This window comes from Aedes albopictus, chromosome 3 (assembly GCF_035046485.1).
Source record: "Aedes albopictus strain Foshan chromosome 3, AalbF5, whole genome shotgun sequence".
Taxonomy (NCBI): Eukaryota; Metazoa; Arthropoda; class Insecta; order Diptera; family Culicidae; genus Aedes; species Aedes albopictus.
In genome coordinates this window covers 23,899,857-23,971,945 of record NC_085138.1, presented here as the reverse complement: position 1 = coordinate 23,971,945, position 72,089 = coordinate 23,899,857, and the positions used below count along the sequence as shown (strand labels likewise).

The 72,089-nt window shown below is 41.6% G+C and overlaps 1 protein-coding gene across 1 annotated transcript; it reads right to left on the bottom strand.

Annotated features, from left to right (window-relative positions):
• Positions 1-14,358: 14,358 nt before the first annotated feature.
• On the bottom strand, positions 14,359-69,102 carry LOC115262745 (tetra-peptide repeat homeobox protein 1-like). The gene is made up of 3 exons (XM_029865525.2): positions 68,356-69,102; positions 32,842-33,252; positions 14,359-14,968 (listed from the first exon to the last, which is right to left on the bottom strand). Exons 1-3 carry the CDS (start codon positions 68,371-68,373, stop codon positions 14,693-14,695), a joined length of 705 nt encoding a protein of 234 aa, XP_029721385.2. The 5' UTR covers positions 68,374-69,102; the 3' UTR covers positions 14,359-14,692.
• Between the last annotated feature and the right edge of the window lie 2,987 nt (positions 69,103-72,089).

The following is a 72,089-nucleotide window of genomic DNA, read 5'->3' as shown; positions in this document are numbered from 1 at the left end:
CTGGGAATTCTTCCGGAAATTCCTCTGGGAATTCCGATTTGGATTCTCTGGAAACTTTGGAAACTCTGCAGTTATATCTCCAGGAAATTCTTCCGGGGATTCCTCTAGGAACTCCTCCGGGGACTCTTCCTGGATTTTTATCGGGAATTTATCCGTGGATTCCTCCAGAAATTCTTCAGAGATTTTTCCAAGAATTCCTCCGGGGTTTTCGCTGGGAATTCATCCGGAAATTCCTCAAGTCATCTTTCGGGGATTATTCTTGGGATTCCTTCAGGAATTTCCCGGAGGATTACTCCAGAAATTTCTCCGGGAAATGTTATAGGAATTGCTCGGGGAATTTCTAAGGGAATTCCCCCGGGGATTCCTCCATGAATTCCTCTAGAGATTCCTTTAGGAATTCCTCCAGGGGTTCTTCCGGAAATTGCTCTGAAGATTCCTCCAAAAATTGCTTCTTAGATTCCTCCAGGAATTCCTTGGAGATTCTCCCATGGATTCTTTTAAGAATTACTCCGGAGATTTTTACAGGAATTCCTCCGGGGATTCCTCCAGAAATTTCTTAGAGTATTCCTCCAGGAATTTCCTCGGGTATTTGTCCAGTAATGCCTACTGAGATATCTCCAGGAATTCCACCGAGGACTTGTTCTGGAATATTTTTCGGGATTTTGTCCTGAAATTCTTCTGGGGATTTCTCCAAACATATTCAGATTCCTCCAGGAATTCGTATCCGTATGGAATTTTCTCCAGGAGTTCTTCCGGGGATTGCTCCAGGAATTGCTCCGGATTATCTTCCGGAGATTACTTCGAGAATTCCTCCAGGAATATCTCCGGAAAATTTCTCCAGAAATTACTCCAAAAAGTTTTCCGGGAATCTCTTCTATGGGGATTCCTCCTTAATTTATTCAGGGATTCCTCAAGAAAGTCGTCCATGGTTTTCTCCAGAACTTCCTCCGGAGATCCCTTCAGAAATTGTTCCAGGAATTCCTTCAGAGAATCCGCCGGGGATTACTCCGACGATTCCTTCTAAATTCCCCCGGGGACTTCTCCTGGAATTCTCCCGGGAATTTCTTCAGAAATTTTGCGGGAATTTCTCCAGAAATTCTTCCGGGATTTTTTTCAGAAATTCCTCTGAGAGTTCCTCCTTGGATTCCTCCACAAATTCTTCAGGGATTCCTCTAGGAATACCTCCGGGGTTTCCTCCGAAAATTCCTCGAAAAATTTCCCCAAGTATTCCTATAGGGATTCATAACGAGATTCCTCCTTTAATTCCTTCAGGGATTCCTGAAGGAATTCTTCCAAGGATTCTTACAGAAATTCCTCCTGGGGTTCTGCATGGTATTCCTCAGAAGAATTTTTGACACTTTCTGGAGGAATTCCAGGCGGAGTCCTTGAATAAATCTCTGGAGGATTTTTTTTTTTTGAAGAATCCTTTGAGAAATCTCTGGAGGAATCCCTGGAGTAATCCCTAAAAGAACCCCTGTAGGAGTATTTGATGACATTCCTGGAGGAATGGAAACCGGAGGTATTGCTACAGGACTCCCCGGAGGAAATTCCTGTAGGAATCTCTGAAGTGGAGGAATAAATGGAGGAATCCCTACATGAATCCCTTGTGGAATAACCGGAAAAATCCCTGTAGAAATCCCTTGAGGAATCTCTGGAGTAATCTTCTCAGGAATTTATGAAATAATCCCTAAGTAATCACTGAAGGAATCTTTGGCGGAATCCCTGAAGGAATTCATAGAGGAATCCTCGATTCAATCCCTGGAGAAACCCTTGCAAGAATCCCTGGAGAAATCCCCTATGGATTCCTTGAGATAAACCATTTAAGATATTCCTGAATGAATTTCTGGAGGAGCTCCTTAAGAAATTCCTGGAGGAACTTCTTAAGGAATTCCTGGAGGAACTCCTTAAGGAATTCCTGGAGGAATCCTTTTAGGAATCTCTGAAGGAATCCATGAAACTGTCAGCTGTCAAATTTTTGCTTCCTACCTTTCGCTCCCCTGCGTACCTCAACAGCTCAGCATGATCCACCTTACGATGGGTTGATGAGCTGCCTGGTTGTTGCAGTTGAACAACTTATCGTGTAGCGTGACATCGATGCGACACTACCGACGTTACTCATCGAACAAACGATAGGTTCAATTGGAAGCACCTTTGGAGGATTCCCCAGAGAGAACTCCTGGAAAAATGTCAGGAGGGAATTGCTGGGTAATCGCCAGAGAAAACTCCTGGAGGAATTCCCCATCCTCAAAACGATCTTCTGGAGGAATCTCTAGGGGAACTTACGAAAGAATCGCTGGAGAAAATACCCAAAGAAATCTTCAAAAGGAACTTCTGGGAATCCCCAAAAGGAACTGCTGCAAGATTCCCTAAGTGGTTACATTTTACGGAATTCCCAAAAAGGTATCCTGGAGGAATCTCCAAAAGAAATTCCTGGCGGAAACCTCAAAGCGAATCCCCGTCGAAATCACCATGAGGAATTCCTGGTGGAATCTTCTAAAGGAGCTTCTATGGAATCCCCAAAAGGAACTCATTACAACAAAGAATTTCTGGCGGAGTCTGCAAAGGAAAACCCTGACTGTATTTGTAAAGGGAAATTCTGGCGAAAGCCCCTGACAGAATTCCCGGCGAAGTCCCAGACGGATTTGACTGGAGTTCCCCTACGTAATTTCCGGCGGAATCCTCAGATGGGATTGCCAGTGGAATCCCAAGAAGGTATTACCAGAGGAGTTCCCGGATCCTCATAAGGAGCTCTTAACGGAATCTCCAGAGGAAATCATGGCGGAATTGTCAGAGAGAATTCTTTGCCGAATCTCAAAAGGGGATTCCTGTTCTAAAGGGAAATCCTGTTAAAATCTCAAGACGGAATTCCTGACGGAGTCTCCAGAGAGATTTCCTGGCAGAATCTTGGCCGAATTTCCAGAGGAAATTTCTTGTTGAATCTCCACAGGAAGCTCCTGGCGGAACCTTCAGAGAGAATTCTTTCCCGAATCTTCAGAGGGAAATTCTGTTGGAATTTACAGATGGAATTGCGGGCTGAACCTTCCGAGAGAATTTCAGTTGGAATCTCAAGAGGGAGATCCCAACGGGATCCTCCCAACAAAATCCCATGACAGAATTCCCGGAGGAATCTCGAGAAAATTCCCAGTGAAATCTCCAGAGGAAACTCCTGGCAGAATCTCTAGAGGGAATTTCCTGCGGAATCCCTAGTGGAAATATCCTACCGAAACCGAAGAGAAAATTCCATAGGGAATTCCTATTAAAATCAGCTAAAATTCAGCTGAAAGGATACTTGGCAGAATTACCAGGAAGAATTACAATAACATCCGTGAAACATCCAAATCTTTGACGTTTGTTTTTCTACTTTTCAAAAATGGGTTACCTTGATTTTCTATCCAAGCATGCAACATTTGAATAAATCACGCGCAACAAAAAACTGACAGCGCAACTCATCAAAATTACTCACCAAAGACGTTTGGTGATTTTACCAACACAGCTAATGTCTTTACAATTTAATTTTATATTCTAACCTTCGACAATGTGCGTCCTGTCCGCACGAGAAAATTTTCACTTCTGGTGCAAAATTCAAATTCAGCCCACGCTTGCTGCGATTGCGGTTGGGTCGTTGCTACGGCAACGACGGCAGCCCGCTCACGTGGCAACGACGGTTGGCTCGACGTCGGGCGCCTGCGGTGCCCGAGTAAAAATGTATGTTTAGTAAATTTTGTTCGCAACAGTAACCCTCTGCGAGATTCGAAGGGACTCGAGAGTGTCCCTGATACTCGAACTACTCACATCACTCGATCCATCGTCGCCTTGATCAATCGTATCAGTTTATCCGGGAATCCGTATTCGTGCATAATCTGCCATGGCTGTTCTTGATCGATTGTATCATACGCCGATTTGAAATCGATGAACAAGTGATGTGTGGGCACGTTGTATTCGCGGCATTTCTGCAACACCTGATGGATAGCGAACATCTGGTCCGTTGTAGCGCGTTCACCCATGAATCCAGCCTGACATTGCCCCACGAACTCTCTTGCAATCGGTGATAGACGGTGGCATAAAATTTGAGAGAGTATCTTGTAGGCAGCGCTCAGTAGTGTGATCGCGCGGTAGTTCCCGCAATCCAACTTGTCGCTCTTTTTGTACTCCTCCGGCAATACTTCCTCCTCCCAAATCTTGGTAATGACCCAGTGTAGTGCTCTCACCAGTGTTTCTCCACCGTTTTTTGAAAGCTCGCTTGATAGTTGATCTGCTCCAGCCGCTTTGTTGTTTTTCAACCGGCCAACCTCCTCCTCAATCTCTTGGAGGTCAGGGGCCGGAAGTCTTTCGTCCTGTGTACATACTCCTAGATGTGTTACTACGCCACCTTCGGTGCTTGCAACATCGCCATTGAGGTGCTCATCGTAATGCTGCCGCCACCTCTCGACCACCTCACGCTCGCTCGTGAGAATATTCCCGTGATTATCTCGGCACATGTCGGCTTGTGGCACAAAGCCTCTGCGCGAGCGGTTCAGCTTCTCGTAGAACTTTCGTGTGCCCTTATCCGCTTCTTCATCCGCAAAACTGAATTTTACCTGTTCCGCGCCTGTCTATAACGTGCCTCATTCGCTCTCGTACGGTGTTGCAGCATTCTCGTCCATGCTGCATTCTTCCCGTTTTTTAACTGTTCACATTCGCCGTCGTACCAGTCGTTTCTGTGATTCGGAGTCGCGAAGCCTAGTGCTGTAGCCGAGGTACTACCTAGGGCGCGGCGGATCGTATGTCCCTCCAGCCATCTTCAAGGGTAGCTGCGCCAAGCTGCTCTTCCGTTGGTAGGGCCACTGCTAACTGCTGCGCGTAGTCTTGGGCCACCTCTATGTTACGAAGTTGCTCGATGTTGCGCCGCGGCGTTCGACTTCGATGCGTGGTGATAACTATCGAAAGTTTTGAGCGCATGCATACAGCGACTAAGTCTATATTCGCACTGCGGTATGTGCGGACATTGGTTATATCCGAGAAGAATTAACCGTCGATTAGAACGTGGTCGATTTGGTTTTCTGTTTGATGGTCGGGTGATCTCCAGGTGGCTTTGTGGATATCTTTGCGGGGGAAGAAGGAAGCACCTACCATACCACGGGAGACTGCAAAGTTTACGCATCGCTGGCCGTTATCATTCGATACGGCGTGCAGGCTGTTTCGCCCGCTTACCGGTCTGTACATTTCCTCCCTTCCTACCTGCGCGTTCATGTCGCCGACAACGATTTTCACGTCACGCGGCGAGCAACCATCGTAATGTTTGCTCTAACTGCGCGTAGAACGCTTCTTTCTCGTCATCAGGTCTCCCTTCGTGTGGGCAGTGGACGTTGATGATGCTGTAGTTGAAGACACGGCCCTTAACTCTCAACATGCACATCCTTGCGTTGATCGGCTGCCACCCGATCACACGTTGTCGCATCTTGCCCAACACTTTAAATCCTGTTCCCAGTTCATTGGTGGTGCCACAGCTTTGGTAGAAGGCAGCCGCTCGATGCCCGCTTTTCCACACTTTCTGTCCAGTCCAACAAAGTTCCTGCAACGCCACGATGTCGAAGTTGCGGGGATGTAGTTCGTCGTAGATTATCCTGTCACATCCTGCGAAACCTAGTGACTTGCAATTCCATGTTCCAAGTTTCCAATCGTAGTCCTTATTTCGTCGCGTGGGTCTTTGCCGATTATATCGAGTCGTATTTTCTCCTATGTTATTCGCAATGGGGATTTTTACGGGTGGCTTATTGGGCCTACGCCAACACTCCTGTCTCGCCGGAGGGCCATCGTGCCAGTTCTGTTTAACGTCCCAACTAACACTGGGACGACCACGCTGATAGGGCTACCACCTTGGATCTAGCTGGGCGTGGTGCAACGTTTCTTACTCAGCCGCTGGATGGCAGAACAGACGCTGTTTGAGCCGCACCTTCTTGGTGAACAGACGCTCGGATCGTACCTCCTCAATCTAGCTGAAGTCAGAAGGACAACAGTGCCCAGGCTGCACTACCAGCTAAGCACACAACTCTTAGCTGGCGGTCTTTGTCATCGCTTGACCCGTGGAAGCATGAGGTAGGAACTTGTGAGGACCAGAGCTATGTTGGACGCTCTTCTTATCGACTCACCGTTTTGCAGCCCATACAAGCTTCAGGCCATACAAGCTTTCTTGATTCTGAACTCAATGTGAGGTGTCCAGGAAAGCTTGGAATCAAGAATGACTCCAACGTACTTTACCTGTTCAGTCACATCGATTAAACGAAAAGCCATATTGCCGCAACCAAATCAGTAAAAAGAACCCCGTTTGTTGACCGGGGATTTCTGAAACGCAATGTTTGCGAAGTAACATTTACATGTTCAAAAAAGATGTAGCGATTGCCAGATAAAGATTCTTCATCTGACACATGCCAATTGGTCAGCTCGTGACAAATTCCGCTAGAGCAAAGCGTTATGTCTAATACTTCCTCTCTAGCAGATACCATGAAGGTTGGGCGGTTGCCTATGTTAAGTAATCCAAGATCTGTACTACTTAAGTGCTCCATCAAACTGGAGCCACTCAAGTTAATGTCTGAGTTGCCCTAGATGATATGGTGAGCATTAGCATCACTGCCAACAATGGGGCACGTTCGGTGTAGTACTAGATTTGTAGTAATGAGCTGAATTTTAGTATGGTGAGAAGGTCAGTTCGCTGTTTCTGCAATGAAATGGTACACAAAGCGTGGGTATTATGATTCCTTACCTAAATTGATGCTGTTTGAGCAAAACTTTGGATAACTATGTTGTTTATGTTGCAAGAAATGGAGAAACCAACAACATTGTTGCCCAAACTTTTGCTCAAACAGCATCAAATTAGGTAAGGAATCATAATACCCACGCTTTTTGTACCATTTCATTGCAGAAACGCAGAATTGACCTTCTCAACATACTAAAATTCAGCTCATTACTACAAATCTAGTACTTCTCCGATCTGTCCTATTAGCGGAAGGCCTTTTGAAGCAAAGATCGGTATATTCGCCTCACTCCATTCATATTCACTCCTCTTTGCTGAAGCGAATCGAAAAAGATGCAGCAAACGGAATGTCGTGATCAAACACGCAACCCCATCATCAGTGGGAAGCGAAGTGCAAGCTGCTTGACATGGATATTCGTTGCCGATCGTCGCAGTTTGGATCGCAAGCGAATGAATGAATGGCGAATGGTGACGAATGCTATTGAGCAATCGAAGCGGCTATTATCATTACTAGAAGAGAATTTCTGCATGTAATGCATACTTTTTTAGTGTATTGTTGTTGAAATGCTAGATTAGCAAAGAAAATAATAAACATTGTTTGAAAACTTCAAAAATTCGTATGCGCAATATCACTCACGAATCGCATCACCGCTCGATCGCTTGCGAGGCGAATGTGGACGAATGTTTAAATTCCGAGTGTGGCTTCCCACCGTTCGCCGGAATTTGCGGTCGCCGCTGACAAGCAAAGGCACAAACTAAAGCGACAACCGTTCGCTGCTGACTGTATTCGAATGTGGAAGAAGATGAAAAGTGGAAATCAGGAACCCTGTTTTGAAGTACAGTATGCAATGACTTGCTTGAAAGCATCCGTAGGGGGTGGTTCATCATGCGGTAAATAAACCGAACAATAGACGTATTTCCTGTTGAGGTTTCCAACAGATACATTAACTGTGATAGCACATACATCTCTGGTGGTTAGTTCAGAGATGAGTGTAGCAACTATTGCGTTGTTGACAAGCACACAGGCTCGAGGCATGACACGTGAGTTTGCCATTTCATGTTTACTGAAAGTAGCAAACACCGTGTTGCGAACAAAAGTAGCTAAGTATACATTTTTACTCGGGCACCGTAGGCGCCCGATGTCGAGCCAACCGTCGTTGCCACGTGAGCGGGCTGCCGTCGTTGCCGTAGCAACGACCCAACCCAGCGGGGCAGCACGGACGTCAACCACGAATAGATGTGCCGTAGTCCACATGAATTTGACATGTTTGGGAAATTGACACTTTTGGGCACTCTGACAGATCTGGGATGTGCACGACATTTGCGAATTAGTCATTACCATAAGTTATTACTTAAGTAAAACGTGTAAAACTAGCAAAAGGTTACCAAAATTTTAGCGTGCAATCGTTCGAAATTACACGACAACGCGGAGATAGCAAATAAATCAGTAAGAAATTGTGTAATGCATAAATTTTCAGCGAAAACAATTTTAAACGTGTTTTCGTTGTGAGCTACGGGGATTTTGCCTTTTGCTGGCCCCCTGACCCAACCGCAATCGCAGCAAGCGTGGGCTGATTTTGAATTTTTAGATGAGAAGTGAAAAAACTGTGACGCGACCTAGAAGTGAAAAGTTTTCCCAACGCGTAGGAAATCAAATTTAAATTGTAAAACTCTTTAAACTAGTTTATTATAGTAATAAATTAAATAACAGCTAACATCAAGCGTGTTATTAGTAAATTGAGTGAAATACCAGTTTGAGAAGTAGGTTGAAGTGAACCCGGGTGAAGGTGATTAGCTGTGGACAAAATCATCCTACCTGCGTCTGCCCCCTGATTAGTGCACTTGTATCGAGAGCCTGTTGGAGCCAAATCTGGTGCTCCTCTCCCGCAACCACGTAACTACCCTGAAACAGAGCAGGTAAACCACTGTCCCGTGATTCGCTACCAGGAAGCAGTGTCTTAATTTGTCAAATTACAGTCATCCTCACCGACGCCCAGTGGCTCCTGCGTCGTAGATTTGTTTTTGTTTTGATTATCGTATCGACAACCCGTGTGCCACTCTCTGAAGTTCAAGCGATGAAAAATTCATTACCTCGCTGTCTGCTGAATTTCAACCACCCACTGATATTCAAAGTCAGCATATTCATCTTCAATTGATATTTTTTGGTTTAAGCACGATTTAAAAGCAAAAAGTGCTGCTGGTGGATACCATTCACTTAAGCAAGCATAATAAATATAATTAGGGCAACATATTGACATTTGCGTGCCTTAAATAGCCTAAAATCATAAAAAGTCATTTCCAAATTAAAAAAATCATATTCACATTCACCGAGCTCGGGCTGAAGATCAAAACAGAACTTCAGCTACAGTTGATTACACTACGAGGCGTCGCTCTCATTGTCTTGCTTTCTCTTTGTCATGTTCATTCTCGGCGTCATGTTGGTGGGAGACTGCACTCGTTTATTTGTGTTCGTTTTCGCACTGATTGAACTTCATTGGGCTGAATTTTTTAGGCACTGCCAGGAAGTAGCTTACACACCGGGTTCACAAGGTTTCCTAGATAGAAATTACCCTTACGGTAGTAAGGTTCTTGGACCAAGGCCACTTGGGCTGTACCATTTTGCATAAGTCTGCAAAGATTGATTGCTGCTGTTCTTTTATGCTGAAGATTGATCTGAGCTATCCTAACCAGTGCTGAAAAATTCATTTCATCATATCTAGATTCAATCACCTACAGCTCCTCTTAGAAGCTGAACCTGAGAATATGGTATATGAAAAACTTGTACGGCTAGACCAGTTCTGCAAGAAAGTCACGGAAAAATCTCTATTTTTCGAATATTTATGGTAAATGTCACGGACTACCTTCGAAAAATGCCAATGATATTCACGGTGAATATCATTTGGCATTTTTCAAAGGTAGTCCGTGACATTTATTATTAATATTCGAAAAATAGCGGTTTTTCCGTGACTTTCTTGCAGAACTGGTCTAGCCGCACAAGTTTTTCATATACCATATTCTCAGGTTCAGCTTCTAAAAGGAGATGTAGGTGGTTGAATTTAGATATGACGAAATGAAATTTTCAGCACTGATCCTAACCCTCTAATAGGCTAATCCAGATGACCCCCAATTGTAGAGGTGCTTGGTGAGATAAGGAGAAAATCGTTTGTTTACATAAAAAGGTCAATTTAGTTTTATAGTTTAAGGGAATCGAATACACTCTAAAATTATTTTCCTTAAAATTACACGGAAAATAAAATTTTCCATGAAAAAAAATTAGAATAAAAATATTTTAACAATAATCATAAAATCTCAGAATGTTTTCATCTCAAAAAATCCGTACCCCAAATAGGCTTCCAGGAAAAATATAAAACTGTGGGGATGTTCAAAAATAAAAATTTTAAAAATCAAAAACTGAAATTCACGAAATCGAGAATTAAAAAGAATCATCTTCCAAAACATGTTTAAATCGATTTTAGATGACGAAAAATGATATTTAGATCAAAATAAAAAATTTGGGTATTAGAGGGCTAACCGTAGCCACTACCCAAACTAGGCCAGATTTAACTCTTCGCAACAACAGCACAAAAAAGAACAGCAGCAACAAAACCAGATCACTGTGCAAATCGCATAATGCGAAACCATATAGGTGAAAATTTAAACTAATTAACAACATCTTCATAACCCCGCCCTTATTGAGCCTCAAGTGAGACTAAAGAAGGGCAGCCGATTGTCTCGGAGAAACACAAGGTCCACTGCACCATTGCTCCGGTTGGCGCAATAAGGGCAAAATACTGTGGAGGGCGCCCTGGTACTCCACAGGCTCCGTTTGCGGTTAGGTTTTTATTAGACCCCCCTAGCCATTTATTCCTTTTACAGTGTTTACAGGTCAAACACGGACCCGACCCGAACCCGAAAAATTCTCATTTATCAAACCCGAACTCGATCCGAACCCGAGAAATTATTTATCAAAAAGCCCGACCAAAACCCGAGTTAAAAAAATAATTGATTAATGTATCGGATATAACAAATAAAGCATTTGTCTAAATACTGATTTATCTACACTGGTACCAAATCCGACTTCAACCCGACGTTATTCAGCCCCGACCCGTACCCGAATATTTTGAAATTTTTCAAACCCGGACCCGACCCGAACCCGAGTTTTTTTTTATAATTTGCCAGGCCCGAACCCGACCCGTACCTGTCGGGTTCGGGTCGGGTTTCGGATTTGAAAACCCGAAACCCGACCATCTCTAGTCTGTGTGTGAGTGCCTCAGTGTGAATGATCTTCATTTTTTAGGCGATAATAGTGCCAGCTACGTCAGGTTGCAGGTCAATGTGGGAATGGGGAGGGCAATGATGAATGCAATCGCTTGTTGTCAACAGACCGTGGAATTCACTGCATCCGCACAAGTTCATACGAATGTCGGATTATTATTGGGAAATGTTTATTTTTGGCATATGGGTTCAAGCATTGGTGCGTGGATGCTAGGCGTAAAGTGATACAGGGGATAGACAAAATGATCGGGACAGGCAAAATTTTCCCTTCTCAAAAAATTTCAAATAGCTGTAACTTTTTCAAAAGTGCATCAAATATTCTCAAATTTTCACTGTAAGTTGATCAACTGTTTGTGTATCAGTGGACAAAATTTAAAAAAAAACGGACTATTCTGCACGAAGTTATAGAGATTCTAAAAAAAGGTATAATTATCCGATAACCAACTTTGAGCTGTTATATCTCCGGATTCAATGAAGTGAATGCAATGGAATTTTGACCATTTATGACTTATATAATGAGCATTGAAAAACTTTTGACTCAACTTAAAATTCTTAACATGGAATATAATTATTAGACTGGGTCAACAAAGTCGATTTTTCGGAACAAAGCTTTTTCGATTCATTTTAGCGTCCAAAGCAACTGTGCAAAATTTGGGAGCGATTGGTTGCTTCCCCGTATTCCGCTTTGTGATTGAAATTTGTATGGAATTTAGTATGGGAAAACGTGCTTTTTTGCATTTTTCTCATAAATTAAATTTTTTTTGTCTAAAACTATCTAACCAATGACGTAAAAGTATAGCCTAGGATATGCCGAAAAACTTTGCCGAAGACCGCAAAGTGATCCGACTCTTGTGAAAAAAGTTATAACGTACAGATTGCCCAGTGGTGCTTAACATTTAACATGTAAAGGAATAACATCAATAATAAAATCTCAATTTTTGGCCTAAGTTACCAAGCGAATAACTTTTTTCACAAGCATCGGATCACTTTGCGGTCTTCGGCAAAGTTTTTCGGCATATCCTAGGCTATACTTTAACGTCATTGGTTAGATCGTTTTAGACGAAAAATTTCAAATTATGAGAAAAATGCAAAAAAGCACGTTTTCTCATACTAACATCCATACAAATTTCAATCGCAATGCGGAATACGGGGACGTAACCAATTGCTCCCAAATTTTGCACAGTTGTTTTGGACGCTAACATAGGTTGAAAAAGCTTTGTTCCGGGTTGATACGATCAAATTGAGAGTTTCTCCATACAACGTTGACCCACTCTAATAATTATAACAATTGGATTATTTTTCTAATAAAACACCAAATTTCCTTAAATTTCAACATCGTTTCGAAATTCAAGATGCTTATTATAGTTCATTTAAATTCCCTCTGATTGTCTTGAATACAGTTTTGTTTTGAAAGATAGTAACAACATAGGCAGCAATTCATTGGAAAAGTAATGGGATGCCTATTAAAAATAGACCAATTTCCTAAAAAATCATAAAATTAATGAGATTGCTATAACTTTTTCTCTTGTTAATAATTTCAAGTTGAGTCAAACGTTTTTCAGAGCTCATCATGTAAGTCATTAATGGTCAAAATTTCGTGTCATTCGGTTCATTGAATTCGGAGATATAACAGCTCAAAGTTGGTTATCGGATAATTCTACATTTTTCTAAAATGCTTGTAACTTCGTGCATAATAGCCCGATCTTTTCCAGATTTTGTCCACTGATACACAACTAGTTGATCAACTTACAGTGAAAATTTGAGAACATTTGATGCACTTTTCGAGAAGTTACAGCTAAATGGACATTCTTTGAAAAGTGAAAATTTTGCCTGTGATAATTTTGTCTATCCCCTGTAGATTGTGTGAAGATTATTGTGAAGCGGGACAGATCGCTCGATTGCATAACTTGTAGGCGTTATATAATAGATTTACACTGTGCTGGAATTTGGAAAGTTGGAAGGAAGGCGAAAAACGGCTTTTTTAATCCGTTTCTGATTCTAGGGCTATGAACATACAGGGGATACTCAAAATAACTGGGACAGGTAAATTTTTCACTTTTCAAAAAATGTTCAACTCGTTGTAACTTTTGGCTAAGGGCATCAAATATTACCAAATTTTGACTGTAAGTTTATCAACTAGTTGTGTATCAGTGGTTCAATTTTGGAAAAGATCAGGCCATTCTACACGAAGTTATGAAGATTCTAGAAAAAGGTATAATTATCCGATAGCCAACTTTGAGCTGTTATATCTCCGGATTCAATGCACCGAATGCAATGAAATTTTGATCATTTATGACTAATATAATGAACTTTGGAAAACAGTTGACTTAATTTGAAATTATTCATAAGAAAAAAAGTTATAGCGATTTCATTTATTCTATGTTTTTTTAGTAAATTTATCTATTTTTCATATGCATCCCATTACTTTTTCAATTTGATGCCGGTCATTTGGTTGCTTTCCTTTGAAACATGAATATATTCAAGTCAATTAGAGGGAATTTAAATGAACTTTGATTACTATCTCAAATTTTGAAACAATGATGAAGTTTCGGATAAATTGGTATTATATTAGAAAAATAATCTAACCGTTATAATTTTCTTTCGTGTAAAGAATTTTAAGCTTATTGAAAAATTTTTTAACAGCTAATTATATATGTCATGAATGATCAAAATTTGATTGCATTCGGTTCATTGATTCCGGAGATATAACAGCTCAAAGTTGGCTATCGAAAAATTATACCTTTTTCTAGAACCTTTATAACTTCGTGTATAATAGCCCGATTTTTTCCAAAATTGAACCACTGATACACAACTAGTTGATGAACTTGCAGTCAAAATTTGAGAATATTTGATGCCCTTTTCGAAAAGTTATAGCTAGTTGAACATTTTTTGAAAAGTGAAAATTTAACCTGTCCCAGTTATTTTGAGTATCCCCTGTACGTTTATGCATGAGATGCATAAGGTACACCGGGGCAAGTTGAAACGGGTGGAGCAAGATGAAAGAGCGGGTTAACATGATGTTTTCTAATAATGATTAACAGTTTGATCGCCATAACATATTGTTTTTGATTCAAACAATCTTTAGCGAACGACAAATTTCCAAATTGTATTGAAATCTATTTCAAAACTTCGTGTTTCATCTTGCCCCGGTGTACCTTATGTACATAAGAGAGTATAGAAAGTAGATGAAAAGATACAAAGTAGGAAGAAAGAGACAAACCAGGGATTGAACGAACCCAGGAACTTTTGCATATGAATAAGAAGCGGTAGCCCATAAACCAACAGGCTCGTCTTCAAATATTGTGTGGTATTAAGAATGGAGTCATCAAGAATCGAAAACATATTTTGCATTTTGACGTGTCATTTTTATTGAACTACCCTAATCAACAATAATAAATAGTTCCTCTTAGGTATAGACAGTTCTATCTAGGCATAAAATTGAACGTTTTTCTCTAGCCACCTCCTAATGCTACATATCGCATAACATCGCCTCTTCTACTAAAAAGGCGGATACGGCACTCGTGATTCACCTGCATACAAATAGCAATTATAAATTATTCCTACGCCCCGTTGCACTTGAAATGTTCGTATTTAATTTAAATTTAACTCCACTAGACGTGGTGATTATAATAATCTCTTTAATGTTTTATGCTGTTGCTCGGCTGAAAATGACTTCCTTCTCCGGTTTTACCAAAGCTTCGCTCCGACCCATGGGTCCGGTCCGTACGGTGCGGCCACGACGGGCGTGTGGACCGGGACGGGCACGGCTTTGGGGACGGCCACCGGCACAGGTGCCGGAACGGGTATTCCTACGTGTTTCACCACCGGAACGGGGACGGGTTGGGCCACCGGAACCGGGTAGGGACGATCCACGGGGACCGGGTAGGGTCGGTCAACGGGAACGGCAAACGGTTTCGGAACTGCCACCGGGTAGGGGCGGTCCACCGGGATGGGGACGTGCACCTGGAATTTGGGGGGAATAAAGGAAATTGGCATTTGAGTTAATTTCAAAACATACAAATTAAGAATTGATACAATTAAAAGAATACTTAGGTACATGGCCGCACTAATTTATCAATGGAATCTCAGAAGTTATTTCAACCATCCCAAACATGATTGAAAGTGAGGTTCCATGTTGCGAAAAATGTCATCTACATGGGGAATAACCCCATTCCCGCAGTTCCGAGGTGGAAGTGAGGTTGAATCTGAATTGCTGTCCGTCCAATCCCGTGTATTAAATATTGTGGTTCAATAAACAACGGTCGATGAAATATTTGGGATGAATCCCAAACCAAATTCACGGTGATACGGATCAACGGTGGCCTCACTTTACAGGCTACGTCAAAAATAATGTATTTTTTATATTTTAATGAGTTGAAAATAAATTGAAGTAGTAAAATATAGATAAGGTGCGAAAACAAATTAACAAACACTGTCTCAATATCAAACTTATATGTCTCCGACAGCCCAAAATCGCATATTTTGCCCTATAGCTCAAAGTTGTGACGTACTGATGCAAATCTGGGCCCGGATTTGGATTCGGCGGCCCAAAATCTGTCAGAAACACATAGTTTTGCTTTTGAGACAAACGCTGTAGTATTACTTAGTCTTTTTAAAGATATTTATTTGAGGCACTTAAAATTCTTTGAATTATAGGGTATCGCGCCACTTGGGCGGTGGCTTCTATATTCGTCTGTTTTCCACTATAACTCAGTCAATTTTGAACCAGTTGACTTGAAATGTTGTACACGGGTAGATACTATACCTATCTCACCGCATTCCAAAAGTTGTGTCAATTGGTTCAAATTTAAGTGAGTTATAGCGGAAAACAGACGAAAATAGAAGCCACCGCCCAAGTGGCGCGATTCCCTACGATGAATAATTAATAGTTATTTATCTAACGAGTTCGGCAAACCTCGATGGATAAATGTACAACTCGTGCTGTAAAAATCGAGTTTTGCAACGAGTTGCATACAAAATTTTTTGCAATGAAAGAAAAAAATTCATTAGAATATGATCGTTTCCATCAATATCATTGTACTTCGCGGTGGTTGAATGGGACCGGCCAATTTGAATCAAGCATGCCGTGCTATAACCGTCACAGTTTTTCAAGCTGTAGCCGTGGAAACTGAGATCAGACGGTGGTTGCTAATCAAACAATTGCATTATGATTCATAATGCAACCGAAATGAGTTGCATTATGAACCATAATGTAATTGTTTGGTAACGTGTGGAAAAGTAGGCCGTTACCTCACCGAAATGGCAAGTATAAAATAGAATATTATAGTGCCGAGCTGCAAAAAAATAGTTTTAGACAGTGGCGTAGCCCGGAGAAGGGGTAGTTTATGAATAAACTACCAATCCCATAAAAAATGTTATCGAAAATCTATGTGTGGGCATATGGAAATCAGACGCGATTTTTTCTTAGTGTAGTGCTGTTTCCAATTTTCGATTCCCTCATGCCTTAGACGGTGCAAGTGACTTGATTCCAGCCAGTTGAAAATGCCCAATTGAATGCGAATTGAACGTGTAAATACCACTCTTCATCTCACTTGAGCAACTCACTTTTCTTGAACGAAAGTTGAACATGCTGAACTTTTTCATTCAAGTCAAACGAAATCATCTCACTTACCCCGTCTAAACCCGCGGTTCATGTGAGATGAATTCAATTCAGTTTGTTTACGCACCCCACGAGTTGAACAATGTAAACACTTGCTTCGACTGAGATGCATTCAAGACCATTCAAGTGAACACTCAAGTCATTTCCTCAGTCTAAACACGTCATTCCATTGGATTGGACATCTTTGAGAATTTTGCTAGTGAAATGCTCGTTTCAAATGAACATTCTAAACCAGGGATCACGTCCGTTCGTCCGGATGCTCCTATCTTTATCCCGGCACATTTCGAATAATGTGCAGGTTGAGGATCAAGGGCCGATTCTTCAACTGCAGCATAATAAACGTGCACAGCCCACACTCCGGAAGTACTGATGATGACAAGGACGCATTTTACGCGCAGCTCAAACGCGAGTACGATCGCTGCCCAAGCCACGACGTCAAGATCATCATAGGAGATTTGAACGCTCAGGTAGGTTAGGAGGAGGAATTCAGACCGACGATTGGTAAGTTCAGCGCCCACCAGCAGACGAACGAAAATGGCCTACGACTCATTGATTTCGCCGCCTCCAAAAATATGGCCATACGTAGCACCTTTTTCCAACACAGCCTCCCTTATCGTTACACCTGGAGATCACCATAGCAGACGGAATCTCAAATCGACCACGTTCTGGTTGACGGACGGCACTTCTCCGACATTATCGACGACAGGACCTATCGTGGCGCCAACATCGACTCCGACCACTATCTGCTGATGGTCAAACTGCGCCCAAAACTCTCCGTCATCAACAATGTACGGTGCCGGCGACCGCCACGGTACAACCTAGAGCGACTGAAGCAACTGGATGTCGCCTCAGCATACGCGCAGAATCTCGAGGCCGCGTTGCCAGACGAGGGCGAGCTCGATGAGGCCCCTCTAGAGGACTGCTGGAGTACAGTGAAAGCAGCCATCAACGACACAGCCGAGAGCACCATCGGGTACGTGGAACGGAATCGACGGAACGAATGGTTCGACGAAGAGTGCAGAACGGTTTTGGAGGAGAAGAACGCAGCGAGGGCGGTAATGCTGCAGCAAGGGACTCGACAAAACGTGGAACATTACAAACAGAAGCGGAAAAAGCAAACTCGCCTCTTTCGGGAGAAAAAGCGCCGCCTGGAAGAAGCAGAGTGTGAAGAAATGGAACTGCTGTGCCGTTCCCAAGAAACACGGAAGTTCTACCAGAAGCTCAACGCATCCCGCAACGGCTTCGCGCCGCGAGCCGAAATATGCAGGGATAAAGACGGAGGCCTCTCGACGGACGGACGTGAGGTGAACGAAAGGTGGAAGCAGCACTTCGATCAGCATCTGAATGGTGTGGAGAACGTAGGCACGGGAGACCACGGGAACGGAGGAAACGACGACGCCAGTGCAGCGGAGGACGGAAATGAACCAACTCCCACGCTGAGGGAAGTTAAGGATACCATACATCAGCTCAAAACCAACAAAGCAGCTGGTAAGGATGGTATTGCAGCTGAACTCATCAAGATGGGACCAGAAAAGTTGGCCACCTGTCTGCATCGGCTGATAGTCAGGATTTGGGAAACCGAACAGCTACCAGAGGAGTGGAAGGAAGGGGTAATCTGCCCCATTCACAAGAAAGGCAACCATTTGGAATGTGAGAACTTCAGGGCGATCACTGCTTTGAATGCTGCCTACAAAGTGCTATCCCAGATCATCTTCCGTCGTCTGTCACCTAAAACGAATGAGTTCGTGGGAAGTTATCAAGCTAACTTCATCGACAGCCGGTCGACAACGGACCAGATCTTTACCGTACAGCAAATCCTCCAGAAATGCCGTGAATACCATGTCCCAACGCATCATCTGTTCACCGACTTCAAAGCGGCATACGACAGTATCGACCGCGCAGAGCTACGGAGAATCATGGACGAAAACGGCTTTCCTGGGAAGCTGACTAGACTGATTAAAGCAACGATGGACGGTGTGCAAAACTGCGTAAGGGTTTCGGGTGAACTATCCAGTTCATTCGAATCTCGCCGGGGACTGCGACAAGGTGATGGACTCTTATGCCTACTCTTCAACATCGCTCTGGAAGGTGTGATGCGACGAGCCGGGCTCAACAGCCGGGGAACGATTTTCACAAAATTCGGACAATTTGTGTGCTTTGAGGACGACATGGATATTATTGCCAGAACATTTGGAACCCGCCTGAAACGCGAAGCAGCAAAGGTCGGACTGGTGGTGAATGCCTCAAAAACAAAGTACATGCTGGTAGGCGGAATCGAACACGACCGGATCCGTCTGGGTAGTAATGTTACGATAGACGGGGATACTTTCGAGGTGGTGGAGGAATTCTTCTACCTCGGATCCTTACTGACGACTGACAACAACGTGAGCCGTGAAATTCGGAGGCGCATCATCAGCGGAAGTCGGGCCTACTACGGGCTCCAGAAGAAACTGCGGTCGAAAAAGATTCACCCACGCACCAAATGCACCATGTACAAAACGCTAATAAGGCCGGTGATCCTCTACGGACCCGAGACATGGACCATGCTCGAGGAGGACCTGCGAGCACTCGGAGTTTTCGAGCGACGCGTGCTAAGGACGATCTTCGGCGGTGTGCAGAAGAACGGTGTGTGGCGGAGAAGGATGAACCACAAGCTCGCTGCACTTTACGGCGAACCCAGCATCCAGAAGGTGGCCAAATCCGGAAGGATACGGTGGGCAGGGCATGTTGCAAGAATGCCGGACAACAACCCTGCAAAGCTGGTGTTTGCAACTGATCCGGTTGGCACAAGAAGGCGTGGAACGCAGAGAGCACGATGGGCGGACCAGGTGGAGCGTGACTTGGCGAGCATTGTGCGCGACCGAGGATGGAGAGCGGCAGCCACAAACCGAGTATTGTGGCGTACTATTGTTGATTATGTCTTGTCTTAATGATGTTGAACAAATAAATGTTTGTATGTATGTATGTATGTATGACGAAGCCACAGCTCAAAAGCACAAATCTGAAGAACCGGATGTCCGTTTGCGCTGAAAACTTAATCGATTGGTCACCACCAGCGGGTAACCAATCGATTAACTTTTCAGCACAAGCTGACATTCGGTTCATCAGATGTGTTCTTTGGAAAAATTGAGCTGTGGCTTCGTCGTATCTTCACCTTAAGAAATTTCGTGTTTCTTGTCAACGGCACAGCAGTTCCGTTTGTTCGCATTCCGCTTCTTCTAGACGGTGCTTTTTCTTCCAAAAGGTATGGGTCTTCTGTTTCCGTTTCTGTTTGTATCGTTCCACATTCTGCTGGGTCCCATGCTGCAGAATTACCGCCGGCGCTGCATTCTTCTTCTCCAAAATCGCTCAGCACTCTACGTCGAACCATTCGTTCCGTCGACCTCGTTCTACGTGCTCTCGGCTGGGTCGTTGATGGCTGCTGGAATACAGTACCAGCAGTCCTCTAGAGGGGCCATATCGAGTTCACCAACGCTGCCTCGAGGTTCTGCGCGTGTGCTCAGTATGACTACCTCTACACGTTCGCACCATGGATCCTGTCCAACACACCACCGGCAGCGCTACGATGCCGAACCCGCGGTCCAACAGTAGATCGCCGAGTATGCGAGTGCTCCCAATGAAGTTGAGAGATCGACAGTTCCGCGTACCGAGTTTCCAATCGCAAGTCCTTTTTTTCGCTAGGGTCGTTGCCGTTGGTCTCGATTCGTTTTATTATGTTGCTGAATTTCCGTTGCAATTCTTTCTTATGGCCGGCTCATTTCATTTATTTAGTTCAACATCAATTTCATGATAACACTGAATCAACAATTCGTCGCCAAAATACTCGATTTGCAGCTGCAGCTCTCCAACGTCGGACACGCCCAACGCTTGCCAGATCACGCTCCACCTGGTCCGCCCATCGTGCTCTCTGCACTCCACGCCTTCTTGTATCAACCGCATGGCTAGCAAACACTAACTTTGCAGGGTTGCTGTCCGGCATTCTTGCAACATGTCCGTATCCGTCCAGCTTTAGCTGCCTTCAGGATGTTGGGTTTACCGTAGAGTACAGCGAGCTCGTGGTTCATCCTTCTTCGCCACATACCGTTCTCCTGCACGCCGCCGAAGATCATCCTTATCACGCGTCGCTCGAAAACTCCGACTTCTTGCAGGTCCTCCTCGAGCATCGTCCATGTCTCGTGTCCGTAGAGGATCACCGGTCTTATTAGCGTCTTGTACATGGTACATTTAGTGCGGGGGTGAATCTTTTTTGACCGCAGTTTCTTCTGGAGCCCGTAGTAGGCACGACTTCCACTGACGATGCGCCTTCGTATTATGTTTCCAGTTCAAAACCGAATTAGCGACATTTTTTCTTTGACTTCCGCTGCTTTTGCCTTGCGTTAAACACAATGTCGGAAGTGGGGCGCTGTATTGTACACCTGGTGCTCTATACAGCGCCCCACTTCCGACATTGTGTTTAACGCAAGGCAGAAGCAGCGGAAGTCAAAGAAAAAATGTCGCTAATTCGGTATTGAACTGAAAACATAATATTTCACGGCTCACGTTATAGTCAGCCGTTAGCAAGAAACCGAGGTAGACGAATTCTTCTACCACCTCGAAAGTATCCCCGTCTATCGTAACATTGCTGCCAATGCTTGTCCTGTCTCGCTCAGTCCCACCTGCCAGCATGTACTTTGTTTAGCTGCATTCACCACCAGTCCGACCTTTGCTGCTTCACGCTTTAGGTGGGTGTACACTGCCACCGTTCCAAATGTTCTGGTAATAATATCCATTTCATCCGCAAAACTAACGAATTGGCCGGATTTTGTGAAGATCGTACCGGCTCATCGCATAACACCGTCCAGGGCGAGAGAGAATGAGTTTTTAGCGGGCCCCACATAACCCGAGCGTGGTACATATCGACACCAACATTTCGAAAGGGCGTAACTGCTTTTGGAATCATCACCTTCTTTTAAAGCTGTGGATCATGTGTTATGATTTCCATGTTTTTCACAACAAGTACCAGATGGGAAAAACTCTCCTCTTTCCGACAATCACGGTGGTTTGAGTGTAAGTGAGGCAGTACGACCTACAGCTTTGAAAGAAGGTATTACTTCCAAATGCAGTTACGCCCTTTTGAAATGTAGGTGCCGATATATAATATTACTGTTTACGGACTGACTCAACAGACTTAGATGATTGTAAGCAGGCCATGACATTTCAATTACTGAAATAAAGATCATTCCGTCAGAAACTGTAAAACTGAGCACCCCTATTATCTCTACAACGAGGAACCGTCTCTTTGGTATCAGATCAGCAGATTTTCTCATTCTATAAAAAAAGCGATGTTGAATAATAGACAGTAGAGTCTGTAGGGATTGAGAGGGATACAGAGAAAGCGAGAAACAGGGCATATAGCATTGGCAGCGGTGATGCGCTACCGGTAAACAAAGCAAACGATTATGATGAAATGAAACGTCAGTCTTGTAAAGTATTTTGCACGAGTAGGTTGCATCATTTGCATCCTTCCTCGAAAAAGAGTTTCGGCCGGCAGAATCGGTTGATCCGGATTGCCACGGTGTCCGTCCGGACACGACAGAGTCCATCACCTTGTCACAGTCCCCGTCGAGATTTGAATGAACTGGATAGTTCACCCGAAATCCTTACGCTGTTTTGCACACCGTCCATCGTTGCTCTTATTAGTCCGGTAAGCTTCCCGGGAAAGCTGTTCTCGTCCACGATTCTCCATAGCTCTGCGCAGTCGATACTGTCGTATGCCGCTTTGAAGTCGATGAAGAACTGGTGCGTTGGGACCTAGTGTTCACGGTGTTTCTGGAGGATTTGCCGTACGGTGAAGATCTGGTCCGTTGTCGACCGGCCGTTGATGAAGCCGGCTTGATAACTTCCCACGAACTCATTTACTTTAGGTGAAAGACGACGGAGGAGGATCTGGGATAGCACTTTGTAGGCAGCATTCAAAATCGCTCTGAAGTTCTCACATTCCAAATGGTAGCGTTTCTTGTGAATGGGGCAGATTACCCCTTCCTTCCACTCCTCCGGTAGCTGTTCGGTTTCCCAGATCCTGACTATCAGCCGATGCAGACAGGTGGCCAACTTTTCTGGGCCCATCTTGATGAGTTCAGCTGCGATACCATCCTTACCAGCTGCTTCGTTGGTTCTGAGCTGATGAATGGCATCCTTAACTTCCCTCAGCGTGGGAGTTGGTTCATTTCCGTCCACCGCTGCACTGGCGTCGTCGTTTCCTCCGTTGCCGTGGTTTCCCGTGCCTACGTTCTCCACGCCATTCAGGTGCTACTTCCACCTTTCGATCACCTCACGTTTGTCCGTCAGGAGGCTCCCTGTCCTTATCCCTGCAGATTTCGGCTTGCGGTACGTATCATTTGTGAGATGCGTTGAGCTTCTGGTAGAACTTCCGTGTTTCATGGGAACGATACAGCAGTTCCATTTTCTCGCACTCTGCTTCTTCCAGGCGGGGCTTTTTCTCCCGGAAGAGGCGGGTCTGCTGCTTCCGCTTCTGTCTGTATCGCTTCTCATCCTGTCGGGTTCCATACTGCAGCATTGCCGCCCGCGCTGCGTTGTTCTCCAAAACCGCTCTGCACTCCTCGTCGAACCAATCGTTTCGTCGACTCCGATCTACGTACCCAATAGTGCTCTCGGCTGCTTTGACTATACCCCAGCAGTCCTCCAGAGAGGCCACATCGAGCACACCCTCTTCCGGCAACGCTGCCTCGAGGTTCTGCGTGTATGCTGTGGCGACATCCGATTGCTTCAGTCGCTCTAGATTGACCGGGGCCGCCGCCGGTACTGTACATTGTTTACAACGGAGAGTTTTGGGCGCAGTTTCACCATCACCAGGTAGTGATCAGAGTCAATATTAGCGCCACTACAGGTCATGACGTCGATAATGTCGGAGAATTGCCGTCCATCAATCAGAACGTGGTCAATTTGCGATTCCGTTTGCTGTGGTGAACTCCAGGTGTAACGATAAGGGAGGTTGTGCTGGAAGAAGGTGCTACAACTGGCCATGCTCTTGGAGGCGACGAAATCAATGAGGCGACGAAATCGTTTTCCTTCGTCAGCTGGTGATCTCTGAACTTTCCAATCGTCGGTCTGAAAACCTCCTCCTGGCCTTCTTGAGTGTTTCGGTCTCCTATGATAATTTTGAAGTCGTGGCTTGGACAACGGTCGCACTCCCGTTCGAGCTGCACGTAGAATGCATCATGGTCATCATCAGTGCTTCAGGAATGTGGGCTGTGAACGTAGATCATGCTGAAGAATCGGCCCTTGATCCTCAACCTGCACATTTTTTTGTCGATCGGCCACCAACCGATCACGCGCCATTTAATTACGAAACGCGACGTGAGAGACAAGACACGACACTTATGGTTCTTACAATCGTCAAAATAATAAAAAAAATGCCTCAATGCCGACCGATTTTGGGCTCGATACGGCCCATCTACGGAACAATGTCCGAATATCCGGTTGCTGCGACCAGATCGCTTTGTTGCAGAGATGCATTTGAACGTGTTCTGTTCATGTTCTGTTCAAAGGCAGTGCTCACGTGAGCCGTGTTCAAGTTCAAACACTAGTGGGTGTTTGAACGCGGTGCTCTGTGTATCTAAGCAACGATTTGTCGACTTCACTTTCATTTAGTTATTAATTATTATCGTTAAGACGTGGCTGTCAGTCGAGGTCAATCGAAGATTTTCATAATGTTTTCGCGTTCATCGCTGGATATGAAATATTTGCAGAACCTACGATCCTGATCTAGATCCTGATAGCTAATTCTCCGTTCATTAATAGATTCAGTTAGGTTCGCTCTTACCTATATAAGGCTTCCACCCGCTTTCCGTAAACGTCTAAACACCTAGGGCTCATTGCACCAGGTCGAGCCCCGACCACTTCCTGGACATCAACTTCATCCCAATTATAAAATGTTGGGCCAGAAGTGTTACATGCTAGACCGGTCCATAAGAGCCATGGTACGGCGTGGGGAGCACCAAGGTCCGTTTCTGCGCAGTGTAATGATAGTATTTACAGGTATGTTCCGTTTTTATCAACACGGTCCACGATTTTCAGTTGACAAAAACGGAATAGTGATAAAAACGGAATAATTTTCTTTGACAAAATATTTTGCAACATTTTAATATAAATTGGAAGTTTTACTGTATAACACACTTCAAAAGTAAAAATATGCAGTTTTCTAAGAAATTTAATTGTTTCTGGATGTCTTTTAGCACATCTTGGTTGCACAGTTGAAATTACGGTTTTTTGACTGTGACGCCGACAAGAGGTTTTCACCACATCTGTGACCACATTTTTGGAAATTTATTTTCATTGAACGCAAGAATGACACATTACAGTTCCAGTACCCGGATCGACGTTTTAAAATATGACATGAAAAAAAAGTTATGCTTTCTTCCTTCCGGAAGGCATTTCTCCACGAGTATCATCTTCACAAATTCCTATAGATGTTTCGTCTAGGATACTTTTTGGAAATCTCCAGGAATTTTTCCAAGCAATCACTTGTAACTTCTCCAGGATATTGGATTCCCCAAGAAGTTCCTCCAGAATTCTTCTAGGTTACATTGCAGCTTGTTTATCTTTTGGAATTCGATAAGAATTTGTAGAGAAAAAAGGTTCTGCCCCTTATGATTTATTCAGAAATTTCTTCTCGAATCAACCTTTTAAATTTCTCCTGGAGTTTCTTTGGGAATCCCTTAAAATATTCCACCAGAAATTGGAATTTATTAACCTTCCTTATGTATTATGTTGGGAACAGCTCGCTGACTTAGTGTAAGGTTTAGGTATAGAATGGCCCTAATGCTAAGAAAATAGTTCTGTGATTTAACCTAGACAAGATGTTGAAATTCATCCAAGAGTTGCTTTGGAAATTCACCAAGATTTTCCATTTGAAATACATATAGGAGTTTCTCCGTTTCTTCAAAATTTCAACGGGGAATTCTTTCAAGATAACTTTCTGAAATCCTTCCAGAATTTTTTTCTGATATTTCTCCAGGGGTTCTTTCTGGGGTTCCTCCAGAATTTCTTTTTGTGATTCCTTGAACAGTTTTTCTAGAATTTCATCAGAAATTCTTTCTTGGATTGTTTGAAGAGTTTCTTATGATATTTTTCCCTGAAATGTCCTCCATCCAAAAATTTCTTTGAAGGATTCCTACAGAAACTTGTTTTGGTATTCATGCGCAGTAGAAACATCTACACCTACTGGAACTTTTATTATGAATACTTCCAAGAGATTTTCCAAGAGGATTCTATCTTTTATCTTTGTTATTTTCCCATAATTACTAGATGGACCAGCCTTGAGCTGAAAATCTCGTTAATGAAGATGATGAAGTAATAATAATGCTCCCCGACTTCTTGCTGCGTTTACTGGGAATCTTCCAGAAGTTTAGTCTAGTAATCTTCCAGGAATTCTTTCCTCAAATCCTCCAGAAGCTTCTTCACGAAGTCCTCCTGATGTTCTGCATAGGAGTTATCCAATTGTTCCTCGAGGGATACTTTCCGAATTGATGAGATTTCCTTAGGATTTTTTGGGAATCCTCAGTTTCTTCTGGGAACCCTTCAGGAATTGCTGGAGAAATCCCCAGATCGTTTTCCAAGATCCTAGACTCCTCTTTCTTAGAGAAACTTATTTCTGAAAGACTCAACTCCTAATTCACCTTAAGAAACTTCTGAATAACTTCCTGACGATTTCTCAGAAGAAATCCATTAAGGAATATTGAGGAATACAAGGTAGAATCGCTAGTAGGAATTACTGAAGAAAACCAAGGATGGCAAGAGAGATCTCTGGGAGAAGTTTGAGTCCCGTCGATAAGAAATAGCGATCCAAAGAGAAGAATTTAGCACATCGCTTAATTTCAAGAAAATCGTGTAAAAATCGCGTGAAATTTCTTTCACTTAAAAAAGTTTTTTCACAAGATTGTAAAAAAAAAAATGATTGTAGTGTAAAAATTCAGGCAATGACAGGCAAATAAAGCCTTAAACTGTTTAATTTCTCGCATAACACTTGAAGAGGCAGGCCAGGTTCCAGTTGGTACGTAGAGCCGTAAAAAAGAAGAAGACAAAGACGAAGGATCTTCAGAAGGAAGTTCTTGAAGGAATACCTAGATGGACATCCTGGAACAACCCCTGGAAGGGATACCACTTAAGGTGCCCTAACACAATATGCTAATGAAATTAAAAAAAAATATGTTCGATTATCCAGGGTGTTTTTTCCTATATTGCCGGATAATCGAGTCCGTCCTTTGATGGTTTTATATGCACATCCCATCTATATTATTGATCTATAATGATTAGCTACCTATGTTACACTTGGTAAATGATTGAGTCATTTTACAAAACGACAAAATTGTTGATGATAATATTGATATTCACGTATTACCTTCTGTCACCTCCTGTCAGATTTTCATTAATTAATTGGCTCGGTTTAATTTTTCTAATCAACTTTGGTTTAATTTTTCTCATGTTCAAATAAGAAGTAAAATTACGCGTGATAAAAACCACGAATTAACATTATTCACACATGAATTTGAAATGTGTTGAAAGCTACTGTGGCATATACGTTTTCTCTGTCATCATTGGTAGTTGCTTCAAATTCATTCATGGATGCATTGCCTCAAAAATAATGTTAAACTATAAATAAATCGTGTTCGAGGGAACAAATTTGACAAAAACTTTAGTGTTGATAAAAACGGAATGAAATGTTGACGAAATCGGATAGTGACAAAAACGGATAGTGATAAAAACGAATAGTGACAAAAACGGAACATACCTGTATCTTGGTCATCGTGCACCCAACATCCAACTTAAAGACACTTAATAGTGTTACGCTTAATAAATTATTACCCATCAGAAAATTTGGAGGACTGCTAGTTGGAAAATAGCCAATAAATCATCATTGGTGATAAGTTGAATCAATAACGCAGTCGCGTCGAACACCAACATTTGGTTCACAAATCACTAGTTCTCGATCTGAACTGTCACTTTTGAACACCGTTGCGTGAGCCATCTAGTTACCTAAATTTTGTTCAAAAGTGTGAACACCATTCTTATATGTCAAATGAAAACAATGAGAAAATGAATGACAGTTTTTTTTAATAATAATATCGAATCGAACCTGAGAAGAAATAGCCAGTACACACGCTTTCAAACAACTGAGTTACTAACTATAAAATTGTATTAAAGATTAAAAATCGATAGAGCTTTTGTAAACTACAGAGTACGAAAACAACTTGCGAAAATATGATGATCGAATGTAGCAAATGGAACACGTCATATGTGATGGAAATTATTAAACATTCTCAACGTTACCTTGCGGATGAAAAGAAAAGAATTGCGAACGTGAATTGTACTCAGGTCCTTTGGGTGTGAATATCACGCCCTAGCAATTTTGGCCATCTTACCCAAGAAACACACATGTTATAATAGAGTTACGACAGCGCAAGTTTTGGTTGTATAGAAGTTTATTTTACGTAATTCTAACATTGTGTTGAAAAAACGTAAAATAAACTTCTATACAACCAAAACTTGCGCTGTCGTAACTTTTATATAACATGTGTGTTACTTGGGTAGCTTGTTGAAGCACAGAGAAGGCCTGCTCAAGGATTTTGAAGCGAAACCACTACTTGGCCATTACTTGTCCTAACTTTTTGCACAGTAATAGAAACTAGCCGCATGAAAAAAAACGACCAAGTGAGTAATACTCGCAAGTGAGAAACGAGGTCTTACTCACAAATGAGTATACTCATACGTGAGTAACTCACATCGTGAGCATTACTTACAAAAGAGTAAGGTGAGTGAGTATTTTTTACTCGTATATGGAACACCGGTAATGGGAAGATTTTTTTTAAGAAATTGTTGCAGAGATTCCTTGAGAAATTTCTAGAGGGCCTTCTTAAGATATTCCTTGATTAAATAACTTCTTCAGGAATTGTTTTGAATAGATTTCAAAGGGTCTTTCCTTCTTAAACTCCAGCAAGAAAAACTTTCACACGCTTTTTGGAGATTTGTTTTAAAAAATATCGAAAATTTCTTGTCGACGGATAACTCTATTGATATCTCCACAGATTCTTTGACAAATTCATTCAGAAATATTTCCAAAGAATTTCTACGGAAATTCCTTAAGAAATACCTGAAGAATTTATTTCTGGGATCTTTGCAAATGTTTGGTTTTGCGTTCCACAAAGAATTTTCCGAAATGTTTCTCCAGGTGTTTCCCCAGGAAGTTCTTAGGAAACTTCTTCTAGGATATAAAAAAGAAATTCGGGTTAAGTACTGTTCCTTTCAATTCCACTAAGAATTTGCATCCCTTGACAGATACGTATTTCGACCTCAACTATAAGGTCGCCTTCAGTCTCTCGTACTTGATCGACTGGACTTGACTGGAGTCGAGTCAAGTTCGAGATACCGAAGACGACCTTACAGTTGAGGTCGGAACACGTATCTGTCAAAAGATGCCAATTCTTAGTAGAATTAAAAGGAACAGTACTTAACCCGATTTTCTTTTTTCTTACCACTAACTTTACTTCCTCTAACTCTTTCTTTCAGAATTTCCTGCTTAGATTTCTTCAGAAATTCGTATGTGAAAATATATTTATTTCCAGAGGTTTCTTCAAAATTTCAAAATTAAGAAGTTACTTCATGAAACTTTCCTGAAAAAATAAAAATTCTGAAATTCTTCAAGTATATTATTCACAAATCCTAAAGGGATTTGTTCGGAAACTCTTCCCAGGGTTCTCCTAGATTTTTTTTTGAGAAATTTGTTCAGTGATTCCTGCAGAAATTCCTTCATGTTTTTTTAGAAAAAAATGAAAAAAAAAGTATCTTGATAAACTTCTGGAATAACTCTATCAATGAAAGAATTTTTGAGAAATTTCTGCAGCGGTTCCTGGAAAATCCGTGGAGGAATTTCTGGAGAAATCTGTTTAAAAAATGCAGACAAAGGTACTTGTGGATTTTTTAAGAAATCCTTCATTGAATTTCTAAAGATTCCCTGGAAGATTTTCTGAAGGGATCCTTGGAAGAACTGCTGGAGGTGCTTCTGAAAGATTCATCGAAAATAAAATCTCGTGATGATTATGAAGAGATTTCTTGGAAGAATTCTTTAGAGAACCAATAAAAAAATTAAAAAAAAAAACGGAGAACCCTCTACAAATATTCTTTGAAACATTTCTAGAAACAAAATCTTTGAAAAATGCTTATTAGTTGAAGTTCTGCAGCAATTGTTGAGAGAATCTTTTGGAAAAAGAGAAAAAAAAAATCCTGAAGAAAGGTCTGAACAAATCCAAAGCAATGCCTGGAGGAATACCTCAAGGAACTATTGGATAAACTCCTGTAGGAACTTTCCACAATAATCTTTTGAGAATTTCTAGAGGTATTTCCAAAAAAATCACTGAAAAAATGGAGTAATCCTTTAGGTAGAAATGTAGGCAATAATTTCTGGAATGATTCTTAGAGTTTATTTTTTATAATCTTTCTATTTTTGTGTGTTTTAAATTATGCTAGTTCTTCATACAAACTGGATGTTTCTGAATTTCTGATAGAATCTCTAAATGTTTGTTAAAGAAAAATATCTCCTGGGATTGCATCTTTTCAAGATACGTGAGAAGAAATCATTGATAAATTTTCGGAGAAATTCTACAGATAAACTCCTGAAAAAAATTTGGAGGAATTTCCCCAAAAATAAAAAAAAAATTATTAAGAAATACAATCATAACTTATGTAGCAATCCCTGAAGGAATTTTCTCTTTAACCCTTTAAAGAATCCCATGAGGATTTTCGAAAGGAATTTCTGCGGAAACCCGTGAACCAGTTTCAGGATATTTTTTGAGAAACTCCCAGGAAAGTCCCAGGGAAAATTCCTGGAAGAATCCCTGGAGAAATTTTCACAAAAATTCGGCAACATAAAAATTCAGAATAATTAAGAATATACATATTTATTTTACCATGCAAAATCATAAAGTTCTGCTATTTACACCATTCAGGGAAAACTTACTGCAAATATAAATGTTCGTGCAAAATTCGGGACACAAAAAATTACATATGTGTAACGTACAGATTTCTTACGGGGTCTGATTGGATCTACGGAAACTTGGTGTTCTTTCAATTACAGTTTCAAAATACAGACAAATACAGATTTTCTAAAATCCTGATACAGATTTTTGGAAAAATCATCTGGCATCCCTTCCGAGGAGAGAGAGCATGTTACTGCAGCTGCTTCGTGTCGATGAGATTGAATAAACTCGTCATGATGGGAGGATCTTCTTTATTCATCAGCGGTTCTTGGGCATTGCTGATGAACACTGACTCCCATGTGTTTAAGTGGGAAGTAAATTGATATGACCGGTCTTTTGTGGATAAAATAATTCGTAAACACAAACGTAAAACACATCGCCACAGTATAACTACACTACAACCGGACACAAGAGAGGTGAAAAGAGTCAGCCTACTATTCTAAAAACTACACTGTTAAAAAATGTTACATCATATAAGCTGTAACAAAAGGGCCCTGTTATATCGCATAGATTTTCTATCTGTTTATAACTTTACAGTTTGCTCTCAGTATGAAGCTTGCATTCAATATTCCACACAAGAAGTTCTTTTAAGTAAATTCCAGTGAAATGACATAGACAATTGTATGCTAAATTTGTTTACGTCGGGTGTAATTTTCAGAAATTTTTGCTGTGTACACTCCACCGACAAGGGTTACACGTTGTTCACAAAAGTGAGAACACTCTGCGTGACCTGCTTTGCAACCCTAAAAACAAGGTTCCACCTGACGAGCAGTGTGGCATATACCAGATTCCCTGCAAGGACTGCCCGGCGGTTTACATCGGCCAAACTCGTCGGAAGGTCAAAGTCCGCATTAGAGCACACAGGAATGCCGTGGTGTCGAATAGCAACGAATCGAGCGTGGCGGCTCATACGGTGGAAACCAACCATAAAATAGATTGGGATAGTGTACCCAATACCCAAGAACCGCAGATGAATGAAGACGATCCTCCCATCATGTCGAGTCTATTCGATCTCATCGACACGTATCAGCTGCAGTAACATTCTCTCTCTTCTCGGACCCGGATTAGTTCGAACAACATCGCAATCAGTCGGACATCGTCCCGTAGATGAGCCGCATCGAGCCCTAAACCGGTCAGCATCAAGGTTTTTTTTTAATTATTCTGAAGATTGTAAGAACCATAAGTGTCGTGTCTTGTCTCGCGTCGCGTTTCGTGAAGGCCGTGGTTGTTCTTACGTTAGCACTAAATACACTGCTGTTCCCAGCTCGCGTGTGTTAACGCAGCTCTGGTAGATGGTATGATTACCTAGATCTAGGCGTTCACACCATGGATCCTGTCCAGCACACCTCTTCCAGCGCTACGATGCTGAACCCATGGTCCTTCCGTAGATCGGCGAGTATGCAGGTGTCCCTGATGAAGTTGAGAGATCGTAAGTTCCAATGCGTTTTTAACGGCTAGCTCGTAGGGCCGGACTCCAATCTTCTACTTTCCGGAACACTTTTGAGAATAATTGAGCTTAGAGTCCTGACACCGATTTTCAAAATTAACGTTCGCATTCATCTGCCTGGCAAACGATTCGACAACATTTTACGGGTACAATAATTTTGGCTTATTGTTACTACTGCTATAACAATCCTAATATTTGAATTTTCTCGTATCTGACGTTTTATTTGTAAGGCGAAGCATTTTTATGTGAAGTATCATATAAACATATCTTTTTCTTCTTGCAAAATTATTTGCTGTTTTGTAAGTTATGTCACATTTGCACTGTCATTTATTCGTGTCTGGTTGTTTATCGTGACGCAACACGGACTGGACACAATACATTTAATGGTTTTCTTTGGTACATCGAGGTTTTAAAATTAGTCTAGTAACGCTAATGTTCGTGTGTTAGAATACCACTGGAAACATGTTAATTCTACTACTTCACTGCATTTAAAAAAAAAACATTTTCTACCAGGTTTTATGTAATGTATGCAATGCATTAAAGAAACATATTAATTTCTATCAACCCACCACGTGGACATCGAATTTTTGTGTTCTGCCAGTAGTGGGGTCACCGCAGAGGTCAACCCGCAATATATTCATGACATTGCTGACAGTTATGAAATATGTACATCATGCACCAAAAATGAGCGGGAGAATGTACGGGATTAAAAAGCGGGTGCACGACGGAATCCAATTACCTTGACCGGCACGGGGTATGGCTTTTCCACCGGGACGGCATACGGCTGCGGGATGGGGATGCCAATCTTCTTGGTGACCACCGTGTGGCTGTGGGTGTGCGCGTGAGCTCCCAGGAACGGTCCAAGGGGGCCCGACGGTGGCACGGTAGCGCCTACTACGACACCATCGTGGAAATGAGGCAGAGGCAGTGGCGCCGCCACCGCCGGAGCTGGGAAGGCATGGGCGTGAGCGTGAGCGTGGGCATGGGCGAAAGCGTGACCATAAACGGGGGCCGCCGGTGCGTAGGCTCCCAGACCGAAGATGCCACGCTTCTCCTTCCGACTGGGATCCGGTTTGGATGCGGGCGTCTCGATGGGTGATGTCGTTATCGCTAAGGAGGTCCCAATCGTCAGCAGCGGGAGGAGCAGCACCTGTATGGGAAGACCGGGAAAAAGGAAAATTTAGAATAATTACGTTCACGTTGTCTGGGTCAGCTTAACCAGATGGATTTTCCCAAAGAGGCGATAATTTAATTTTATTCATAGCCACCGTCATTCGGATGAGAGCATCGACCATGTTCCTTAGTTTTATCCAGGAAGTAGGCAATCAGCGGCACGCGGTTTGGGGGCTATTGTTCCGTGGAACGCTTTGTTTTGAGCCTTATTGTTTTACACGACCCGGTGGGTTTTTCACCGGATGTCATTTCCCGCGTTGATGGAAAGCTTCCGAGTTACGGCACCGAAATGTGCTGCTGCTGACAAGTGGCTGACGAGATTTTGATTTAGGGTTCCGTTTGCTCTTATGTACCTATACCTAGCCGTGATAACACAGCTCACGTGTTGGATGAATTCAAATGCAACGTGTTACATTTTTTTTTGTGATTATAATCCTCAAACTCATTACCATAATGGAGGATATTTTCCTGTGAATGTGGCGTGAAATTAATCCGCATTGTTTCTTGACAACGGCAGACTGGAAATGCTCTGAAATCATATGTGTCTACATGTGAATCTGCTTAGCCACTGTAGGTTTAGAAGAGTTCTCGAAAAATTGGATGGGTTGCTTCTGCGAGCCTGTGTATCTGTTTTCCAGATTAGGAGTGGCTCACAACATCGCGTGTTCCTCAGTTTTGGGCAGCCGATTAACGTCCGAGTGCCAGGTGTGGAATTGAGAATTCCATTCCGCGGGAATCGCCCAACGCAGGAGCTCACTGAAGCATTACTTGCGCCGGCGACGGTAGATCCAAGAAAGAGCCAGAGTCACGCCAGTATCAGCGCACGCTGAGTAGACGGACGAGTGTGTGCGTGTGTTTGTTCGCTTGCTAGAGGATGGGAATATAGATGGATTCTGTAATGCATTAGGGTGTATCCCACATCCCACTTCCTCTTTAAAAAAATATCCTTAGGGTTTGATAAATGCAAATTGATTTTTCTATCAAAAGACAATTGGTTTTAGGTATTTGGGGGCTTTGTTACCTTTACGGCTCAGTCGGATTTACCCGTTTTCTCGGCCTCGACCAACCGAACGTAGTCCTTAAGGTAGTCAGGAACTTTCTTTTCCCTTGACGGTCGCTGTTCACCCACTTCCGTTTCCTTGCCATCTCGAGCAGGCGTTCTCCACACATGGACACGTTTTGTTTGAGACACGTGTCGTTTCAGCTGCTGTCCATCACCACCTGTTAGCACAAGGTTTCCTTTCCTCTCCTCCGTAACAGTATATCTCTTTGGATCAAACCGACTATCACCCTTGGATCTGGATTGACGCTCGATGATCACTGTATCTCCTGGTACAATTCTGCACTGTCGTGCACCACGGCACCGGTCTTCTCGCTGTTTACCACTAAGCTTAGCTTTTTGGTCCCTCTCGTCTATTAGTTTGTCATCATGGTGGGCTTTCCCTGGGTTAATTAATGGCAGCCCTCGTCTTATTTTCCGTCCGTACATTATTTCCTCTGGAGGGACTTTCGTTATCGAGTGTGATGCCGAGTTATGGGCCCTGACTGCCGATTGGAGTTCGTCTTCATAATTATTACCAAGGGATGCGGCGATTGACATGGCCTTATTAATGATTTTCATACTGTTTTCCACCAGCCCATTTTGCTGGGGGAACAGAGGAGTGGAGTAGACATTCTTTATGCCTCGCTCAGCACAGTACAGGCTAAACTCCTGCCCGTTGAAAGGTGGGCCGTTGTCTGTTTTAATGGTTGCTGGAAACCCTTCCTTATGGAAGATGTCTTCAAGCACTTTACGAGTGTTGTCAAAGCTGGTTGTTTTTACGACACGGGCAATAACAAATCTTGATCGGTAATCAACTATGACCAACACGTGAATTCCCCCAAATCTGGCGTACGGTCCGTTGAAGTCCATGGCTATTGTCTCCCAAATTGTCTTGGGGGCTGGTATGCGCTCCATCGGGGTCACTTTCTCCGGCCTCCCGTTTGTAGCGCAAACTTCACATGTCTTTACCCAGTTTTCGGCATCTTTAGGCATTCCCGGCCACCAGACGCGCTCGCGGAGAATGCTTTTCAATTTTGCTGCCATAGGATGACCACTATGTGCTATTTCTAAGGTTTTCTGTTGGAGCGCTTTTGGGATTACTGCACATCCTTGCTTAACAAGGATGCCATTTTTGACCCAGAGGTATTGACCGTCCAGTTCCAAACTGTTCACGACCGTTCGAAACAGTCGGCGTTTCAAACGGTCGGTGAAACAGTCGGTGACGGATTTGACAGCAGAAATGAGCGAGAAAGATTTCGCGCGCAAACGCGTTTTCAAAAACATTCAAGTGGTGGAACAAGGACAGCTAACCGGTCGTCCTGATCAGCTGTTGCCGGCAGCCAAGCCGCCAGCTTTTTGGCGCGGAAGACGGGGGGTGTTCAGATGCAATGTTTATCACTCAACAAATTTATGAAAATATTTTTTTCGCAATAAACGTTTTAAATGTTTTAAAGTGAGGTTTAATAAATGCAATTTATATTATTTCCAGGATAATTGCCCATGTTTGTCATTCTGAAGACCTATACGTTTGAAATAATGATGTGCTTGAACAAAGTTGCTGATTAATTGGTTTCTGTTAAATACATCGAGAATCCCCTCGATATTCGACGACTGTTCTGAACAGTTTCACAAACAGTCGGGATAATCCAACCTTGAACTGAATACACAATAACCAGAGATAACTTCAAAACTTCGCAACTGTTTGGGCCAATCCCCTGACTCCAATGCTGCAATCACTTGTGATAGTGTAGAGTCTTCCAAGGTTGCACGTCTCACATCCTCTTCTGTTAGAAATCCAATGTTATTCGATTCGATTTTTGCAATTTCCCATGGACTTTCCACGTCGTCGAACTCATCATCTTGACCGGTGTACAGCCTGGAAGACGGATCGGCTATATTGAATTTACCTTCCACGTACTCTACGACGTAATTGTATGGGCTTAGTCTTAATGCCCAACCGTCGGCTCGCGTAAAGGCTCTTTTCGAAGTTTCTCTGGAACGATTGAGTATAAACGCAACCCCTTTCGCGTCTGTTCGCAACCGTTTCTCTGTAGCTGTTAACGCTTTAGAAGCGAAGCTAATGACGCGGGGAGTCCCAACCGTGTCTCTTGAACGAGGACAGCACCTAAAGCGTTGGGGGATGCGTCTGAATAAAGGATAGTTTTATCCGTTTCTGAAAAGTAACCGAGAGCGACTGTGGAGCTTACTATTCGTTTCTTTGTGGCTTCAAAAGCGGTGGACTGGCGTGGACCCCAACTCCACGTTTTTGTAGTAGCGACTTCCCACAATGGGCTTGTTACGTCTGCAAAGTTGCTAATATATGGACTCACGAAGGAAGCTAATCCCAAGAAGCTTCGTAGTTCTGAAGAGGTTGTAGGTTCGCGGAATTGCCGAATATGTTTAACCTTTGCGTCGTCGATATGGAAGCCCTGCTCATCGAGTTCGTGGCCTAGGAATTTTATGTGTTCCTTATCGAACTCACACTTTTCGGTATTCAGTGTCAGGTTATTTGCTCGCAGTGCCTGCAATACTCTGGCCACAGTTTTATGTAGGTCTTCGATGGTTTTTCCAAAGATCAGGATGTCATCGATGTAGACAATGACATTCTCAATGTCTTTCAAGATGCGACTCATTTCTCTCTGAAAGATTTCAGGAGCGCAATTTACCCCAAACATGAGCCTTGTAAAGCGATACATGCCACTTTCTGTAAGGAATGTAGTCTTGATTCTTTTGCTAACTCGAGATGGTAGAAAGCGCTTGTAAGGTCTAGCTTCGTGAAGTATTTCGCTCCATGGAGTTTAGCTTTCATCTCATGAATTAAAGGTAGCCGAAAGTATTCTCGCTTTATGGCTTTGTTAGGAGCACGCATGTTTACAACAAGACGAAAATCGTCCTTCCCCTTGGATACGGCAGACATGCCACTTATCCATACTGGCGCGGTAGTGACCTTCTCAATGATGCCCCTTTTCTCCATTTCCTGCAACCTCAGTTTCGCTCCTTCCCTGAACGCTGCGGGGACATTGTAATAAGCATTTTTCTCGGGGGCTACAGTCTTGTCGATGCTGAACCTTACTTTTACTCCTGGCACTTTGGGGAAAACTGTTTGGTCTTGGGATTTCTCGAAGCTGTTTATCGAAACCCCCACTTTCAACAGTCCCATATCACTAGATGTCACTCGACCAAGCAGCGAACGACGTCCGTGTGGAACTACTAAAAATTCAGCAAGGGTGGATGGTGCTATAGTACCCATCACATTTAACTTTGCTCTGAATGCACACTGGATCTGCATTGGCTGCTCTGAAGCGTAGGCTCTCAGGATTGAAGAATTTGATAGTTTGATTTTTTCCATGGTTACCAAACCATCTTCAGCATCCCGGAGTAGTTTATCCCAGTCTCTACCTCCAATTACGTTAACATCCGCACCCGAGTCGATGAGGAACTCTATTGGGCAAGAGGAATCCAATCTGCATTTCACAAGCACATCATTCAATGTGAGAGCGTTTATGTGCTGGGTGTTGTTTTCTGTTCTCGGTCGATGAAGCTCTTCTGTCACGTTGGCTTCCTTCCTTCGGCATGTTACGGCAAAGTGTCCGCGCATGACGCATCGGTAACAATCCTGTGTCTTGGCCGGGCATTCCTCACCTTTATGCGCTGGCCGGTCGCACCTGGAGCACCGCCCGCGCTTGCCGAGTCTGCCACGCGGGTGAGCGTTGTTGCGAAAGGGTGCGCGTGATGATTGTTGGTTGTTGTAGTCGGTATTCCTGTTTGGCCTCTGGCCAAATGGTCGGGGTCGCTGGTAGCTTCGCGGGGTATTCGGTGTCCTAGATACCTCCTGTACGGTTCCTTCAGAGATGTTATCAGAACTTGACTCTCTTGCAAACGCTTCACTACGAGATGCAGATTGGACCACAAAGCCGCATCATAACCAAATGTTCGAGCTGCCTTTGCCAGCTCGCGGTTGGTCATGCCCTTCAGCAGCTGGGATCGAACGAATCGCTCTTGATCGTTTGGACTGTAGCGGCATAGCTGGACTTTGGTCTTCAGACGTGCGTAGAATGTCATCGTCGTTTCTCCTGGTTCCTGCTTCATCTGAGAAAAGGCCTCATGCTCAGCAGCTGTGTCTGTCAGACCGAGGAAATATTCGGTGATGTTAGAAACCATTTTTCGGTAGCAGTCCGGCTCTTCAAGACTTGGTCGCAATCCAGCTGCTCTGACGATGTTTTGTAGATCGTCACCAATCGCCAAATACAGCAGCTTTGCCTGGCGGGCAGGGTCCGAAATGTTGTTCAGCGTTATGGCAATTTCAAATTTTTCGATGAACTTACTGAACGCTTCCCACATGCCAGAGGCAGGAACATCTTTGGGGAAGTGTGGAATATTTTCCAGGTGGATGGCTGACTGTCCTTCAGATGACACAGCAGGACCGTCAATGCGGCCTCACGAGTCTCCCCCTGTCGATGAATCGACTCCGCCCTCACTTGGCGTAGACGTCGTCGCAGATTGTTCCCATGGTTTTTCGGAAATAAGCTGAGCCAGGTCGACGATTGCCTTTTGCAGCACTGTAAACATCTCAACCGTGACAGCCGGTGGTTGTTGAGCCGTTTCTGGTCTGACCTCGTTAACTGGGTTTGTCGTACCGTGAGGGGCTACTTCGTCTTCCAAATTTGAATCGTCCTCCGAACTTGAATCATCCTCCGGGTCTGGGTTGTCCTCCGAATCCGCTTCATCTATTTCATCCTCCGGACGTGGGTCATCGGTCTGACCAATTTCACTGTCCTGGTCAGATTCCGCATCGCTTGACGACCCATCAGTATGCGCTTCCGTTTCTCCCGGCTGAATGCGGACGTACTTCCCGACACGATCGTTCATTTTCCCTATTGAAATAATGTTTAATCACACGTTAAGGTTTTTTTTTTTTCTGAAGTCAAGCCAAAGATTATTTGTCTTTGCCTCATCCAACAACGACTTTCCAAAAATCGATTAGAACCTGTAATTCCCCCTCACCGTGCATCGTGGAAACGTTTTATCATTGTTGTTTCGTCTCAAAAACGCCATGCTAAGCTATTCTTTAAAAAAAAAGTATAACAAAACGGCCGTCCCGGATCATTTTCCGATGGGATTCCTCACCTGAACGATATTTTTCGCTTCAAGCGTCCCGCTAAACAACGGAATTGTTCGTGCAACACTCGTCCCGGAGCGGTACCCCATGGTGTGACAATCTCACTAGCACGTTACACACTATCGTTGCCGTCCCGGCAGATCCCACCACGTTTTTTTTTTGTCCGAAAATCACTCCAATTTGGTCAAATCCACCACTGTTCCTCTCTAGTTCTCAAGCCAGCAGCAACCAACTCCAATTTCTTACTATTCCCCCTTCTACCGTACGTTCTGCACACGTGGGTTCCACTTTTGCTGTTTCGTCCCGAAACGCATTGCTAACATTCTTTAGTCAGATAAAACAAAATGGCCGTCCCGGTTCATGTCTAATGTGATTCCTCCTCTAAATGAAGCTTCCGTTTCAAGCGTCCCGCAAGACAACAAAATTATCTATACAACGCTCGTCCCGAAGCGCTATCCCGGAGCTAGAGAATCTCATCGTCGTACTTCACAATTTCCCACTGCCGTCCCGGCAGATTCCCTCCTATTGATTTTTTTTTTCAACAAGAAATGCGCCCATTTGAACCAGCTTACCGATTCTCGCTCGTCCACTGCGGTACAATCTGAGATTTTCACTTTCCACTTCTCGTTTTTTTTTTAACCCGCTTGGTAACGCACTCCTGTTTAATTTTCACTTTTCTTTCCTCTGCGACGGGCGATTCCCACATTAAGCCAAGATGTTCTGTTAAGCCTTTCGGGAAAAGCTGAACAGAACGCTGGCAGGACCGCCATTGTGGAATTGAGAATTCCATTCCGCGGGAATCGCCCAACGCAGGAGCTCACTGAAGCACTACTTGCGCCGGCGACGGTAGATCCAAGAAAGAGCCAGAGTCACGCCAGTATCAGCGCACGCTGAGTAGACGGACGAGTGTGTGCGTGTGTTTGTTCGCTTGCTAGAGGATGGGAATATAGATGGATTCTGTAATGCATTAGGGTGTATCCCACACCAGGTAAAAAACTAAGCACTGTCCGGCCCTGCTAGCCAGATGGAAAAATGAACGGAAAGTCAGCAACAGAGTAATATGACACCTGCCAACAAAAAGAACTTGCAATTGGAAACTCGTTACGTGGAACTGCCAATCTCTGAACTTCATCGGGAGCACTCGCATACTTGCGAATTTACTGAAGGATCACGAAAACGGCACGTAGTGCTGCCACTGGTGTGTTAGTGAGGATCCTTTCCATAATGCAAACGTTGAAAGGTAATCATATGATATACCAGAGCTGCGGTCACACGCGAGCAGGAAACAGCTTTCATCGTGAAGTTCAGAGGTGCATTGTCGGACGACGAAAGAATGTGCAGGTTGAGGAGCAAGCTCAATCAACGTGCACGCACAATCTTCACTATGGAAGCATTGATCATGATTTTACGCACAGTTTGAACGCGAGTACGATTGCTGACCAAGTCACGACGTCTAAATCATCATAGGAGACCTAAACCCCTAAACGCTCAGGTAGGTCAGGAAGAGGAATTCAGACGAACGATTGGAACATTCAGCGTCCACCAGCTGACCATTTCCCCGCTTTCAAAAATATGCCTTATAGGCCTTATGTAGCACCTTCATCTAATACAGTCTCCTTTATCGTTACACCTGAATATCACCACATAAGATGGAATAGCAAAAGGTTCTGACTAATGGACGGCACTTATCCGACATTACCGAAAAGAAATCAACGAATGATGCATAGACGTTGCAAACCTGTCATCGGAAGTACTTTGGAGGTATTAACCTCACATGGATGGCCTTAGATAGTGCAGCTGCACTGACATTTACAGACCGGGAAATAAAGGTATGTACTGCCCATCAGAATAAATTTGGCGGATGAACCACGGTGATCGTGCAGAACACTTAGCCGAGGGGTGTTTAAAGACTTAAACCCCCAAACCGAAAACTATTCGACGAATCGCAAAGGTGGAGGTATCAGTCTTTGTCGTTAAGGTAAGGTGCCTTTGGGTTGTTCGTATTTATGGGTTTTTGATGTTAAAATTGCCACAAAAAGGACAATAGACATTTTTGCATAACTTGAGAACCAGTCAATATAAAGAGCCAAATTCGGCATATGGAAATTTTTTAAAGCAAGAATGTTTCTTTGATGGTGTTATCCTTTCCTCTATCTGGGAGTAGGGGAGATGCTTTCATATAAATAAAACAGTAGTTTCTGCATATCTTGAAACTATATCAAGAAAAACAAATCAAATCTTGCTTACGGTGTTTTAAGAAGGCCCTCGCTTCTGAAAGACATGAGTTTACTGCTCACTCCATCCGAGAATTGATTTTTTTTAACCCTTCTTTGACAATAGGATCATTTCAAAACATATTTATATTCAAACCGTACACTATGTCAGCGAGCTGTTTTCAACGTAATGCAAAAGGAAGGCTAAAAGAAGGCTATTCCTACAAGTCAACAGTGTGTTTAATTTGCGGCCAACATGCTAACATTTCAAACAGTAATTTTTCCATTTCATCAAAGCTTTTTATTCCGAGCGAGATTCCGAGTGTCATTGTTGTGTAGTTTGGGGTGATCAAGCTGTTGACTATGTGATATTTGCCTTTCGAATATGTTACATTATTATTATGGCACAAATTTCCCGAATGGAGGAGAACGTGCCTCTAGAACCGACCTACTGATGTTACATATATACTGATAAAGGAGTTAGTTTACAATCAATTCGCTTACTTCTTCTGAGATTTTTCCTTTTAAAAATAGGCTATTCTTTCGCGTTACACTATTATGTAGAAAGGGCCATCCTCATACAAATGAAACAAAAATTTAAAGCAAAATTAAAATACATTAAGGCAACAAAAATACAAAAGGTGTATTTCTCAGGAAAGAAGCATGTTCTGATATCAGTTTGAACTTTTTCTACGTCAAGAATAGACGAGTGCACCGATGAACATTGAGTTCACTGAGTCTGAAAAATTTTGACAGCACATAGGAGTCGACTCTCAACAACTTCTACTCAGAGATGCATCACCAAAATGCAGTGATAATTTTTTTCTTTGATTTCTTACATGAATTTTCATTTAAAGTTATGCATATTCATACAGTTAATGCGCTAGCCAATATTTTTGTAACTTCATCTCGAAAACTAGATGCAACAAATTAAACAATTTTTCAGCTCGGTAGAAGTTGTTGAGAGTCGACCCCGCTGTGGTGTCAAAATTCGCTGCCCGAGTGAACTTTCAGCGGGCGGTGCACTCGTCTATTGGAGATTGTGGGAAGAGGATAGATGGAGAAATAGATGGTAATGAATGTGTCAAATGGTCCCTTAGTAGCCATATAGCTAACGAACAAATGAACCAATCAGCATCATTTTTGAACGGCTCAATTCGCCTTTATGTCTTTAGGGTGGTTGTATTTACATGTTGAAAAGGCAGCAAAACTCAGCTCAAATGTCACAAGAAAATAGCAAATACTAAAATAATATGAGCTGTTAAAAAGATCGTAATTGGGTTTTTAAATTAACAAAAATGTATCGATTTTTTTATTTTATACGAAAGAGCACCTTTTTCTGAGCCACTATGATTTTTTTCATATTTTTAGAACTTTGTTTTGGTACCTAAAATCAATTTTAAAGATATTTTTTGAAATTTCCTTTTGACAGCTGGGTAACTGTTTGACAGCTCCACCCAGTACAAAATGTGACGAGGGGTGATTCGACAAATCGCTCCCATACAAACTTCAAATTGATTTTTTAGTAGGTTCCCGGGCACCAAAATTCATGAAAATTTGGATATCGGCTCAGTTTCGCATGCAGATTCAGAATATGCAATTATCTCAACATCGCTAAAGAAGCCAATTACATCAAACTCGAGTACAGAAGTACAAAAGTTCGATAACATTAAAAAGCCTACACCATCATATTTTCATTGGGCAATACAAGGTTTGCCGGGTCAGCTAGTTTATAATAATAATTTGTAAACTCACCCAGTCAACACACGATCGCATATGATGTTGAATAGGATGCAAAAGTGGAGGCGATATACGCACACTTTACACGCGCTTAACCCGGGAGCGGTCGCGTCGTCTACTGAGTACACGCACCATGTACAATGCACGTTTGTGGTACACAGCGTGAGCGCGGCGTCGCTGCAGGTAGTCTAAGACGCGACTGCTCGAGGGTTAAATGGAAGCATGTACGCATATGGCCTCCACTTTAGCATCTTATTCAACATCATATAAGACTCTGTGTTAGCTGGGCAATTATCTATTATATTATCTCAATTGACCAAGAACATCACTACAGACCGTCTGTTCCGGTGGTAAGAGTCCACTAAACAGGTGACCCCTAATTCATGGTGTGATGCGGCTATATGTTTACCGTGCCTAGGAATGAATGGCTAGGGGGGTCTGATAAAAACCTAACCGCTAACGGAACCTATGGAGTACCAGGGCGCCCTCCACAGTATTTTGCCCTTATTGCGCCAACCGGAGCAATGGTGCAGTGGACCTTGTGTTTCTCCGAGACAATCAGCTGCCCTTCTTTAGTCTCAAACTTGAGGCAAAATAAAGGTGGAATTATGAAGATGTTGTTATTGACCGTCCAGTTCCAAACTGTTCACGACCGTTCGAAACAGTCGGCGTTTCAAACGGTCGGTGAAACAGTCGGTGACGGATTTGACAGCAGAAATGAGCGAGAAAGATTTCGCGCGCAAACGCGTTTTCAAAAACATTCAAGTGGTGGAACAAGGACAGCTAACCGGTCGTCCTGATCAGCTGTTGCCGGCAGCCAAGCCGCCAGCTTTTTGGCGCGGAAGACGGGGGGTGTTCAGATGCAATGTTTATCACTCAACAAATTTATGAAAATATTTTTTTCGCAATAAACGTTTTAAATGTTTTAAAGTGAGGTTTAATAAATGCAATTTATATTATTTCCAGGATAATTGCCCATGTTTGTCATTCTGAAGACCTATACGTTTGAAATAATGATGTGCTTGAACAAAGTTGCTGATTAATTGGTTTCTGTTAAATACATCGAGAATCCCCTCGATATTCGACGACTGTTCTGAACAGTTTCACAAACAGTCGGGATAATCCAACCTTGAACTGAATACACAATATTCGTAGCCGATCGTCGCAGTTTGGATCGCAAGCGAATGAATGAATGGCGAATGGTGACGAATGCTGATGAGCGATCGAAGCGGCTATTATCATAACTAGAAAAGAATTTCTGCATGTAATGCATACGTTTTTAGTGTATTGTTGTTGAAATGCTAGATTAGCAAAGAAAATGATAAACATTTTTTGAAAACTTCAAATATTCGTACGCGCAATATCACTCACGAATCGCATCACCTCTCCATCGCTTGCGATGCGAATGTGGACGAATATTTAAATTCTATGTATGGCTTCCCACCGTTCGCCGGTATTTGCTGTCGTCGCTGACAAGCAAACACACAAACTAAAGCGACAACCATTCGCTGCTGACTGTATTCGAGTGTGGAAGAAGATGAAAAGTGGAAATCAGGAACCCTGTTTCGCATTATGCGATTTACACAGTGTATTCTGTGTATCCTCGTCTTTGACGTTTTCCAATCGATACCGATTTGGTTTTCTTGCTGCTGTTCTTTGTTGTGCTGTTATTGCGCAGAGTTTAATCTTACCTAGTTTGGGTAGTGGCTACGGTTAGGATAGCTCAGATCAATCTTCAGCATAAAAGATCAGCAACGATCAATCTTTGCAGACTTATGCAAAATGGTACAGCCCAAGTGGCCTTGGTACAAGAACCTTACTTTCGTAAGGTAAATTTCTATCTAGGAAACCTTGTAAACCCAGTGTCTGCTACTTTCAGTAAATATGAAATGGCAAACTCGCGTGTCATGCCTCGAGCCTGTGTGCTTGTCAACAACGCAATAGTTGCTACACTCATCTCTGAACTAACCACCAGAGATTTTTTTTACTAGTTCATATATTTGGGGCTCAATCGCGTATAATGCTTTACGGAGCCGAGGATCTTTCTTTGTACTTAATAGTATACATTATACAGAGTAATAACTTTTTAATGATATCTGTTAGTAATGGGTGGAAGCCAGGGTACTCGTGGCAGCTCGGAGTTAGAAGGTCACATTTTGAGGGATGGACAGGGTAAGGATTGGGCCAAAGGTTTCACTGCTGCTCATCCGGGATTGAATCGCATCTTGCTAGCGTATTCGGTGCCTTGTGGTGTTGGTACCAACTTGTTGTGGGACTTGGTCTTCCGGATGGCCAGGAGCAGCTTGGTAACACAAAGAGGACAAAACAGAGAAAAAAAAAACTGGAGAAGAAAACACAAACGAATTAAACTTTTATACCAGCAGAGTGAAGAAAGTCGAAAATACATCCCATGTATGTGACATCGCGGGTCCCCAACACATCTCTCACAAGAACAAAGGGTTATCTACCTTTGGCCTCAAGGGTATCCAATAGTAGCGCTCTGGAGGCGTCATTATCCGGGCATTGCCAAACTACGTGGTCGATGTCATCATAACCGGAACCGCACTTAGTACAAACATTGCTCAACGCGAGGTTAACCACCAGAGATCTATGTGCTATCACAATTGATGTATCTCTTGGAAACCTCAACAGGAAATACGTCTATTGTTCAGTTTATTTACCACATGATGAACAACCCTACGGATGCCTTCAAGCAAGTCATCGCATACTGCACTTCAAAAGGCCTTCCGCTAATTGTTGGCAGTGATGATAATTCCCACCATATCATCTGGGGCAGCTCAGACATTAACTTGAGAGGCTCCAGTTTGATGGAGTATTTAAGTAGTACAGATCTTGCATTATTTAACATAGGCAACCGCCCAACCTTCATGGTATTTGCTAGAGAGGAAGTGTTAGACATAACGCTTTGCTCTAGTAGAATAAGTCACGGACTGACCAATTGGCATGTGTCAGATGAAGAATCTTTATCTGACCATCGCTACATCTTTTTTGAACATTTAAATGTTACTTCGCAAACATTGCGTTTCAGGAATCCCCGGTCAACAAACTGGGATATTTTTACTGATTTGGTTGCGGCCAAATTTCATGGATACTCACCATCCATTGGCAATCCAAGTGATTTAGATGATGCCGTTGATACTACAACGGCCTTCATCATGGAAGCTTTTGAAGAAGCTTGCCCTCTGCGGTCTGTGAAGAACACAAGAGGAACCCCTTGGTGGAACTCTGCTCTGGCGAAACTCAGGAAACAATGTAGAAAGAGTTGGAACAGACGACGTTCGCCTGGTTCGGAGGCTTTCAGGTCGGCTCACAAGGCCTACAAGAAAGCTCTCCGGTCTGCTGAACGATCCGGCTGGAAAAATCTTTGTACAAATGTTTCCAGTTTGAGTAAAGTCAGTCGGTTGAGCAAAATCCTTGCGAAATCTAAGGATTTCCGAGTGAACGAACTTCGTTTGCCAAATGGCGATCTGACTTCTTCTGATGAGGAAGTTCTGGAATGCTTATTCAGCACACACATTCCCCTGGATGTATGGATATTACATCTTCGGATGAACCTGATGTCTTTTCTTGTAGTTATGATTCCCTGGCCTCGACTCGGAGTATTGTAACTATAGAATCGATTGAGTGGGCACTTAATAGCTTTGCTCCTTTCAAATCCTCTGGGGCAGATGGGATTTATCCTATTTTGCTTCAGAATGGATTTGATCATTTCAAACATGTTTTGAAACAACTACTTGTTGGCAGTTTTGCTACAGGGTATATTCCCAAATCTTGGCGGGATATAACTGTGAAGTTAATTCCGAAAATGAGTCGTGCATCGTATGAAGAAGCAAAGAGTATCAGACCTATCAGTTTGACCTCTTTTCTTCTGAAATGCTTAGACCGCATTGTGGATCATCACATCCGTGATGTTCATCTGGCCAATGTGGCTCTTCATGTGAACCAACATGCCTACCAATTTGATGAGTCCACTGAGGGCCCATATAGCTGAGGCGGTAAACGCACGGGTATTCAGCATGACAATGCTGAGGGTGACGGGTTCGATTCCCGGTCGGTCCAGGATCTTTTCGTAAAGGAAATTTCCTTGACTTCCTTGGGCATAGAGTATCTTCGTGCCTGCCACACGATATACGCATGCAAAATGGTCATTGGCAGAGGAAGCTCTCAGTTAATAACTGTGGAAGTGCTCATAGAACACTAAGCTGAGAAGCAGGCTTTGTCCCAATGAGGACGTTACGCCAAGAAGAGAGGGAGATTGTGCCTCTTTTCCACAAGGTTGTTCACGATATTGAGAAGGCATTTGCTGAAATGCAATCCTGCTTGAGTGTTTTCTTAGATATCGAGGGTGCCTTTGACAACGTGCCTTTCGATGTCGTATTGGAATAAGCTGGAATAATAAAGGCGATGATATAAATATCTCAAATGGAGGATAACGTGCCTCTGGAGAGGCCTTCTGATACCTGATGATGGTAGGGAAGTTGACCTATCTCGGCAGGGCTTCTGTTTTGGGCACTTTTCTGCTATAACTCAGGCTGTTTTCATCTGATATGACGGGAATTAGCGCATATGATGAAGTAAATTTCTATCCTACGTTTTCTGAATCTCTTTAGCGAACAGTTGTTTGCTAGATACTCACTGATCGAGCAATATTCTACAAATGCCACGAAAAGCAGTAGGATATCACAACTTTCCCTTGCGACGTAATACCCAAAATTTCTACTGTACTGAACTAATCTGAACGATGGAAATGTATACATAATAAATTCAGCCGCATCGTCCTCTTTTGGCTCCGCATAGCATGGAACTCACAACTCTCCATAATCTCATATGCATAATGCTGTAAGCCGCAAATTTCCCGCATTCGTCGATGATGAGGATAAAAATCTCTCGTCACCTAATTAATTTCCCACGGCTGCTGCCGCGAAATTTCACTTAACGGTAATTTATAGCTGTCAGCTGTGAACAGGACGAATTCCCCCCCGTAGAGAATGGCTTGAATATGCCGCATCGCCGTGCTCCGTGCAAGACTTTAGGATACTGTGTGACGTGGGTACTTGCAGTGTTGGTAAACTCACACTCAAAGCACACTCATGAACCGCTCCTGCGTGAGCAAACTCACAAGTGATTCTGAATCGTTTTCTCACGCGCGAGAATTTCATGCAAAATTCGGCACTCACGAGTCAAGCGCCGAAATCTCGTTCGCTTGTAAAACGAATCCAAATCAATTTGAACGGCATTCAATGTTGTTGTACGCTAGGTTTGCTTTTGTTCTATCATACAATCCTAAAAACTTCGATGTAAACATTAAGAACACCAAGAAATAAAGGAATGAGTGAAATCATGAGTCAACTCATGCATGATTTTTTCGGCGGTGAGTTTGGCGAGTCAAGAATCGCGCGTGAAACAACTCACCCATGAGATGTGAGAATTTGAGTTTTTACCAACACTGGGTACTTGGCGCTGCTGTCAGCATTAGATTATGGTGATGCATATTGGTTCCTATCATCAAATTCAATCATTATAAATCACGTAGCTCTAAATTGGGTGCCGGTCCCATGACGACGTGCGGCATCATCCTCACCGATCAGTATTATTTCGGTAGATGATATATTCTCTACTGGTGGTAGCACCAATTTTGCTGTGGTTGTCGCAGCTGTCATAAGCACTTAATTATCTTGTCAAGATATTTTCCATCGTATAGAAATATTTCCTAATTTCTAATGTTCGAGAGTAAGCGTAGGTCTTTTGCTGGAAGTCATTTTGAATACAATACCCGTTGAAAGATCGTTCTTAAAAAAATATGGCAAGAATAATTCAGCTTCCCAGGAAAGCCGTTTTCGTCCACGATTTCCCATGGCTCTGTGCTGTCGATACTGTCATATGCCGCATTGGAGTCCATGAACAGGTGATGCGTTGGGACCTGGTACGGCATTTTTGGAGGATTAGCCGTATGGTGATGTTCTTGTTCGTTGTCGATCGGTCTTTGATGAAGCTGACTTGAGAATTTCCCGCGAGCTCAATTGTTTCAGGTGACAGGGATAGCACTTCGTAGATACCATTCCAAATGGTGGTAGCTCTGAAGTTCTCACATTCCAAATGGTTGTCTTTCTTGTGAATTTGGCAGAATTACCCTTTCTTCCACTCCTCCGATAGTTGTTCGGTTTTCCAGATCCTGACTATCAACCGGTGCAGACAGGTACCCATTTTGTTTGTGCCCATCTTGATGAATTCAACTGTGATATAGCATCCTTACCAGATGCTTTTTTGGTTTTGAGCTAGTGAATGGCATCCCTCAGCCAGCGTTGGATAATTTCTATCCTCTGCTACACTGGCATAATCGTGTCCTCTGTTGTCTTGGTCTCTCGTGTCTACGTTCTCCATGCCATTTAGGTGTTCATTGAAGTGCTGCTTTCATCTTTCGATCACCTCACGTCCGTCCGTCAAGAGGTCCCCGACATTGGCGTAGCTAGGATTTTTTCCTGGAGGGGACCCAGGGGAGGGGGGCTGACTTGAGATGACTGCGGCATGGGCGCACGACATGTAAATTGTCCCACTGCTTTTTTCGAGTTTTCCTTCAGGAATTTCTCCAGAGATCCTTTAAGGTATTTCTGCAGGTATTTTTTCAGTGATTTTTCCATATATTTTCCAGAATTCCGCTACAGATTGCTCCATTAATTCCATCTGGAATTATTCAAAGTATTTTAGCAGGAATGTCTTCCAGAAATTCTTTCCGATAATTTTACTAGAGATTATTCAAAAATTTTCTACAAAAAATCCTTTAGGAGTCCATCTAAGTATCCCTACAAGAGTTCGTCCAGAAATTACTGCAGACATGGATTTTTTCAGATTTTTTATCCTAGGATTCCTACAGAAATTCTTCCAGAAATTCACTAAGAAAGCTATCCTGAAATCCCCTAAGAATTCCTCATGGGATTTCTTCCGGGATTCCTAATGGAATTTCTTCCAAAATTCCTCCAAGAATTCCTCACGGGATTCACCCGAAAATTCATTTTGTGTTTCTTTCAGGAACAACTTCAGGGATTATTTTGAAAATGTATCCAAGAACTCTTCTTAGGATTCCTTCAGGAATTTCTCCTGGAATTCTTTTAGAAACTCCCCCAGGAGTTGATCCATCTCTTCCTTTAGGAACTGTTAAGAGATTCCCTAGGGAATTTCGCTTCGGATTGCTTCCGATATTCCTCCTGGGGTTTTTCAGGAACTGCTAGAAAGATAAGTACTTCTTTAAGAATTCCTTTAGTTTAAGATTTCCTCAGGAATTTCAGCGATATCTTCAGTACTTCTTCCTGGGATTTCTACAGAAACTCCTTCTGGAATTCTCTCTGGAATTGCTCCTTGGATTTCTCAAGGGATTCCTCCAGAAATTCTGCCAGGATTCCTTTGGGAATACCTGCAGGGATTCCTTTAAAAAACTTACAGGGATTCGTCTAGGAATTCCTCCAGGAATTCATCAAGAGATTCCTCTAGGAATTCCTCCAAAGATTGCTCCATAGAGATTCCTGCAGGAATTCTTCCATTGATTCCTCCACGAATTTATTCAGAGATTTCTCCTGAAAATGCTCCTGTGATTCTTCAAGGAAATCATTAAGAAATTCCTCCAGGGATTTCTCTAGGGATACCTCATGGAATTCATGCCAGGATTCCTCCAGCAATTCATCTAAAGATTTCTCATTGAATTTCTCTTGAGATTTCTCCAGGAATTCCTACAGGCATGTTTCCAGGAATTTCTCCAGAGGCTTCAGGATTACATATAGGGAGTCCTCACCCCAGGAATTTCTTCAGGAATTCCTCTAGGATTTCATTCAGGTATTTCTCCAGGGATTCTTCTAGGCATTCCATCAAGAATTCCTCCGGGAATTAGCCCAGGTATTTCTTCAGGAACTCCACCAGAAATTTGCCTAGGAATTGATCCAGGAATTCCTTCAGAATTTCCTTCGGAAACTCCTACATCAATTCCTCCAGGAGTTTCCTCAGGAAATCCTCCAGGGATTCCTCCAGGTTTTTATTCAGGGATTCTTTCGGGCTTTCTTTCAATGTTTTCTCCAGGAGTTTATTCAAGAATTTCTCATCCAAGGATTCTTCCAGAGATTACTTCTGGGATTACTCCGGAAATTCCACCTGGAATTCTACCAGGAATTTTCCAGGAACTTTTTCAGGGATTCCTCTTAGGAATGGATTCTTCCACAGATTTCTTCATTAATTCCACCAGAAATTCTTCTACGAATTTCTTCAGAGATTCCTCTCAAAATTCCTCTAAAAATTCCTTCATGAATTCATTCAGGGATTCCCCTAAGAATTCCTCGAGAAATTTCTCTACGAGTTCCAAGACGAGTTCCACTTGGGATTCCACCAGGAATTTGTCCAGAAGTTCCTTCAGAAATTGCTTCAGGAAATCCTCCCAGGAATTCCTCCAGGTTGTTTTTTTAGAATTCTCCCAGGGATTCTTCAAAGAATTTCTCCAGAAGTTTCAATAAGTATATAATTTCTTCAGGAAATTCTCGAGGTATTTTTCCAGAGACTCCTCCAGGTATTCCACAGAAATTTCATTAGGAATTCCGTTAGAAATTCCTTCACGAATTTATTCAAGAATACCTCCAGGAGTTTCTCTAAGGTATGGGTCGATCAGCTGGAGGACGATCTGCGGATCCTTCGCAGAGTGCGGAACTGGAGACACAAAGCCATGGACCGAGTAGAATGGAGACCATAATGGAGACGGCTACTATGTACAGCAGAGGCCACTCAGGCCTGAACTCAGCGGCAGCATTTCTCTAAGAATTCATATAGGGATTGCTCCGTGAGTTCTTCCAGGGATTGCTTCAGGCATTCGTTCACGAGTTTCTCCAGAGATGCCTCCAGAAAATCCTCCAGTTATTCCTTCAGAAATTCCTCCAGGGATTCCTTCAAGAACTCCTCTAGCGATTTCTCCAGGAATTCCTTGAGGTATACTTTCAGAAATTGCTCCCAGGAATTTATCCAGAAGCTCCTCCATGATATCCTCCTGACATTCCTGAAGGAATTGCTTCAGGGATTTCTCCAGGAATTCCTCCAGGGATTTCTTCAAGAATTCATCTAGGGATTCCTCCAGGAATTTGTACAAAAATTCCTCCAAGGATTCCCCCAGAAATTTTTCCTGGAATTCATCCCGGAATTCCCCAAGAGATTTCTTCAGAAATTTCTTCAGGGATTCCTCCAGGAATTTATCCAGGGATTCCTACAGGGTTTACTCCAGGTAACCAGCAGGAATTCCTCTAGGGATTTCTCCAGGAATTTTTCCAGGAATTGCTCCGGAAGTTCTTTCAGGGATTACTCCAGGAATTCATGTAGTGATTCCTTCAGAAATTCCTCTCGAGATCTTTTCAAAAATTTATTCGGGGGTTCGGTCACAAATTACAGAAATCCGTTCATCATCTTTTCCAGGAATTCATCAAAGAATTTTTCCTGGTATGGAAACGGCTTCTTTAATCCGTTTCTGGTTCTAGCGATGGCTGTAAACACTTGAATAGAGGTTATATATGTAGAGAAAAAGTAGAAAGCAGATAGAAAGATTCAAACTAGGAGGAAAGAGACGGATCAAGGGTTGAACCCAGAATCTTACACATATTGGAATCAGAAGTGATAGCCACTGGAACACGTAGCTCTCTTTGCCTTCCATGCCATGAAAATATTTTAATATTTCTCTAGATGTTTCTTCTGGAGTTTTCGTAGTAGGGCATTTTTTTTATTACCGTACGGGATTGGGCCGAAAGATCCCAGATTTTCATGAAACATTTTCCACAGGCAGGGCTCATGGATATATGAACAAAAAAAATGAGATAAATTCAGGGTCGCCTAATTTTCCGGAAAACTCAGGTAGAAATTCTTTGTTTTCCCCTGACACTACTTACTTTGAAAAATAATAACTCAAAAACGAAGCATCATAGAAACAAAGTTTTTTTTTAGAAAATGGAAGCAAAATTTCTCAGAAATCCAAAAAAAATATGAACTGGAAAAAGTTTTCCACAAATTTTTCCACAGTTGAGATAAAAGTTGAGAAGGTTATTCCATAAGCTTTAATCGCTGAAACTTTTGGAATGCACTTTTTGTTTCATTTTTGAGTTATGGCCAATTTTGTTGAAAAATGCCCAAATGTGTCATATAAGCCTTTTCTTTGAAAAATCATAACTCATGAACGAAGCATCGCAAAAACAAAGTTTTTTAGAAAATGAAAGCAAATTTTCTCAGGTATCCAAAAAAAGTATGAAGTGGAAAAAGTTTTGCACAAAATTTTCCACCGTTGGGGAAATTCATAAAGAAAAGCAGGAAAAACTATGCCCAAACTCGCGAAAAATTTTCAAAACAATATTTTTGAGAAGATAGTTTCATAAGCTTTGATGGCTGAAATTTTTGGAATGCACTTGTTTTTCGTTCTCGAGTTATGGCCAATTATGTGAAATATGACCATATAATATATGCGTACATGGTTATTTTTCACAAAATTGATTATAACTCAAGAAAGAAAAAAAAAGTTCAAGTACATTCCAAAAATTTCAGGCTTTCTGAGAAATTTTGCTTTCATTTCCTAAAAAAACTTTGTATCTATGATGCTTCGTTCTTGAGTTATGCTTTTTCTAAGTAAGTAGTGTCAGGAAAAAAAAGAATTTCCACCCCAGTTTTCCGGGAAAATATGCGACCTTGATTTTCTCTCAATTTTTTTTTGTTCATATATTCATGAGCCCAGCCTGTTGAAAAATTTTCATGAAAATCTGAGACCCTTCGGCCCAATTTGTACGATAATAAAAAATGCTCTGCGGAAAATCCACAAGGAGTTCTTCCATGATTTTTCGAGGAATTCTTTCGAGATTTCCATTATAAGTTTCAACAGGAATTCGCCATTACTTTTTTTTGATATCCTCCAAGAATTCGTTCGCGGATTTTTGAAATTGCAGCAGGAATTGAAACTCTCAAGAAATTGATTATGAGTTACCAAAGATGTTTTCCTGAGATTCATCCAAATGTTCTATCTGAAATTCCTCAAGCAGTTCCTCCACGGAATTTCTTCTATTTTTTTGTCTGAAATTTATTCTGAAATTCCTTCTGGAAATCCTTCTGAGGCCCAGGTACATCATCATCCTTCTGGGGGTTTTCTAAAAGTTCTTCCTGGATTTCTACCAGCAGTTTCATGTGAGACTATTTAAGGGGTTCCTTTTGGGTTATTTCAGAAAAAAAACCTTCTCGGATTGTGCACCAACCAGGATCCCAAGATTCTTTTTGCGAATCCTGTTGGAGTTCCTTCTGAAATTCATCCATACATTTGTATATGAGTGACTTCAATAGCTTCCGCTGAATTCTCTCTAAATTCGTCTTTACAAATTATCCAGGATTTCCAACAGGCTATTTTCTTCAAGACTTCCTTCAGAGAATCCTCCAGGAAATCCTTCCGTGAGTTTCTACTGTGAATCAGATTTTTTTTCTTGAAAAGAAGACATCTTTTTGGGAATCCTCCAGAAATTGTTGGAGTTCATTCTGGAAATTTTCCAGAAGTTCTTTCTGGAAATTCTCCAGAAAGTCCTTCCGGAAATTGTCCACGAGTTGTTTGTGATATTCCTTCAGATGTTAGTTGTGGAAATCTCCTAGAAGTTGTTTTTTTTTAAAGAAATTCGCCAGGAGTCTTCTGGGAGTATTTCAGAAATTTCTGCAGAAATCCCTGAATCGAATTTCTGGATAATTATCTCAAAGGAATTTCCCGAGAAGTTAAAGACTAAACTATTGTGGGCACCTGTTAATAGAACTTCTGAAAAATTTACTGGAAGTATATCCTGGAGAGAATAATAAAGGAATAAGAAAGAATCTACCTGAGTAATTCACGGAGGATTCCCAGAAAGACTTTTTTTTGTAGAAATCCTTATATAAAATTCTAGAAGTAATCATCGGAAGGACTCCGTGAAGAGATGAAATGGCCTAGAGGAATCCCCAGAAGCAACACCAGTTTAGCCCTAATTCAAAATCGCTGAAAAGAAACAAAAAATCAAACTACTCGGTTACCCGGGGAGAAAGTTTTGGAAAGCCGCTGTTAATCGATTTCCATGATTAAATAAGAACTAAAACCAAACAAATTGATTGCATTCGAATGAATGATTAGCAAATTTGAAAAAAAAAAACAAGAAGGCAATTAAAAGCCTTTTCACATCCGAACGTAAATTAAAATTGTTTATATTACTTTCCGGTCGAAAGCAAACAAATTTGATCCGAACTCGAGAATTTATATTTACCAACCAGTGCAATGAAATAAATGTTCCAATCACGTGCGATCGGGTTGCTCGTGTCATAACCCCTCAATAGGATTTTCCGGCATTACGTTTCATAGTTACTTGAATATATTTATGTATGCATCGTAATACCCGGATGTCATCGTCCCCACACTCACTCCAACTTGTCTCCGTATCCAATATAGGCATGCTTCACTCTTATTTAAAGCAGAGCAGAACATTTCCCACCACCGTAGAGGAGCATAAGGCACGTGATTCCTGCTCCTCTGGTAGACGATACACAAAGTTCATCGAAAAGAGGCAACACATTTCTTTGGCTTGTTCTGGTTCGTGACTTGTCTGGAAGCAGGACCAGATGTAAAACAATACAACTTGATAGCAGAAGTTTCAATAAATCAAATCAACACTAGTTTCCTGTGGGCGATGTTCGTCTCCTCAACTATGGACATCTCTGGATTATGATTCGCATATAAAATCTTTCATATGCAGATTGTGCTTTCGAGAGGAAATTTTGTCTTTTAGGTTTTTCAAGAAATCAAAAAAAAAAATCGAGAGTTGTGCATCATTGCAAAAGACTTGTGACATGTGAACAAGACTTTACTTTGTAACAAACTGTTTAGCATTGTAAGGTTGTTTGAATAGCTATCTAGAGGTGACGTTAATTTTTAGTTCTGTGGTCATTGATCATTGGAAAAGAGTGAAGTTGTCTGTGCTGTTGAACAATTTCTCGCTAGAATTTCACTCAAAGCAAGATACTGAGGAAATTCCCGTTTAGATGAACAACTTCTTTCAATTATCAACCATTCATCCAAGTTAGAATTCACATTTCCTCTGAATCCAAAAGTGTCTCCATAAAACCACCCATTTTCCTGAACAGGAAGGTTAAATCTTCCCCCAAAGCAGGTGGTAGTTATTGGCCGTGAACTAAAAACTATTTACAGTCACTGACGCCAACAGACATTCAATTTTTCTCACACGCTGGCGCTGCCATGCAAATATGCTTCTCAGCATGGCTAATATAACAAGACTTGCTCCAGGAATCAATACAACATTGCACTGACTGGGGACAATTGCCTTGGAGATGGTGCTTCAATGCGAGGTAGCTAGGATGGTGTACGCTGAGAAAAAACTCGCGCAACAATTTATATTGCAGGCGACTTGATTGTACTTTTCAGCGGTGTGGTTTCTCAGAGAAATTGTTTGCATTCCCGGATAGTTAAAGTGGAATGAAGTCCACCGCTGCGTTGTTCAGGTTTTTTACCACCCTAACCAAGTATAAGCGCTATTTTTTTTCAATTTTTGTATTTTTTTTGAAGTCTTGAGCATGCATACAACAAAAAGAATTGAATCCCAAGTAACATTTTGATGACCAATTAATCTTGTAGAGGTTTTGGAAACCGTTATGATCCTAATACTTTTTACTTTGGTTTTATGATGATTCTAAGAACCTCTTCTAGTCTATTTGACTAAAAAATGCTACTTGGAAATAAATCGATTCCTTAATCGCCTGTTTTTGAAATGGGATGAATATAAGGGCATATGCTGAAGAAGGGCACTAATCCCCTAATTACTTATGGAATGAATAGAAAAAATGTCTTTTTTATCACGAGCATACAACGAGGTTTGCCGAGTTTAATAATTACGAAGAGTGCTGAGAAAATTTGGACTTGCTACGAGTTGCGAGTTGGAATCTTTCAATACATTCACATAAAATACTATCCTCTTCCAGAATGAGTTAACATGAAAACACAAACCGCTTTCATTCCAGAGACCAGAGCAAAAATCTTTATGATCGTTTAATTTTACAAAAAAATCCTAATGATTTTCTTCGATATCGTTTCCAGGAAGTTCCCAAAGAGCTCTAAAGAAGGGAGTTCCAGGGGGTTTTAGCACCACGATAGCGTAGTGCACATTTAGCGAGCCTGTCTGGGTCGTAAAGAGCCCAACATCTTACTAGGGTTAAGGCCGTTTCTACTGAGAATCTAGGAAGTTCCGTTGGAACTCCTCTCAGACCCCCTGGAGCCCTCCTGAAACTCCACTGAGACACCCTGAAATGCCCTGAGATATCTCCTGATATCTTCTCAATCCCATGAAACGCTCTTGAGACCTCCAGGTACTCCTCAAGAACCCCTTGGTACCCTCTAAAACGTCCCGAGATCACCTGAGACCTCCTGAAACACTCTGGAACACCCCTGAAAACTTCCCTTTGCTCTCCTATTTAAACGTCCTCTGGACGAAATGAAGGAATTTCGTTCAAATTTGAACTCCAGCATTAACCCGTTAACACCCAAGGTAGCTCACGATTTGAATCTTTAAATAAGTTTGTTATCGAGAGTCAAGTTCCAATAAAATAAGCATGATTTGACGAAAAAATGGAAGTCTATGGTTTAGTTCCAAAAAAAATCTTCAATGTAGGTCCTCAACATCTGATAATTTGCTCAAGTTCTATTTCAGCACAACTTCTGCGCTATCGTTATTTTCTGGTCCACATAGATACAATACAGCTCTAAACATGTGAGAGAGATGATAACCACCCAAAAAGAATAGAAAGACCACTTATGAATTGGGACAGAAATCTAAGAAATCGCCTGAAATATGCATGGCCCTTGTAATTTCATGCGTAGTTTTAACTGTAGTGTGCAACATTTCTCATATTGAAATTTCAAAAGTGCTCACTATGCGATTACATACAAAAGGCTGAAATACATAATGCTGAAATAATATTTCAACTATTTTTCAAACGCCATCAATTCAAAATATGCCATTCTCTAACTACCAACCCGGCTAGAAAATTATATCAAGTTTATATCATATTGTGTTATCATGTTATAATACTTTTCTATAACTTATTATGTTATAAACTAGATGTAGGATGATGTTAAAATAACTAAAATTGTAACAAAAAGTACACCGGTCTTATCAAGATAATAACCTATTTTGTTATAATCAGATCAAAATTATAACAAAATGTTATATGAATTTCAGCCTCCATATTGCTATTTTCTATCAAAATTTGATATAATTTTGTATTATTGTTTTCCAAATGTCGAAGACTCAAAACTAAATTATAAACAATGAGTTTTCAAACCACATTTGGTCGGCGTTAAGTCAGAGAGGACCATGTGTCTTTCACTTAAATTCTAGAAAAACAACTTTAAAGTTTGCAACTCTATAAGTTTTGAGTTTTTCAACAAATGTTCTGGAATTTTTGACGTAAATCTTAATAACTATTCATCACAACATCGCTCTGTATTAATTGCGAAAAAACGTAAAATAAAGCTTGAAACCGAGAAATTGCTAAGTAATTGATTGTACTTAGTCCACTCTGACTGAACGGTTTATGGAAAATCTTCAACCAACTACAGTTTACACTCAAGTTTTTACATATTTGATGAAAAAATAATGCACAAGTAGGACAAAAATTAATAGGAGTAGTGTATAATGTGGCCAGGAAGTTTTAAATTTGTTATTTCTGTTATTACATTGTTGTTTACCATTTTCAATTTTTATGTTCAGTCAGAGTGGACCAAGTGCAACAGTTCAATATCACATGAAGGGTAGTCAATTAATGAGCTATTTGAGAAATTTTAACTTAAACATTCAATAGCTAACAACTTTTGAATGTATTTTCACAGTTCGGCACGTTTTTGAAATATTTTAGTTACACAATTCATAGTAATTTATTCAGAGGACTGGCATTTTTCAGAAATTCGTTCAGACAGAGTGAACCAAGTACACAATTCTTAAATAATCGGTAAAATCAACTTCTTCATGGAACGGATATTGGTACATTTCAATAGGATGCCCAACAGCTACTGAACAAACATATTTTGATTAGGAAAGGATTACTAAGAATAAGGTAATTTCAACTATTTTTCTTCATTTAATAATTTAATAATTTAATATTTTCATTTAATATTTTCAACTATTTTTCGACCATTTATAACATAACGTGATATAATTGAGTTACATTATAATGAAAACAACGAGGAAGTTGAACATAATTATATCACAATGAGTTATAAGTATCATGGTTTGTTATGATTATGTTATATTTTTGTTACAATTTTCTAGTCGGGAAGTTGCTTTATTGATGAGCCACATAATAATGACAATGTATCTCAAAACCTAAATTTAACCCGTTAACGTCTAAGGTGTATATGGTGTAGTTCAAAAAAATGCCTTCTATGCGGTCCTGCACATCTGATAATTTTTTCAATCTTTATTTTAACACAAGTTTTATAGTATCGTTGTGTTCTGATCCGTATAGATACAATTAATCTATGATAAGTGAAAGAGAGGATAACTTCTGAAGAAAAATAAGAAAATGACTGTCAGATGACATCATGGTTTACTAAAGATATCTAAGAGCATCAAAAAGCCTATTTCTCCCTGTTTCTCTATTTTTCTCTCACTCTCATAAGCTGTAATTCACGCTCGGAAGAAATTCCGTATAGAATCCCTGATAGACATTAAAGAAATTACGGAAGGAAGCCCAGCTGGAAGCTCGGAAGGACTCCCAGAAAGAATAATTGAAGATATCCCGGGAGGGATGTCAAAAAAAAAAACGGAACGAATCTTTGGAGGAACCCCGGCAGGAATCCTGGCACAAATATCTAAAAGAATCCCGCAAGATTCTCAAGATTCACAGGAATCTGAATACAAATTGGAATCCCTGAAGCAATCTTAGCAGGAAACCCTAAAGAAGCCAGCAAGGATCCCGGTACGTATACCTAGAAGAATTCCACTAGGATTCTCTGCATATTTTTTTCGGGAGGAATCCCTTAAGGAATCACAGTAGGAATCCAGAAAGGAATCTTTGAAGGAAATCCACCAAGAATCCCTGAAGGAATGCAGAAAAGAATAAATAAAAGAATCCTTTCAGGATTTTTCAAAGCACCTCCTACAAAAATCCCTGAAGCTAACCCAGGAGCAATCCGTACAGTAATTCCGGAAGTAATTATCTGAAGGAATCCCGGGAAGAATCCTGGATAGATTCTCGAGAGGAATGCCTGAAAAACTCCCGGAAAGAATTCCTGAAAGTATCTCGAGGAAATCTCATCTCATCTAATCTCATCTCACTTCTTCACCCTACTCTCTGCTCTCAACCATGGTCTCTATCCCGACCTTCTATCATATCCCTCATCTCTACTGTCTGCCCTACCCTCTACCATAACCATTGCCTTATCCTTTACCCTACCTTCTACTGTACCCTCTACTCTAACTCTTTCCCAGGGATGCCATATATACAGATTTATCTGTATTATAGAGATTTTTGAAAAGCGCTTTACAGATTAAAAAAATCATCTGGCTTCCCTGCCCTTTACCATACTCTCCATATTGTGCTAATCGTACCGTCTACCCTACTCTCTACCCTAACCCTTCCCCTACCCTTAACCCTACCCACCATCCTCTATTTTTTCCTACCGTCAACCCTAACCTTCTACCCCACCCCCTCTATCCTAACCTTCATCCAAAACCGACCGTCATCTCCATCGTTTACCCTACACACTTAGAAATTCTGAAATTTGCACGAAACGGAATCACCAAAGAACGTAAATATTTTCAAGACTGAATCACAAATTGGACTCAATTTTACGCGCATCATGTAAGTGCTGGTTGGTTGTGTTAGATGTCAACAAATTCGTTTCACCAGAAACGTAGAATCAGTATCACGTTCATCAGTCGCCTTCTAACTCGGTGAAATAGTCGAGAGGTAAGAAATGTGGCTCACGATCGGCAGATCCGGTGTTCGAATCCATGCATGGCATTATTTTACTTTTCTATGTTTTTTTTTCTGTCAAATCGGTTCTAGCGATTGCTAGACGCTAAGAAAAAATAAGTTTTATTTTGTGGTGTCTTAAAAGACGTAAATTTACATGTTTTAACTTCTAAATTTGTGATTTTGAAGATGCTCGTATATGTCAGGTTCAGGACACTTAAAATTACATGATATTTTCTAGGTGTGTACCATCTACCCTGACCCTCTACCTCACCCTCTACCCTTTTACTCATGAAGCCCTCGATAGATACTCATACTGCATAATATTATAGCTCAAACTATCATTCTGTGGCCGCCATCTTGGATTCAAAATGGCGTCGAATATCGATTTTTGACTTGTACACATCAAGCCCGATCGATACATATCCTCGCTAATTAAAGCAAAAAAAAATCATTTTGCATAGAATTGTAGCTCAAACTAACATTCCTTGGCCGCCATCTTGGATATGGTCCGCCATCATATTGCATGGTATCCGAAGCAGCATTGCCGATATAAATAGCATACATTCTAGAAATTTGGCCGCCATCTTGGAAACTAAGCCGCCATCTTGAATTTCAATACCCCTTGAATCATCTCCACATCCTAAGGAATGTGTATGCCAAATTTGATTGAAATTTCTTGACATATTCCAGAGTTATGGCGGAACATACATAGATATACATTATACATACATAAGTACATACATACATTCATAAAAACATACAAACACATAAACATTAGAGTGGATCATCCGTTATATGGGAAAATAGAAAATTTGATGAAATCCCATCAGATCAAAGCTTTTAAGGTCCCATTTCTGGACCCAAATAGCTTTGCAAAATTTGGGCATGATCAGTTATCTCTACGTTTTGCGCAACGCATTTGAAGTTTGTATGGGATGTTACATGGGAAAACATGCTTTTTTTGCATTTCTCTCATAAGAAGCTCGAATTTTTTTAAAACCATGAATTCGATAATGTGGGTGTCCTGAAAAATTTTGTCTAAGACCACGAAGTGATCTGATGCTTATGAAAAAAAAAGTTATAGCGTTGGCATTGCTTGCCGAAATAGCATGATTTTGTTGCTATTGTTATTCTTTTACATGTTAAAACTTAAACACATGCATGCAGTTTGTTGAATATAACTTTTTTTACAAACATCGTATCGCTTTGTGGTCTTCGACAAAGTTTTTTCCGAACACATCCTAGGCTATCATTTAACATTCTCGGTTAAACAGTTTCAGACAAACTGTTTCAACTTATGACGAAAATGCAAAAAAACTATGGTTTCCCATACAACATCCCATACAAATTTCAATTGCAATGCGCAAAGTGTAGACGCAACCGATCGTGCTCAAATTTTGCACAGACCCGAAATGGGATCAAAAAAGCTTTGATCTGAGAAAACGGTTCCGATGACCCACGCTAAATGTCAGTAGATTTGTGGGCTCCTTTAGTTGAAGCGAGTTTAGTAGATTGAAGAATACGTTAATTGAAACAGTTTCGAAGTAGAGCGGTTTGAAACCATTTTTGTAGAGAATTGTATTGTAATTTGTAATATAAACATATTAAATATATTTTTTTATCTGTATTAACGAGATTTTTAGCCCTAGGCTAGTTCATCTCGGGACCCACGCTTTACTTCTCTTCCGAAGGAAGAACCCACATTTTGTAAGTTTGTTGGGAATGGGATTCGATCCCAGGTCCTCGACGTGATAGTCACGTGCTTTAACCATCACACTAGGTCCGCTCCACACATACCACATAAAGATATTTTTAGTTCAAGCTGATCATCCAAAACAAGGTCTTTTGATCTGCTCTGAAGCACAGTGCCTTGAGTGTGCTTGATCCAATGCAACACCAGGAATTCCTGAAGTTATCTCAGAAAGCTTTCATTAATAAATTCCGAAAAAAAAACTCTGGAAGAATCTTGGGAATACTTCCAGGAGAAATTCTGGGAAGTGCTCTTGAAGGAATCACAGACGAAATGTCTTTGGGAATCTTAGAAGAAACTCCTGGAAGAACTCCAAAGAATTTTCAAGAATTCCCTGAGAATCCCACATCAAACTCCTGGAGAAGTCCTGGAAAAAAGTTATGGAGAATCCACGAAGGATTTATAGGAGGAATCCCGAATGGGATTCCTGTGGAATCACGGAAAGAAGTTTTGGAAGGGTGCCACCGTACGATCATCATCAAGTCATAAATCAGCACACTTTCCAACGCTCGTTAACTCCATAATATTAAATAAATCATACCACTCATGAAAGGCTGGCAAAATTCTTGTAAGTTCAAAGCTGACGAATTTATTCTAAGTCCGAATCGTAAACATCAAGGTGTTAGTACACTGCACAGTGGGAAAAATCGACCCAAAAAACGGATCTTTCACCGCCGCTGGTTTGGTACGTGAAGTTGACCATTTCTGACGTAAAAAGTACGAGAAATCATTCGGTGTTAAATTCATTCACCGCACGGCACGTGAAGTGGTCCATTTTGCCCTATTTTTTCATACAAAAAGAGAATCAAAATGTACTTTCAAACATCAAGCACCACTGTAGATCGTTAAAAATAGCTGCTGGTGGAATTAGAGGTTGAAAGCTATCAGAAGAATACGTGAAAGACCCTTTCAATGGCTTATTTTGCCCCATATGCCCCAACATCTGCTGGAAATTCAAACTTTTATCTAATTTTGAATGGATTTTTAGTGTTAATGATTTGAAATTGATTTTTTTGGCATAAACAAAAAGCACTAAATCTATTATCACCAGAATGATCCTCGGGAGTTGTCTAATTTGCCCCATTCTGTTATGAGATGAACCAGCCAACGACTGAAAATCTCATAAATAAAGTGAATTGAAAATTGCCCCATTTTGCCCTATTTTCATAGAAAGTGAGATTCAAAATGTATTTTTGCAATTAAATTGCAAAATAGCCAACTTTTCACACGCGAGAATAACACCGAAATGGTAGATTTTTCGATACTAAAACAAGTGTGCCGAAAAGTACTACTTAGGGAACGTAACGCCGGGACCAGATTCTACTGGTACTTCAACGTTCATTGAGCAACGGAAGAAACTGTTATCGTTGACCTACTACCGGAAAACCCAAATTCTTTCACGAAGGTTTGTCGCGCTCTGTCGCGCTGACTTCCAACGGCTGCCCGAAAACTTCTGACACCCAACTGTAGCGCAGCCTACCTGATCGAAAAACGTGCTCCAGCGCAGCATGCATGCTCACACGTGGTATCTCTTGCAACATGGTTGTGTAGCTAGAAATGATCCAACTCAATGGATTTTTTTATAATCGCAAAAAATGTTTTATGCAACAAGTTGCAAAATGATGATTTTTTCAGCACGAGTCATACATTTATCCCTATTTTACTCTGCGTGCCCCAACAACTACTGGATAATAACATTTTTATATTGTTTTGTAATGTCACTGGTTGTAAAACATGAAGTCATTGATCATTTTCTCGGGAGGGTACAAATAGCTGTCCATTTTACCCCAATTTGCCCTGATTTTTTGTCGTCTCATGAATGAATTGATTGGGCAAAATAAGCATTTGAAAGGGTCTTCCATGTATTCTTATGATTGCTATTAACCTCCAACTACCCGCATAAACGATAACAATAAGACTTGCTTAACAACCCATTCTGGATACAATTCGAACAGTATGCGGTATTGTTGAACCGTCTATGTTACGGTCCGTGTATGGTGTTGGTTTATTAGGGTACACCTGCAGCTATTTTCAACGATCTACAGTGGTGCTTGATGTTTGAAAGTACATTTCTCTTTTTGAGCAAAATGGGACAAAATGAACCACTTTCCGTGCTGGCGGTGAATGAATTTAGCCCCAATTGATTTCTCGTACTTTTTTACGTCAGAAATGGTTCCGTTTTTTGGGTCGATTTTTCCCACTGTGCACAAACAGTGCATTATGTCAAACATTTGTCATTGAAGTCCGACATTCATCCAAGGTTGCTATGATTCACGTTGTCTTGGTCATTTTTTGGGCTTGTTTTGCCAAATATATGCCATGTCTAATGGGACCTTTAGAAAAATGTATCTTAGCAACCGCGGCACTGCAAAAGCTTTAGCTTGATTGCCCGCCCATAGATGCTACTCCAGTATCGCCAGATCAGCTACACTCACACAAAGGACCAATGAGATTATCTGCTGGACACTAAGCAGGTATCGTCAGTGTGTGAGCGATGTTAATCTTCTATTTTTAGGCGACAATGTCGCCTGCCACGTCAGGTTGCAGGTCAATATGGGGAATGGGAGATAAGTGATGATTGCAATCGTTTGTTTCCACATCAGATCGAATATACTTCTGCGTCTGTACAAACTTTTGCGGATGTTGGAGTGTTGGTGGGATATGGTTGGCAGAGGGTTTACACATTGGTGTGTGGATGCCAGACATAAGGTGATAGATAAGTGCGATTATTACTATGAAGCTAAAGCGGCACAGTTCGCTCGTAGGCGTTATCTGGAAGACACTGTGACACTGTGTTCTGATAGTGGAAGGGAAACAGCTTTCCAACCGTTTCTGGTTTTAGCGATGGCTATGAACATATGAATGATAGAAAATATAAAATGAACCTATTTGTAAAAATAATAATTTAAGAATTCAACAAAATACTAAAATAGGTAAAAGTTAATATATCGAAGCTAAACAGGAAAATGAGTTTTTGCAACAACGAAATGATAATTTGCTAAAAAATCCTTCACAACCTTTCATTGCATTCTAAAAAAAAGTTGCCAATTACTGGATGAGTTCTCGTAAAATCCATCAAAAACCTATAGAACAGAAAACCAGATGTCCGAAAAAACAATAACTAGAGAAAAACAATAAACCCACAAAACACATTGCCAACATCACGCCACACAGGTGCAAAAATATTGTTCCAAAGCCGAATATGTACCAATTTCTGAAAGGCTCCCGATGGAAGAGTTTTTACCACGGCAATCTAAAAAATTGCCAATCAATCATCGAATCGTCTGAAGCGGCCAGCAGCCGGTCGAATTTTTTTTTCCTGTCAGAATTTTTCTCGTGGTTTTTTGTTTTTTTTTTTTAATTCGGCCGGTGGTTTTTTTTTTTAATTATTTTTTTGAGACATTAGAATAATTTCCTTTTGTGATCGCAGACAGTATTTTGGTTTTTTGTAACAATCGGATTCCAAATCCCTACCGCCGTCGTCTTCATCGTCATCGAGTTCCGCCGTGTTCCGTGGTGATAGTGTCGTGGTCGTTGCACCGGAAACTGGTAGAAAGGAAGTGATTCGTTGAACGCAATCCTCCCGTGGACAGAATTGTACGGGTGTGTTCTTTTTAGGGTGAAAATAATGGCCCTGTTACAATAGATGGAGTAGAAATTTTCTTCACGCAATCAGTGGATTAGCAGTGAGTGGTACTGCGTGGAAATTTGAATATACTGAGAATTTTCCCGTAGATCATAAATCGCTTGTCTTTTTTCTCACGTTTTGAACACGGATTAATGTCCTCGATTCCGCTGGCAAATATTCAGTGTGTGAAAAGCAAGTGTCCTTCCGCGTAGATTCCTATTCGCGTACTCCGGCAGTGATGATATCAGTATTGATAGTGACTTATTTCTCCTCCCGGGATGCTGTATCATGTGTGCGAAGAAAAAAACGACATGTCGGATGTGTGAACGAGTCCGGCTGATGCTCTTCAAGTGAAGCAGTTGATCTGTAGTGACTGTTTTTTTCGGTAGACGACAGGAGACTAAACTTGGTGAGCCCGTTTCAATATACACGTTTTTTTTTCATCTTTTTAATGAATATTTCAAACTATCTACACTAAATACATTATACTGCGGGGTTACACACACACGGGGGATAGCCTAAGGGTGTTGAATGAACTGATGACCGGACTTAAGTTCGTGGAGTAGCCAGACTTTTGTCATGAGATAGCAACTTTTGTTGACTTCCGAAGGGATTCAGCGATTTTAACTCTCCCTGCTACAACAAACCATCAGGTAGATTATTCCCTCCCGGAATGATTCTGCAGTCATAGGTAATCCTTGCGCTGATGGTGCGTACACTTCAATCATCATCATCATCAAAAATTATTGTGCAAAACAAACCTGCATTTATTTTTTCTCCAATGAATGCAAATTTATTCCAAGAGTACTCAAGTTTATTCAAAAATACAATCATCAATAAAAAAAACCTCTACATTCGTTACTAATATTTACTTTTTCAGCGGTAATAAGGTAAATCATACATATTACATAATTGAATATTTATTTATAATAACTTATCATACGCTTTTTCGCCAAGGAAAGCATCCCATCAAACCCCACCCAACTTCCAACTCCAGATATCTATGAAGTGGCCCAAGTTCTTGGACATGTTCTGAGTAGATATCTAATCAACATTTCCTCCCCATCCCCGCTGATCATAAGGACCTGGCCAGGTGTCGAGAGTTCGTTAAATGAAAGGTTTGTCAAATCCCAGGCAACTTTTCTGGCGCATTAAACGTCTCTATCGACAGCCACCCCAGGATGTGTACGGTCGGCTATGCTATGCTATGCTATGCTAATCAATCATCGAATCGTCTGAAGCCCAAAAATGGATGCATGCATACCGAACCGAACTGATTGTTCTTTGGTCACAAAACAAATGCTGGCTATGCTTTTCTGATCCATTGTTTTTGATGAATTCGAATCCAAATGAAACCCCTTTTTGTTGGGATGTTGTCCCATCCACTGTCGCCATTGCTGTCGCCAACCATATTTGTTTCAGTGATTATTGTGTTTTTCGATTGACAACCACCACCGTATTGTATAACAACCATCCCACACTTGGGGTATTACAACACTTTGATCAGCCCCCACATGTCCCCCACCCACGACATAATCGGCGTCAATTCATAATCCATCAATTAATTACAATCACGTACCGCTAATTTCATTTTCATTTGCTGTGTGGTGAGATGGTCCGACACCCGATACCTCCTAATCACTCCCAACAACGGTGAGCGAGTGCGGTGGGTGAGTGCTGCAATCTAATCTCTTTCGTCACCGCACCACGGGGTTTTTCTGTTTTCACTTCACACTTTGGGGGACACTTTCTTCTGGTCACTCTGTGCGCGACGCTCACTGCACTATTGGTGGGTCCCTCGACCAATGCACCCAGTCTGCGGGTGGGTGCGAAGGTGTTCGATCGCGCCAAGCGCCAAGACAAAAGAACCGCGCGGTAATTACTTGGAACGTCGTCGTTGGTTGCACTGACTGAAGTTCACCTCCTCAAGGGGGGCTGGCGAATAGTGTGGCCTACAGATCCACAGCTAGAAACCGGCACACGACGACGACGGTGACGACGACGGGCGAGGGAGGATGAGCTTGGCACACGCGGGTTAAAAGTTAAATAATTGATCGGCACGCGGAAAGTGTTGGATGCGGTCTGATTTGAATTTTTCATTTGGCGACCGATTTATAGCTTCGCCTCCTCCCCCTTTGGGGATGGTGCCTCCGTTGGGATGGTGCGGGTGGTTTTTTTCAAGGGATGGTTTTCGGGGGGACCTAACCTGAGCAAATCGGCGATGAATTCTTGCGGAATGCGACTTTGACTGATTGGCAGGATGGTTGCAATGTGCAATTGATGTCGTTTTGGTGGTGATCGGCTTGCAACATTTGGAGACAACATTGTAGTTATTTGTAGGGTTTTACCGCTGAAGCCGCGATTTAAAATTGTATCGAGTATGGCAATGATTCTACCTTGTATTGCTACAAACGAGATTGGAGGAGAATGTAAAGAATGTAGTTTATTCTTTGAAAGTCAACGTTAAGGAAAGTTACGTCTTTGCAATCCAACGCGATGCTGTTTTGTTTGAGATAGTTTAAATCAGGGATTTTCAGACCTTTTGCTTCGTGGTGCACTTTTTGGAAATATATCGTCGCGCGGTGCACTTTTTCAAAATTTCTACAATTATTATTATTAGCTTTATTTACGAGGCTTTCAGCCCTAGGCTGGTTCGCCTCGGAGGAAAATTTCTACAAGATTTTATTCGATTGTAACAAAACTAGTGTATTTTTCGATGCCACTTCCTGGTACATACACTAGACATGTCGTTGAAAAGATTTTTTTTCATCGATCATGAATATGACTTGATTGTATTTCTTGTCGACCTTTACTTTTCTGCTGGTGGTTTTTTTTCGAAATGTCTGCCCAGGTCTTTCAGATTTCTTAGCGAAATCCTCAGCAGCTCCCTGAAAAATTCTTTCCAAAAAAAAATACATTTTTTTGGAGTTCTCCTGGTGAAAGACTCGGTAAAGTTCTGCTTCTGTACATTACAGATATGTTACATAGCTCCAAAGACTATTATTCAGAATTACTGGAGATATTTATAAGAACTGGTAAGATTTTTGGAAGATCTCTCTCAGTATTCATGCCAAACTTATAAGAACATTTGATAACATTTTCTTTGAAAATAATGAGCATGTTCTCTGAGATTAACTTGGTAAATTCCTTGTGAATTGATACTGAGATTCCATCTCGCGTTTTTGAGGATAGTTTCCTTACTTCAACTTAAAATCTATGGTTGATTTCCAATACGACCCATTGTAGATTTTCCTCGGTGTTTTTTAGATATCCAAAGATCTCCAGATCTGTGATTTTTTCTATGGTCTTATCGTAAACTTTCCTACAGTTCCATTGTAAGATCGCTTTGTTCTGAATATATTTGAAGTTTACTTAATTATTTAAAAAAAATATTTAGTATTTTACCTTAAAGGTCCAGTGAACAAGTAACTATTTTTAGTTAAAACATCTATTGTTAGATACTTAATACTAAGATAGAACCCTAATCATTTTATTTTGGTTTTATGATGGTTAATTCAGGCCGCCTATATTCTGTGTAACAAGAAGATATATTTTGAGGGGTTTAATTACAAAACACACACTTATTATTATTGTGAAGGAAACATATTTGGATGACACGCGGTGCACTTAGCAAAGCTTCACGGTGCACCAAGCGCAGCGCGGTGCACGATCTGAAAACCGCTGGTTTAAATCATTTGATTAATAGACTCTTGTGGTCGGAGGGGTCATACATGACCCCACATGAAAAGTGGCTGTATTAAATCACCTACCGGACAAAAGTGAACTCTATCATCGGCAAAGTAATTGCAGTGATAGCGGTGATGGCACTTTTCTCGTGCCTTCGGAAACCCATCACAACAAAAATCAACTAACATGTTGATGAATATCGCACTTCCATTTGTTAAAAATCCATTTCATGACACCATATCGTTTATCTGGCATTTGATTTTTGAGCCTCTTTGAAGTTTGAGCCGCCATCTCGGATTTTAAACCGCCATCTTGAATATTCTGGTCACCGTTTTTAAACTCCGAACATCTTACTCGTATCAAATATACTAATATTGCCACCATCTTGGATTCCAGATCGCCATCTTGGATATTATGGTCGCCGTACTCTGCCTCTATACTTGTTCTCCATTCCAAATATTAGCTGTAATTCTGTTAAACAGCCGCCATCTTGAATTGTGGGCCGCCATCTTTTATTGAAGATCGTAATCTTGGACATTCTTGTCGCTATTTTTGGACTCCAAACATCTTCCTCATACTAAATATACCCACACTACATTGTTTTAAAGTCCAAAACTTCATTTAACAGCCGCCATCTTGGATTTTGGACTGCCACCTAGTATATTCTTGTCGCCATTTTTGGACTCCTGTGATCTTCCCCATACCAAACATACCCATATTGCATAGTTTCAGAGCCATCTTGAAGTATGAGCCACAATCTTGGATTTTGAGCTATAATCTTGGTCGCCATTTTTGGGCTCCAGACATCTTCCTCATACCGAATATACCCATACTATATGGTTTTAAATCTAAAACTATCTTGAATTGTGGGCCGCCATCTTAAATTTGAGACAGTCATCTAGGACATTCTGGTCGCCATTTTTGGACTCCAAACATCTTCCCCATACAAAATATACCCATACTACAATGTCGTTAAGTCTAAAACTTCATTTAATAGCCGCCATTTTGAATTTTGGGCCGTTATCTTGTGTTGCCATATTGATTTTTGGACTTCAGACATCTTCCTCATACCAAACATACCCATATTGCATGGTTTTAGAGCCTATCAAGCAGCCATCTTGAATTTTGAGCCGCCATCTTGAATGTGAGGCCGCCATTTAAAATTTGGGCCGACATTGTGGAATTTTTGGGCTCCAGTATTGATTTTCGCACAAAACTTGCCAACCATGCTAAAGGCTACACAGATCGGCGCTGTTTGATGTGTCGCATGATGGGACTTGGTTTAGTTTTATACACTCAAACCTCCATTTAGGTCGAATCCATTTATGCAATATCTATTTAGGTCCCCCCAGAATATCTGATTGTGTTCTAAGCAGTTGGAGTGTTTTAGATTAGGGATTAGGTTGGTTTAAGGGAAGTAAGTTGCAAGTGGAGTTAAGGGGAGTTTATTGCGTGCTCAGGGGGAGGAGCAATGAGTGTACTTAAATGTTTGAATAAAAGTCATGCTTACACAGCCTCATGCAACTTTGTGCTATGCTGACAAGTAGTAAGTTCAATGTTTGTTTAAGAATCTGTAAGAGCTCCCTTGAGTAAAGGTCATCGGATCTACAATCGTAAATAGTCTGG

Bases quoted from the DNA above. Each gene is read 5' to 3' on its own strand.
- LOC115262745 (XM_029865525.2), bottom strand. The intron at 14,969-32,841 runs GTAATTGGATTC...CCCAAATTCCAG, and splicing joins CATACCCCGTGCCGGTCAAG to GTGCACGTCCCCATCCCGGT.